General features: G+C 43.5%; 6 protein-coding genes and 1 long non-coding RNA gene across 8 annotated transcripts; 2 read left to right on the top strand and 5 right to left on the bottom strand.

Moving 5' to 3' along the window:
• Positions 1-24,268: 24,268 nt before the first annotated feature.
• Positions 24,269-27,456, top strand: gzf1 (GDNF-inducible zinc finger protein 1). Its single transcript, XM_068753806.1, has 7 exons — positions 24,269-25,254; positions 25,532-25,715; positions 25,794-25,963; positions 26,114-26,208; positions 26,330-26,497; positions 26,590-26,747; positions 26,821-27,456. The coding sequence occupies exons 1-7, from the start codon at positions 24,269-24,271 to the stop codon at positions 27,454-27,456; spliced, it is 2,397 nt and encodes a 798-aa protein (XP_068609907.1).
• Positions 27,457-29,714: 2,258 nt separating this feature from the next.
• On the bottom strand, positions 29,715-33,120 carry napbb (N-ethylmaleimide-sensitive factor attachment protein, beta b). Its single transcript, XM_068754170.1, has 11 exons — positions 33,020-33,120; positions 32,326-32,405; positions 32,019-32,135; positions 31,418-31,464; positions 31,036-31,113; positions 30,861-30,916; positions 30,539-30,623; positions 30,353-30,457; positions 30,211-30,279; positions 30,071-30,121; positions 29,715-29,849 (listed from the first exon to the last, which is right to left on the bottom strand). Exons 1-11 carry the CDS (start codon positions 33,118-33,120, stop codon positions 29,748-29,750), a joined length of 891 nt encoding a protein of 296 aa, XP_068610271.1. The 3' UTR covers positions 29,715-29,747.
• A 1,781-nt stretch (positions 33,121-34,901) lies between these two features.
• Positions 34,902-44,807, bottom strand: gpcpd1 (glycerophosphocholine phosphodiesterase 1). Of its 2 annotated transcripts, XM_068754169.1 has the most exons (19): positions 44,552-44,807; positions 44,388-44,472; positions 43,214-43,289; positions 43,098-43,139; positions 42,176-42,299; positions 41,777-42,011; positions 41,191-41,353; positions 40,962-41,091; positions 40,821-40,875; positions 40,639-40,731; positions 40,360-40,437; positions 39,878-39,914; positions 39,641-39,699; positions 39,415-39,480; positions 39,062-39,198; positions 38,590-38,725; positions 38,204-38,364; positions 37,405-37,454; positions 34,902-36,084 (listed from the first exon to the last, which is right to left on the bottom strand). In XM_068754169.1, exons 1-19 carry the CDS (start codon positions 44,710-44,712, stop codon positions 36,041-36,043), a joined length of 1,932 nt encoding a protein of 643 aa, XP_068610270.1. In that variant the 5' UTR covers positions 44,713-44,807; the 3' UTR covers positions 34,902-36,040. The 2 variants fall into 2 exon arrangements, with proteins under 2 accessions (XP_068610270.1, XP_068610269.1); XM_068754168.1 differs by lacking the exon at positions 37,405-37,454.
• Positions 44,808-45,423: 616 nt separating this feature from the next.
• On the bottom strand, positions 45,424-46,767 carry LOC137909710 (uncharacterized). The gene is made up of 3 exons (XR_011106006.1): positions 46,702-46,767; positions 45,784-45,913; positions 45,424-45,570 (listed from the first exon to the last, which is right to left on the bottom strand). It is a non-coding gene; the product is annotated as an uncharacterized lncRNA (long non-coding RNA).
• A 6,066-nt stretch (positions 46,768-52,833) lies between these two features.
• chgb (chromogranin B) lies at positions 52,834-56,427 on the top strand. The gene is made up of 7 exons (XM_068753696.1): positions 52,834-52,876; positions 53,000-53,046; positions 53,132-53,222; positions 53,471-54,785; positions 54,975-55,074; positions 55,288-55,398; positions 56,342-56,427. Exons 1-7 carry the CDS (start codon positions 52,834-52,836, stop codon positions 56,417-56,419), a joined length of 1,785 nt encoding a protein of 594 aa, XP_068609797.1. The 3' UTR covers positions 56,420-56,427.
• Positions 56,428-57,212: 785 nt separating this feature from the next.
• trmt6 (tRNA methyltransferase 6 non-catalytic subunit) lies at positions 57,213-61,338 on the bottom strand. Its single transcript, XM_068753697.1, has 12 exons — positions 61,101-61,338; positions 60,804-60,934; positions 60,572-60,681; positions 59,819-59,910; positions 59,655-59,738; positions 59,420-59,544; positions 59,132-59,302; positions 58,828-58,970; positions 58,618-58,703; positions 58,385-58,487; positions 58,080-58,166; positions 57,213-57,375 (listed from the first exon to the last, which is right to left on the bottom strand). The coding sequence occupies exons 1-12, from the start codon at positions 61,205-61,207 to the stop codon at positions 57,214-57,216; spliced, it is 1,401 nt and encodes a 466-aa protein (XP_068609798.1). The 5' UTR covers positions 61,208-61,338; the 3' UTR covers position 57,213.
• A 1,303-nt stretch (positions 61,339-62,641) lies between these two features.
• fermt1 (FERM domain containing kindlin 1) lies at positions 62,642-68,718 on the bottom strand. The gene is made up of 15 exons (XM_068753507.1): positions 68,568-68,718; positions 68,003-68,100; positions 67,431-67,566; positions 67,216-67,353; positions 66,428-66,611; positions 66,222-66,324; positions 66,019-66,126; positions 65,115-65,246; positions 64,870-64,919; positions 64,399-64,523; positions 64,049-64,155; positions 63,727-63,951; positions 63,498-63,622; positions 63,251-63,392; positions 62,642-63,113 (listed from the first exon to the last, which is right to left on the bottom strand). Exons 1-15 carry the CDS (start codon positions 68,716-68,718, stop codon positions 62,940-62,942), a joined length of 1,998 nt encoding a protein of 665 aa, XP_068609608.1. The 3' UTR covers positions 62,642-62,939.
• Between the last annotated feature and the right edge of the window lie 882 nt (positions 68,719-69,600).

Raw genomic sequence — 69,600 nt, 5'->3', positions numbered from 1 at the left:
CCTACAGATTTTCAAATCAATTCGGGCCCCAGCTCAGACAGATGACTTCTGCTCAACTGTAAATTTCCATGCCAAGAAAAAAAACATTCACTGCAACCTTAAAAAGGATGTTTGGTGTTCACATGATATTCCACGATTTCCTGCAATGACTGTGTATTCCCAATGTGAACTCCACATTGCTATTTGGGTCCAACATTTCCATTCCTTCAGCAGAAAGCAGCAGCTCTCCTTCTCATCTCCACAAGCAATGGATCTGGGCGGTGACCGGTCTTTAAATTCTGCGGGCTTCCCCGGCTGCTTAGCCCGCTGCCAAGTGTTGTGCGATAGCATCGGGTCGAGGTGGATACTAACTAGCAAGACGGAATACAATGTGCAAATGTCTTATCACATTCATTTCCATGTAGACATCCTGCTTATCAAGCCACCGCAACCACAAACGCATCCCAGTGCTGTTACAGGTCATTACGCCCTCTGCATAGCCCCCCTTGGCTGAATGTATCAGCGCGTTTGCCTGCATGTATTTGCACAATCTTGTTGGTGCAACAGGAATGTCAAAGCCCTCATTATCTCCACGGAAATCGTGATTGCTGACCAGGGTTGTGTTGACATGTCAACCCTGTAGTGCGCGATCACACTGCATTGAAGCTCAGAGACTGACGGCAACTGCAGTACTGCGAGATGTAAGGAAGCGCATGTCAAAAGGCTCAAGGAGGATGTGAGAAGGATGCATGAGAGAGAACTGCATGTCGTCTACATGTTGCTATATGTAGCACGATCGCTACAACCATTATCTGAAAGGGAAGATGCCCAACAGACATGTGTTTGTGCTGAAGTCTATTCTCTTCTCTTCTCATTACAGTATGTGCAGTTTCCACTGCTCTCATTAAAGTGGATTCCTTTCGTGGCTGATCTCAATTTAAATGCGCGCGTGCGTGCACACACACACACACACACACACACACACACACAGAGAGAGAATATTCCAGGGCAATCCCAAACTTTGCACGCGAATGGAAAAGGAAATGCTGCAAATAAGATGAGACTATGCACGCAGAGGGGAAAGAACACACACACACACGGTTTTAAATATAAAGCCCAGACCCATAGATCGAGTCCACATTCACAAATGCAGACCCGCAAATGAACACGCAACGCAGGAAGTGCTGTAGTGACTCATTGCCACAATGATTTAGGTTCAGAATGGTAAAGGAGGGCTCATGACTCAGACTTTCCGTTGCGCTTCCCACTCTCCCAGCACAACTTTGCATGTCTGTGTGTGCAGGTGTGTGTGTTTCTGAGTGTTTGTGTTGCGCACAGTATAGCTGCTGATGCTCTTACAACAAATGTGCTTGCTCTGGGGCTTTAGTCACCAAAGTGGATCGCAGAATCTCTCTCTCTCTTTCTCTTTGCACTTTTCCCCTGGCCTACCAAATGTGGTGCGTGCTCCATTTGTGCTCTGCATCAATAAGAGATAGCCGGTGGCGCCCCTGAGCATGGGGCGGGATAAAGCGTCAGAGAGGGTATGGTGGCATATTGCACAGAGCCAGGGGTTTGAAACTAAACTCTTTATCCCCACCCTTGCACGGATTTAGCTTTCGTGCTTTTACCCATCATGTGGCACACTATCTGAACATGAAATGAATTCTCAACCGTGCGCGCGCCACAAGTGACTTCAAAGTACATCTTTGTTTTAGTTGAGGTTCTTGGCTCCGATATCAAACATGGTATTGCTGTAAAGACGGGATTTTCCTTCCTGCTTAATACCTGGAGAGAGCTTCCCGAAATAGAGAGCTAAATCAGGAAAGCCATTGTCTACAGTCAGATGCAATATGAAACCCTAAGCCCTGCCATTTCTGCCTTGCCGATTGATTATTACGCCATAAATAACGGTGCATGCTGCACATTGAGGGTGATGCTGCGTGTTGAACTGTGAGATTAAAATGTCACCTTATACCTACAACCGCCTTCGTCAAAGAAACAAAGCGAGGAAATAATTCAAAGCCCAATTACAGTAAGGTTTATGATTGCGAGTTGTGAGGGATTGCTTTTCCTGGCCCGGATTGCCATGTCACATGGTTTCCTGCCAGTCAGATCACGTGGTATTGCTGCCCCTTACTGGAAAACAGGAAACGCCGGTCTGTGGTGTCTCACATGGCTCACGCGTCTTTCTGAGGATTCAAGTGGGCTCATTTATAATGCATTAATGGACAGGGCCGCAGGAAGGCCTTTCCCCTGATGGGGGGGGGGGGGGGGGGGGGGGGGGGGGTACCAGAACTCATCCATTCATCAAGGAACGATGCAGACTCACAACACACAGACCTATGATGTAGCTGCTTGGCCCAAGTCAGTGGAACAGTGGTGATCAATATTTAAGAAACGCTTGAGATGCAGCTGCAGAGGAAATGTCAAAAAAACACTCTCGCACCTTCATCTTGACTTTCTCTCTGGTTCAGCTATTTTGGACACGCCCAGTCTTAAAAAAAAAAAAAGTCCTGATGTAAATTTGTGCAGTTTTTGCCTCACCCTCTCAGACCCTGAAGCTTTATTTCTAATGTTACGTCTCGTGTTGTGCCGATGATCAGAACATGATGCAAGGCGACGCGGCGAGTGAGAAACATGCGGCTGGTGGTTCGGCTTTCCCCCGGGGAGAGGGACCTCACCTTCATTGTTGCTGATGAAGGCTGACTTCACTAGAGGCGCTGAAACGCTAAGCGCCGTTCCACCCCAGCGAAGATACAAGGCACACAATCCTCTTTAAGTGATAAGCACGTCATGGATGTCGCATTATTTCCCCAGAGAAGCAGCTCGATGGAGAACTTTCAGTGAGGACTGGACTCACACAAAGGATCAAACTGAGGCCTCCTGCTAATCTCCTAAAAAACGAGTACGTGTGAAGTCTCAAAGTGCCGTGAGCTCATGCTAACAGACAGGCTAATTATCACCTTTCCCATTTCACGTTTGTCCCAGTACATCACTGGAATTTAACTACTTAATTTTACCGCTTGCATGTGAATTGCTTCCTGTTCTTGGAACCCATGCCAGATTCCTCCAACTCAGACAGGCAGAGGCAAGTTATGAGCTATAGCCTGTCCCTGGTGGTTAAATAGATTCTACTCGGATAATCGAATCCTATGGATGCTAGAATCATGTGTCTGAGCATGCGTCTGTGTATAAATGTAGGGATTTGATGTGCATTGTGACAATGAATGTCTGGTTTATTTCATTTCCATAAATCATAGTACATCTTTTCCTACCATCAGTCCATTACGCCTCTCTGCAGAGGTGATCCTACGGGTCATGATGAGATGAAATCGGCCAGGACATTTCATTAACAACGTGTTCCCGTCCTGGCATACTCAAACCAAACAAAAAAACCCTGCCCTTTTCAAGAGGAATAGGAATCATGGCCGCCTGATGTGACATTATGTGCATTATGAAGTAAAGGAAATGCTTTATCCCAAAGGGTTCACGCTTGATGTGCGCCCTCATAATGGTGCGATGAATATCCACTGACACACACACACAAGCAGTCAGGTGTACATGAATGCGAACGACTGCACGCAGTCCCCCACATGTATGAAGACCCCCCCTCCCCCTCAAAAAACCTAATTTGTTGTGAATATGAAACTGATTAAATTCAGAGTTTGATCTGCTCTGCATATTTTGTGCTAATTACAGCACTGGCAGAAATGACTCCTTTGCGTATTCGAAAGAAAAAGAATAAGAGAGCGAGAGCGTGAAACACAAAGAGGGAGAAAAGACAAAGAGGAGATTACACGCTGTTGGCCTCCGTAATAAGATCGTCATCAAATATCCCAACCAACCTCAATGCCTCACTGCTGTGTTTGAAGATTGTGTTTCCATTTGGGCCGGCCGGGGTGGATTGATTAAGCACTTTTTAATCAGTGCCTCAGTGAATAATTCACCCTTCTAAAGTCTTCTGAAGAACTGACACGACACATTTTTAAATTTATGCGGTCTCAGTTCCTCTGCTTTCAGTATTTATCACAGACAGACAGCTAAACGGGTTAGACTTGTGCACTGTTGCAGCGCTGCATTGCAGTAAAGGATGGCCAATAGCCAACTAGTGACAGTATTGCACAAACCGTTCATCCTTTTGAAGACTAGTAGCACCCAAACATATAATGCGCTGTAGCTTACACCGCTCACCGGGTCTCTGCCTCTCTGATCTCTTCTCCTAGCTTCTCCGTACATCCACACTTTGCAGAAAGCTGCAGATGACTTGCTCAGATTTCTTGTTTTGTGCCCCACCCAGACACACACACACTGTGGAGTGACAAATGACTTTGTCAACAGGTGGCTGGTGTGCATCACTCCCGGATGCTTTACATTTAGATTTCCATCATTTAACACTGAGATATGATCCGCCTGTGCAGACAGTATGAAGTCTAAGTCACAACACGCATGTCACACACACTCGTGCAGAATCTACAACACCTGTAGACAGAAGTTCAGTTTATTTGCCTATAATATATGATGACAACTTGTGCAAATGTGTGTGCTTCAAAAGCACAGCATACAAATGTGCATGAATTTGAATGTTGTTGCTTTATTACAGATATCTCTAATGATGCTTTTTGAATTTTTTTATAGAGTCTTTGAGCTCATAATTTGGGGCCTCTGACAAACTCGTTTGCCAGGGTCCACTCCCTCTTCTTTAATTTGAAAAAAAATGACGTAGTGTGCCAAGGAGTTAGTGGAGACAGAAATGGAGTGAAGAATCGTGACGATAATTGACGAGAAACCACAGCGATTGCCGATACGTCATCCATTATCAGTCTAACAGGATGTAGTTTGCCAGGGTTGTGTTTCTGCAGCCCATAAAAGGCAGTTCCTGCAAATATTAGTACCCAGTGTGCAAATGTAGACATGTACCGGTACATACGAGATCATTCCTGGTTTAGGCATCTACCAGCAGTACTTTGACAATATTCTGTTGCCTGGCTGAACACCTCCTGGTTGCTAAGTGAGCTGCCGAGTGCCAAGGACTCGTCTCAGCCGCATCACAGCCCTCCTGTAGAACCGGCTCTTCCCCCCCCCCCTCCTCTCTCGTATTCTGTCCGTCATTGTCTCATCTAAGATTATTCACTCGAGAGCTGAAAGCCAAAGTTTATCTCCGTGTGTCTCTTCAGATCCGTCTGGTTGCGCCCCCCCCCCCCCTCGTCCTTGCTCCTTTTATCCTCCTCATCTTGAGTTGTGGAGGGCACACATTCATGATACCTGCAACGTTTCGTGGAAAATGGGGAAACCAGCCAGTCAGCCTATCTGTGTGCACGAGTCATGCATCTGCATTAGAGAGACTGAAATACAAAGAGGAAAAGAATCGGGGAGGATTCAAGAGGCACACAATTCTTGTGTTTGGACCTCTTCAGGGAAATTCGCCTGCAGGGTCAGACCAATAGCAGTTGGAATCGTCGGTAGCCTCGACACATCAGCACGCTCTCCCTCGTCACTGCCATCCGATCAGCCTCGTCTTCCTCGGACTCGAGTGACTGCTTTGCATACGGCGGGCAGGTTTCAAATGCGGGCCACATTATCGTCACCTTGCTGAATTGCATTTCAGGAAGTGAGCAGAGAAAGCCTCCAGAGAGCGAAGGCGGCGAAGGAGAGGCAGTTTTCTCCGGGCGGGTGTGAATTCAATCTGCACTCACTGAGGCAGTTTCTGTCTTCTTCTTCTGTGAATTAGCCTTCAGACTCCAGCGATTCCACATCCTCCTGCACAGTTTAGTGAATGGAGAAAACTGTGCCCGTTTTCTGTTAGCATAGCACAGCCTAATCAAAGCTCAATCGCATGCTAATAAACCTGAAGGGCACTATTTCTTGAGCTAATTAAGATAAATAGCTGTTCTAGACAAATTATGTTAAGAGTGTAATGCTCAGTGAATCCTAACTGAAAACCAACAGTGTGTGTATTTTGCCCCTGAAGTCATTCAGTTGGACATTGCTTAGATTGTTGCGTCCACGGAGAGTATGAATGGACGATGGTTGATGACGCACACAGCTTTATCTAGAAAGGATACATACATCTCCATAAACTGGCTGCTTGTTTATTTCAGACAGCTCTTCACCTTGGAAACATGTCTGTCGATACATTTTATAAACTGCAAAGGTTCACTTTCAGTGGATGTTAGAATCACATGGGGGCTTCCCCCCCCCCCTATCAGAGCAGTCTCTGCAAACTCATTGAGGGCCAGACATCCCAGTGGGACACAGGCTGGCAGACTTCCACAGCATACTGTCAGACTCTGTGGAAAATTGCAGCAGAGCCCCTGATAATAAATCCCTATGCAGAAATAAACAGTATTATAAGTTATATAGGCTCCAATGATTTTTCCAAGCAGACATCCTCTACCTGCATTACCTCCGCTAAGGAGGCTATGCTTTTGACGGTGTCTGAATCTGAAGATGGGTCTTGGTCTAACTTAGATCCCATTCAATTTTGAGAGCGGTCGGGTTACCAGTCTAGATACGGAAAAAATATATATCTGGACCCCCCCCCCCTCATTTACATATAATCTCATAAAATATGCAGTCAACTCACTCGCCAAAAATCAGTCATAAAGGGGTTCGATATCCACCATCATGCAAAATATCTTCTGGATCTGATCCAGAATGTGGTCAGGAAAAAGTATGACATTTTATGGATTCAAATATCAGTAAAAAATACACAAACTCTGATTTTGTAAAGAAAAATAATGTCTTACTTCTGTTTCCGTTTGAAAAACATTGTTTAATAGTTTGTCGGGGGGGGGGGGGGGATTATCTTGGCGATGCATTGGTTTATGTTGTTCACCTTCTGCAAGCGTGACATGTTGATTCATTTGATCTCCAGCTACGATAATGCAGAACTTCTTATCCTGACTGCTATTAACGTCAACTGTAATGGAAAAAATAAAAAGCGCTCCGTGTTTAATTCAGTGTCACGCAGGTTATCGCTTCCCCTACCCGACCAGATCCAAAACATAGAAGACAGGCCCCACGCCTAGATACAATCTGAACCAACGTAGACAGCATTATAAATCCCAGACAAAATTACAAAGATCCAAAGCATGCATCACTGTCAAAATGAACCTAAAATACTTTGTCTGATTTACTGTGCAGAGATGTTGGGTTCACCATGATAATTTCTGACTTCTTCATGAAACCATTCCATTCCATTCCATTTAAGGCGTAGTTTCCTGAGTGAAAACATCCTTATTTCTGCTCAGATCTGCTCATGCTACATGAAAGAGATGCAGAACGGAGAAATCGGCAAATATCTGAAGGTTTTTTTTACTTAAAGTGACGGAAATCCGTCTAAACTTGGGATCAGTCAAACTACGAACTTCAAATTTCATGCCTTCACGCAAAAGTCAAATCACTGCTGCAATTTGTCAGGACCCGAACTAGGACCTGAACCCAAATGCACGCCCCCAAAAGCAATGTCCAAGTCAATAATCTTTGATACGAAGTATCAACAGAAATCACTCTCCCAGAGAAACAGAACTACGACCCCGACAGAGAACAAAGCATCGAATCGACAATGGCAAAGTATCAAAAAATCAAAATCCCACCTGGCTCTGGTTCCCTGGTTCAAACACTCAAGATGGATTGAATCCGCACGAGACAAAACGAGACACAAATAATTTATACTTGAGGTAGGGGAACACAGGTGGAACCAATCGGAGCGGGATTGACAATCACACGAAGGGAGGAAGTCAGGGCCTGAAAGGAGAGAGGAGGGATGAGTGCCAGAGTAAAACATGAAGTGGGAGAAACACAAGGACACAAGAAAGAAAAACATAACCTAGTGTAATTTCCTGGACATGACACAATTTCAATTTCAGTGCATGCAATATTTAAATCACGAGTGTCACAGTTATTTATTTTACATTTCCTTTACCATGCATAGAATACTGTTGTGCTTGCAGTGATTTTGCCTCCACTTCCTAAGTATTGTCATCTATTTTGTCTGTACTTAATAAATGTTTTAAATAAAGGTCATGAAGGATTATTATCATTGTGTGCTGAGTTCATACTTACATATAAACCAGGCTTCAGGCCTTTCATTCAGGGTCAAATGGGCCTGAAGGCCTGAATTACTTCTGCTTTATCTCTTGTTCAATCTACCTGATTATCGCACTCGCAGCCATCACACGTCGGTGTGGTGAGTATTCAGCCTTTGCCAACAACTTTATTGACTGGAAATGTGTGCTGCCTTCTGAAGAAGGAATCCTGCACTAATTTACCTTACCTTACCGAGGATTGAAGTCTCACTGTCGGTTCCTTGGGCTGGTACAGTATTGCCTCCGTGCTGGTGCTCCAATATATGAATTTTATCAAACAATAATTTCTCGTAACAGTTTTTACACATTTTAAATTAAGAGTGACGCATCTGCATCCGACAGCAACAGGAAGCAGACGCTTGCAAGTGTTCTGCTGAGAGGCAAACGCATCACCCGATTGTCGACTATACAAACAGCCCTGGAACTGTGTGTTGAATTGAATGATGAAATCTGAACCCAAACGAAACTGCATCCATAGAGAGAAACGTGGCGGGCATTTTGATTGGTTATATAAGGAGACGATACTGGGAGAGCAAGTGCACACACACACACACACACACTCATACAGACCCCGGAGGCCTGTGTTTGCCTTTCCTGTAATCTGAGCTTCCGTTCTCTGAAGAATGATGTAACTGAATGCCAGCCCCAAACCGAGCAGGAGAGCCTGCCAGACGGACGCGGTGAAATGCGTTTGTCTCCTCCGTGTGCACCTCAATGTCTTTTCACATCCCTTGTATAGCTATTTACTGCTAATTACAAACTGCTGCTGGACAGAGAAGTTCTTTTCTGTGGCGAACGCTCCTGCAAATGTTTCGCTACGGGACGAGCGATCTATTATTGCATCACGTTGCCCTGCAGATACTTTTACAAGGTCATTAAGACGTGGCAGTGAACCAAAGCACACGCAACTCCTGTAGCAAGGAATCCTTGACTGGTCTGAAGACAATGAATGCAAGTCTCTCGGACCCCGGCTGTTCTCTTAGGACTACGGCTCACCCCTTTCCCATTTATCATTCTATTTATCATTTATCATTCAGTACAATGCCTCCTGTTTATGTGCAAAACACTGGAAATCCCTGTAGTATTTCATTTGCACAAGTGCAATAGCCCCTATTTTCTGTTGATTAATATGGTGCAATATCTTGTATTGTCTGTTTTTATTCTGTGTATTTATGTGTGCAGTGAATAAGTTTGTTCTATGTTAGCATCTTTGATGTGAAATATTGAGTCTTAATTCGATGTCGTCAGTATTAAAAAACCAGACCTGCCTTCTAGAATCGAGAGTGTACTTAAATTGCATTAATTTGCAACAGCAAATAGGATTATTAGTAATTATTTTCACTGACAATGTATTTCATTTGTTTTTCCCTGAACATTTAACTAGCCCTAAACCCCAACTAAAGTCTTTTTATAGCCCAGACAGACGTTCACTTCCCAGAGTAGCACAAACATGCATCTATGCAGTGCTTCCAATAAACACTGTCCCTGAAATCATTTAGTCAAAGACTATGTTTCCCAAAAAAACAAATTCGCTGTTGCTAAAATACATGTATAAAAATAAGCCTAGCCTCAAAGCAGTGATTATAAATTCCACAAATGTGCCTCTGGATACTTGTCTTTGAATCTGCCTTCCAATTGGATTTCCCATCTTGTTCACCAGCGACCTTAAGATATCAATAAAAAATACTTAAAGGGGTGTTGGAATAAACAGGCATCTGCAATGGCCTCAAAGTCTTGCACTAACCAAGTAAAGCATACAGTATGCTCATGGCTTATGGTTTCACTGGCCGGTATATTGCAACACAGACATCTTGTGCAAAAGAAAGGGGGCTCAGTTGTTGGTGCGGTGGGGAAATAGGTCAGGGGTTTCTTTACTTTGTAATACTGCACATGATGTTGAGGATACTTTGTAATACTGCACATGATGTTGAGGGTGTTGCTACACAAGTTTCAAGCACTTGTGTGCATGTGTGTGTTTGGCGGCGAGGGGGGATTTTGGGTTTGTTTTTCTCTCCGTTCGACCTATTTGCTGATCGACCACAGTGTTCCCCGCTCTGCCCGGGTTTCCATGCCAACACAGCCAGTGGCGAGACAAAAGATGAGGGTTTCAGTCGGTCACAGAGAGCACTGCCAGTCTGCCGCTGCTGTTAACACGTACGCTCTGAACCCGACGCGCTGTAGACACAGAGGTACGAGGCGAGATGATCATTCACAGTAGTTTCCTTTGTAAACACCCGCAGACCTGTCAGATGAGCTCACATCATCGGGTTCCAGGCGTGTTCCTGCAAGATTTGTGAGAGGTTATTTAGCAATATGTATTGGAAATTGGGCAATTTCTTTAACATATATTTATATTTTGAAGGTTATCCTGGAGGTCAGACTGCGGCTAGCTTGCATGCTCTACTGGGTGAACGACTCGAGCATCCATTTAATCTGCTTTCATTTTCAATATCAAATCAATGTTGGAAAAAGTAACTAAACTAAAAAATAACTTTCCGAAGATCCCGTATGTCAGCCAAACAAACAGGCTCATTCACCGTGATGAAAAGTAAAGTTGAATAAATGCATTCAAATCAAGAGTAGAGGGAGGTTAACAGGCGAGCTGAGGATCTGTATTTAACAAGCTATCTGAACGTATGGCTAAAGAAATGCCACATGTGTGGCAATGCTGCAGGACAACGGTCCACTCCATTCGTCACCAGCGAAAGAAAATGTGCAGAGTGAGTAAACAGAAAGAAAACGGCAATGAAACAAGATGGAGAAAGCGATACAGATTTGATGGAGGCGAGGGGCGATGAAAAAAGGAAATTAGTAAGTAAAAAAAAAAAAGAAAACAGGAGAGTGCTGCAAAAGCAGAAAGAAGGGAGGGAGGCTGGAGGAAGAAACGGAAAGCGTGGTTCTTGGAGGAAAAGGGAATGAGTTGAATTCTGACTTTCAAAGACCTCCAACCAACCAAAGCCAATTTGTGCGGCTCAACTTGATCCCAGGGAGAGCAAATCAGAGCGAAGGAGAGAGGCAGTTTCCCTTTTTGATAAATCCTCATCAGTGCTACTACGAACAAACAATCGGAAAGATGCATGTGGGCGTCCTTCCTCACAAACAAACACACAAACAAACACGCTCCTGCATCCTCATCACAAGGGAAGATGAATGATCTAGCTGTTGTCTCTAACAGATGACTACTGAAACGGTCCCGGATCCTGCCTCACTAATCAATCATTTTAATGTAAAGAGATAGACTGACTGCTTTAACTTCATTCATCTGATGAGTCCTCATTCTGGCTCCTGTGAGCTCCTCTTGTGGATGCTGTGATGTACCTGGTATATCCGTAGATATCCAATGCAGGTCGCATTTGGCCTTTAATGGCCTTAAAAGATTCCCGCAAAGAAGTACTCCCCTGATCAAAGCTTGGCGTAGTTGTAATTTGTCATGATGCTGCATGCATGTTATTCTTTTACATATTTTGTCTTAATGCCTTATGAAATCCTCTGATGCGGGCAGCTTTTTGAATTTCTTTGCTAATCTCTCGAATCATCAGAAGCGTTTTCGTGAAAGCTGCAAAGCCGGATGATCAAAATGAATTTCTTCCAAAAAATAAAATGCAAATCTGCTGAAAAATGGCGGATGTTTCCTGGCAGACCTAGAAGACATCTGAATAATAAAGAATGCAGATTTGGAGCCACCAGAATATCAATTTGGGTCTGCGATATCTTTGATGCTGCGAAGTGTCTGCTGCAGCAGCCTCTTGCTTTGAAGGTACAGGCATATCTGACTAGAAAATGATGAGATCACTTCAACCACATCTGTGCATGAATGCAGATGCTCCACTCCGTGTTGCATTATGCCGTCTGTGCCATTCCAGGCCCGCTCATACGAGCGTGAGTTTGGAGGGCGTGCAGCATGGAGGGAGGGAGGAATCGTCTTGGATGAATTGAGTCAGCGTTTCTCTGATCGTACATATACAGACTCACCCCCCGCTCTACACAGACAACAAAAGCCTGAAAGTGAGCTGCTTATACATACATAAACACTCGTGCATGCAAATGCACATACACAGGGACACACGGTTGCAATGACAGAATGCATGTGTGTGTGCACTCTTTGTTTGCTCATACATCTACCTGCATACTGATAGACACACATAACGATGCTCATACTTACACATATTCTGGGATGCACCGTCCAGGAAGGAAGATCAGGTGGTGTGTGTGTGTAGGTGTGTGTGCGTGCGTGGACATGGTGCTATGTTATTTTCTATCTACATTATGACATTTGATCAAACGCTGACTGATTTCACAAAGCGTATATTTGGACAAGGTTGTCTGCATGCATGTAAACAGTGTGTACAGTATATCTAAACACACACAACCACATGCACACACATAGAGATAGAGAGAGAGAGAAATCATCAAAGACACACACGTTCATTTTTTTTTTAATCCTGGGTGAATCATCCTCAGGGTCTCCACTGGGATGACTCATGGACTCATCCCTCATCAAACGGTTTCCCTGTAGGAAAATCAACACACACACACACACACACACACACACAGAATCCTAAACACAAAGGGCTTCCTTTCTGTGCTCTCTTTCTATGTTAGCAATGGACAGTTAGCAAGAGAAGCCCCTTGGAGATGAATGTAACTGCGCTTGCGTGTGCACGCGCGTCCATTGAAGGAACTCTCCACATGCATGTGATGAGTCATACACGGGCTGGATTGCCAGGGAGCGGCTGGCTGGTAGGAAGCTGTGAGGCTGGAAACTCATCAGCTATGCACCACCGCCCCTAAGACTCCGTCGAGATTCAAACAAGACTCTGACTTTCTTGTTAACTGATGTTTTATTTACAGTTGGCTGCAAAAAATAGCTGCCTTTACATGTTACATGAGGTTTTGCTTTTGGAAGCAGCCCCGCACTTTGTAGTCAGTGACTTTAATAGCCCGTGTCACGCTTCATTATTTCATTTAATACGCTGAAAGATGGATCCGTACGGTCTTCAGAGAGAGAGGCAGGATGGCAAATCTCTGAATGTGTGCTCCCACTCAAGGCCTGTTCCGTTAGGTCAAGCTCATAGATCCATTCTATTCCAGTCATTTCTTTATTTTCCTCGACACAAACACTTGCAAAGATCTCATGCATTTGATATAAATGATATGACATGGAAAGGAGAATAAAAAAAAGATAATCAGGCATGCACCCACAGATGCGTAGCAATAAAAACACACTCGTTGCACGACTCCGGTGGTGCTGCTTGACAATAAAAGGCATTATGTGGAAAGACTCAGATTAACTGCATTCCTGCCAGAATAAATTAAGAAAAACAGAATGTTTGCGTCGATAAAACAATTTCTAAGAGCTAGGTCGGGTTTTGCAATGAATCTTATATTTTCACCTGACAGAAGGGAGAGCGGTAACGCTGCTTCTTCCTGGACAAGCAGCTTGACATGAAAGATAGGGCACCAAATGAAAGGCATCTTTAAAAAAAAGAAGCACAGCTAACGTGTTTATTCTTCGGCACATGCAAGCATGAAGTGAATCTGAGGGAGACGACGGCGGCAGCGTTCCCATCAGAACAGACACCGGGATTCAATGAGAACGCGGTCTTGACTTTATCTGCAGGTGTTTCAGGCAAGAAACATCAACGACGTATTTTGGGGACTTCAGGGCAATTTGTAAAAATGCGATTTAAAAAATACAATATTGGACCTGGAAAGAACACGTTCTAAAACCGGGGAGATGATGCTACAATGAAGGGATTGTAATGATTGATCTCATGTCTTATGCTTGTTTTTTTTATCCTCCAATCACACGTCACCATGTAGACTGTTGTGTATTTAAGCCATGTGCAGAACACTGGGACCATGGGACAGGGGATCACTCACCGCTTTGTTCTACCTTTTTACTCCGGGTGAGTGTGTGTTTGTGTGCATGCTTTGACGTGTGTGTGTGTGTGTATATGTGATTGTGTGTCCCACATATGCTTGAATGTGCCGAGCTCTCTATTTCCAGCTCAAACAGAAACCACCTGGTGTACCTGATACATCTTTGGCAAACGCTCGCAGGATGTCGCCACTCTCACCACCCTTCCACGGATTCTCTCCTCTTTACAAAGTTTGGAATTCTCTCCCCCCCCCCCCCCCCCCCCCCACATCTGTCATCTCCACTGCCGGCCTGGTGCTGAGGATGCCGATCTGACTTCCCATAAAGTTCCAGATTTTGACATCTGGTGGGCCGAGATAAGCCGGAAGCACGCTCGAGCACAGCAGTCGATCCGTGAGGAGACTATAGGAGGATTAAAGCGTATTAAAGTATAAACTATCTGATAATATGCAGCATTATCATCACAAGGGTGGGCCAAGATAAGCACCCGGAAATGAGAACTACATTTTATAACATCTGTTATAAAATGTTAGAAATGCATACGAGCAAAATCTTTGCATCTGATTAGCCCATATTGATTTAATTACACAAGTAACACTGATGTGTACATGCACATAAATGCGTATTTGTGTCCAACATATATATATATTTATGCGTACGTGTGTGTTTGAAGTCACAACCCTATTTGTTCCAGATGCAAAAATGATAAGCATGAGTCATAGCGGTAGAGTATCGGTGATCTGACTGTCTCTGATGAAGAGCAAATTCAGAGAGAGAGAGAGAGAGAGAGACAAGAAACACCGTGCGAGGACAGTGCCGATGCGTTTCCAAGGCGACCTGACCGTGCCAGGATTGGCAGGAACATAACATTTTTCTCTAATGAGGCAAACTGGATCATTTTGTCCATCTACCTGTGCGCCGAGTATTCATTCTCCTGTCCTTGTGCCTTTTTTCACTTGAGCAACACAGAGGGAGGCAGGGGGGGGGGGGGGGGGGGTTAGGGGGTTATGACTGCAGCTTGTGTACTTACTTTGTGTGACGCTGAGAGGGTAAATTGCTTCTCTGTGCCTCGACGTGAGAGTCGGCAGACAAATGTGAAAGCGATTGCCTTCTCCAACTTCGCACTGCAACGGCAATGTCAAGGTGACCTCCGTGTTTGTTCTTCTGATTTAACACACACGTGTACTCCCAGCGTCCGACTAATGAAGGTTAATCCAAACTGCCCTCTCACGCCGATACGCTCCACCTATCAGGGATGCTAGACCTTCCAGCGAAGCAGACAAGATGCTTTTTTTTAAATAAATCTGCATCAGGGAAGCAGAATGATCACCTTAGAGCTGACAGTAAATCTATAAAGCTCTCGCAGTGCTAGTCTGTGTTTTTGAAGTTAGGGACAGGCTGTACTCTACCGGAGGTACACACAGTACACAGATGAGTGAGCACCTTGCTTCATCTCGTGCTATCAGGCACATGAATGGTGCTAAAGGTTATATAAGGTCATCTAAAATCTGACTCCCTTTCCTCTTTAATGAGCAAATATTGTCTGCTGTGGGAATGCCCCCCCCCCCCCAGACAGGGAGAGGAAAACATCACAAAATCACATCACGAATACAAATTATGACACAGGGTCATAACATCTGTAATCAATATCGAAGCAAAAACAATGGAAGTCAAACACAGTCTTAAATTAGATTTAAAATAATTTAGGCTTGAGTTTGTTAAGCTGAGTCCAAGAACTTTGTTTGTAGATGCATTTTACAAGACAACGTGACTTTTGACCTGAATGTGGTGCAAAGGGACGACACATTCAGCATCGGACTGATTTGTTTTACAGGTTCTTGTCATTATATTTATTCTTTAAATGTGATCAGATTCCAAACAAGTTGGGAGAGAGGCAGCAAAATACAGTTGAAGCGTTGTTGTAGACCAGGCATGGGCAAACCCAGGCCCGGGGGCCATATGCGGCCCGTTGGGCTGTTTAATCCGGCCCGCTGAATTTGTCCAAATTATATCATTAAATTACATTTTATTATAATTAAACCTCATTCAGTTTACCTTTTCCCTGTAATGCTACCTGTAAAAGGCCAAACCCTTTCATGTAATGGCTTTTGCATGTCATTTATATTAGCTCACACAAACACTCCATCCATCTGTTCCTGGCCCGGCCCCTCTGTCAAATTTTAGAACCCATTGTGGCCCGCGGGTCAAAAAGTTTGCCCACCCCTGTTGTAGACAAACGGTATCGCAGCTTTTGGCTCCAAATCCTCTGCGTGTGTTCTCCCTGTGTCAGTGCGGGTTCTGTCCTGGTTCTCCGGCACAATGATGCACAATCGTTGCTTGTCTTTGTCTTTCATGTGGTCTTGCGATGAACTGGTGATTCGTTGAGGGCGTATCCAACCTTCCCCCCGTGACTATAAACACGATAAGCAGTGAAGAAAATGAAAGTCATACGAGGGTTGAGGGTATGAAAGGCTCGTCCTCGAACCTGATTCATTCACAGGCGAGGGTTTGACAAAGTCCCAACTTTCCAGGGATGGTGATCTGCAGAACTTTCCTTCAACTGATGCACACAACATAATTATAAATGTCTTTACACTTATTATTTCAGGCAAATCAGGATGAAATTACGACACTTTGCTTATATGAAATTAATGTGTCATCGGGGAAAACAAAAGTGACTTTTACAAAAAACAAAAGGATGTAAACATTTAGCGAGATTGATAACGGTTCCGGTGAAATCCCGGGCTGACGCTAATTGACTTTCACGTGGTGAAATCTAAACGCTTACTATACAACATGAAGGGTTAGCGTCAGGGGTCAGGGGGTTAGGGGGTTAGTGTCTGTGACGTATCAGCGTCTGCAGTGAGGGCGGCAGCCAGGACAGAGGGACATCTCAGTCCTCATGAGACGCCTGCAGCTCTGCAAAATTCCATGCCATCCTGGTTGGAATGAAATTAGTGAGCTGGAGGTTTGGACCCGTGACTTTGCTCAGCTGACAGTAAGAGGCTCTCATCTCACACACACATTCAAGGCAGCAGGGTGTGTCTTTTCTTTTAAATAACATAAAATGAAATAAGCAGTGATGGGAAGAAGAAGAAGAAGAAGAAGAAGAAAAGCATTCCGTCCATCTTACTGTACGTCTACAGGCTAAACGACTTGGCTGTGGAGTCGCTCTTCCTTTCACGTAGGGATTTTTCACGTCTGTGGTCTCCACTTCTGGGAGGCAAACCAAAAAAAACCAGACGTGTCCAATATGGAGAACACAGGCTTTTGGGAGGCAACCCTGCAGTTACTTGACACTGTCTATTTGACAACCGGTTGCGTATTTGAAAAACAATCCGTCTTGAGCATGTTGTATCAACAAGGTGGAACTGAGCAGCGGGGTGCAGCGTTTCAAGAGAACTATTTGTGGTTTGTTTTACTGGGAGAGCCTTTCTTCCCCCCCCCCGTTAAAGCATCAATCTAGAGCAGCACAACGGCGATCCTTGTCAGAGCCGCCCCCGTCCCAGACGCTGATTGACTCTGTTCAAGGCCAGATGTGCCAGCAGAGCGTTCAGCATGCCAGAGGGCCCTTGTATTCACAAATTGGTGCTAAAAATTAATGAGAAAATCACCATATGGACACAGAAGGCCTCCCAATTACACCCAATATTCCCTTTATACTGCAATATTCACGTTTCTTTTCTTTTTTTAATTGCTTTGTGAGATCACTGTGGGCCTCACATCAGTATTTAGCTCCCGTTTTGGTGTTATGCGCACGCAAATACTCCAAGTTAAAAGTGAATAAAAGTTAAGCAATCTTTTTTTTCACGGATTAAACACACAGGAAACATGGTACATTCCACCCGCCGGAATCGACATTAAATGCACCAAGCTGATTTTACGACTACTACTGGTGCTAGATGGCTTTGGCTTCTTGCGCAGAAGAACTCGTACATGGGCGTGGACGCCAAAGTAGAACGATGATGTGATGAAAATCGTTCCACGCTGTTCCACTGATCCACAAATGAGGGCAGTAAGATAATTAAAAGCAGAGAAGAGGACAGGATGAGCAAAATGAGCAAAAACGTTTCCATGAATTTATGAAGAAACATTTTCATTCCAGTCTGTCTGGCCTCAAGAGTAAAAAAAATAAAATAATTAACTCCAGTGAGAAGCTGCTGGAAACGGAGGACGAGACAATCCATGTCAATCCAGATTTACTCATATAGAGCAAAAACTCAAAAGACAAATTTGCCTCAAAGGGCTCTGCCATCTGTACAGAACATTAAAGCCATTACCATCCCAGTTCGGATGCTTTAATAGGACGCATTAATGCTGCATTATTTCCCATTGACCATAACTCAACAGCTGTCTGATCAGACTGACGCTCCGGAGGCTCCGGATCAGGGCTGTAATTGGGCGAAACCTTGTTTTCCTCCATTAACCTGCTGCCATTGCAGGACGGCCGGTTGGTTTGGCGCGCGCTCTCTCTCTCAGCCAGCCGGGTCCCCTGTGCTTACGCAAGCGCTGGACCTCTGCCATGTTGCACAACCCAGAGAGCCGGTGAACAGGGTTAACCCGGCTGCAAGCAGCGGGCGGCCCGGGAGACGACCGTCTACAGCTCAACGGGGAGAAGCCCCCCAACGGTTTGCTTCATGTGCCGTTACCACTGGATGAAGAGCAATCTTAAGTGATGACATCATCAGTCCAGAGAGCAGGAATTGGTTATTTTTCCTCATAAATGCTACATCCTGTTGACGCCAGCATGCATGCGTATAGTTGCGACACATACACAACCTGTCTGTGCTGATCCCAGCATGTATTTCCTGTATGAGAATGCTTAGAGTAGTGCAGTGTGTGTGTGTGTGTGTGTGTGTGTGTGTGTGTGTGTGTGTGTGTTTGTGTGTGTGCGGGTGTGTGTGGGTGTGTGTGTGAGCAAGACAGAAAGATGGGGAGAGCGAAGGCATATCCAGGGGAATCAAGCCTAAACTGCAGAAGATTTCTGACCTTGAGGGCGAGTGGGTAAAGCGGGGGGGGGGGGGGGGGGGGGTTTGGGGGAGGAAAAAGGGGAGGAAAAAGCTGAAGGGAAGGAACAAAGAGATGGAGAGAGCGAAGCAGAGTCTTTGGAGGGCAATTGGAAAGCCTCCAGAATCCTCTGCTCAAACCAACCATAAAATTCCAGCCAAAGCCACGAAACCGGAATGAGGTCCGACGAGGGTGCCTTCTGCCCACAATGGGTGTGCATACGTGTGTGTTTCTGATTCTGTGTGTGTCTGTGGTTTGCACAAATTAACTTTTGTGTGTGTGTGTGTGTGTGTGTGTGTGTGCGTGCTACATGTGATTAAAGGGACCTATGAGAGGAGGCCAGGAGGGAGCTGAATGATGCAATCGTCGGAAGCAATGGAGAGGACACGAGGGCGGCAGGAAGGAAGGGAGGGAAGACAGGAAGGAGGGATTGTTGCTTCTGGGGATCCAGCGCTCCAGGAATGTGCTGATGGTGACGTCCAGCAGGGCCGGGGTGGGGGGTGCGGCATTCTGGGAAGCTCCGTGGAGGTGACGCCACCTGCTTTAGCATGCTACAGATTGCAAGCGGACGACAGAAATCACACGTGACTAGAAAGGGACAGACTTTGTGAGTCAGTGTTGTTAGTTTTCAAAAGCGCAACAAGCCGTTCCCTCTCGCTGCAGCTCGGAGGCCCGGATCCACCCTCGCGCAGGAGGAGAGGAAATCTATTTCAGTGCGAGCTGCAGAACGTCCACAGACTCCCACACGGGCTCAGTGATTGGTAAGCCTGGGCGAAGAGTCTATTTATGAGCATGGCAAGAGTGGGCGGTCGTCCTTGAGCGGGTTTGTCTGCCGTCTGAAGTGCCAAGTGCTGTATACAGTTACAACAGATAGAACATGCACAAGGGCGGCTGAAGGTGGAGGAGGGGAAGGGAGGGTGAGAGCGAGAGAGAGCACTGGGAATAGAGACGGTGAGTCAGAGGCCATTTGGAAAGTAATTTCATCTCTGAATGCCGTATACGTTTTCATCAATGAAAGGAAAGAGTTTTCTGAAGCGAGCAGAACAGCGTCTCTGTTCTTTGAAACGAAGCCCATTTGAGGGGGGGGGGGGGCGATAGGACTGATGCCATTCACAGGTTATTCTTTGCACCGAATTTATTGCACGCAGGCGAAGACGTTTGTCGTCTGCGTGCACTCGAACTCGACTGCTCTGACAGCGCTTAGCTGCTGATGCTTTATTGTTGTCGCCATCTTGTTTAGCAATTTCCCTCTGGGCGCTCCGGCTTCCTCCCGCAGTCCAAGACCGTGAAATACTGGAGACTCTAAAATGATGAATGTTTGTCTGCCTGTGTGTCCTTTGATGAACTGGCAGCCAGTCCAGGGTGTCGCCTGCCTCTCATCTGGGCTAGGCAAAAGATGATAGTTGGTCATAAGAGAAATCCTTGGATAATCTGCTCTTTTGTTTGAATTTTGAGTCACATAAACCCTCAATTTGATGTAGCGAGGGAGAACCTGTACCCTCACAGGCTGATCTGGTGAATAGCAAAACATTACATGGACATTTTCCTTTTATTTTCTAAAAGGACCGTTATAGCAAATATGTATTTGATTCTTACGATCCTATTTCTTTTGCAGTTAAATTGGGTAATCCATTCAAAGGTTGCTGAAATGTTTCCACTGACTGCCGCTAAAACATCTAAATCGTTTTTTGGTCTGCTTTTGATTATATCTGCTCATGCATGAAGCTTCATCCTGCTGCACATCCTGTGATTTCTCGCCATCAATCTCGAGGGAAAAGAAGCACATTTCCACATTATGGCAGGATGATTCGTCTACATTTTTACTTAATCACTGGTTTCTTACATCCAGGCTTTGGAGCGGTTGAATGTGGTTTGGCATGATTCCAGTGAAAATGGAAAAGAAGAAGGGCAAAGAGGAGAGAAGATGTGTGGAAGTGTTTGGAGAGAGCGCCACAGAACGCGCCGGGACCGCTTCGTGCATCCTGGCAAAAATGACCTTGGCCTTGTCACGGCTGCAAAAACACGTACAGTGTTTGATTCCTCCTGACATAGATAGAGTGCATCCCAGTGTCAGAGGAGAACAATGGCATTGGTAAAAGTTAAAGAAAACGTTGAATCCTGTTGAACTTTGAGTCTAATAGCATGAAAAAATAAACTAAACTAATGAAAGATGTTTTCTGTTACCCAAGCCCCTCGGCGAAGGGGAAGAGAAAGTCACCACAGAATAAAGATTTTGACTGGTTTTCGCTCTGGCATCGAACAGAATGATGTGGTTCCTTTTGGACCACCATGATCCACGCATCCATAAATGTAATGTTTTAGAGCTTACCATCACTGGTGTGCTTTTATGAGTCAACGGTGAGGAGCTGCAGAGAGGTCCTGCAAGGACACGGCTTACCCCTGCTGCATTCAAATCCAGCATTTGTATGACTCCGGCGTACAAATCCTGTCTGGATAGACAAAAACCATCACCACCAAAATGGTTGCGTTCTCATATGGCTTTGCGTGCGCTCTGCAGCCCCAAATTAAAATCAACCCTTGGCGTTTGGCGTTTTTTGCTTTCCCTCTCACGCACAGTGCACATTTTGTCCTGCTGTTTTTTGCAACGAAGAACGTCAGCGCGGATATTTTCGGTCGTGTGGAGGAGTCGACCCGTGGCAGAGCAAACACAACCCAACTTTGGCAGAATTTTATTTTTGTTTTGTTTGCTCAGTCTGTCACCCTTTCAGAAAAGCATTTTGCACCTCATCTTCTTCACTGACAAACCGATGATGTATCTGTGGGAAGGCCTGTAAACGCAGCCGGCTCTGCAGAAACACCTGGCAATATCGGAAACCTTGGCTCTTTGTTGCATGACATTCTCTCCTGAACCGTGCCGCCACTAAATAATACGCATTGCAATGGAGTCCTTTGAAAACTCAACAAGCGCCGCTGTTATTTCAATGATGTAGGAATGTGTTTGACCTCTTGATTACACAACCGGCGGTGAGATGCAGAAACCTCAGGTCTGTTTCTCTGCCATATCTTCATTCTGACAAGCATCCTAACCCACAGTTTAGGTTTATTGTTCACCGACGACATTGCCTTGAACCTGAAACTGCTGAACCTAACTTTTTTTTATATAAATAAGGTTTTAAGTGAATCAGTTCCCATAAATAGTTCTACAAAATAAAAAGTCCAAACTTGAAAAGACCTTTGCACGACTGTGCAGCAGTTTCCTTCTTCCCTGTTATAGAATACTGGCAATCAATTTGTACGGCTTGTCTCATTAATTTGCACATATTAATTCAATATTCCATTAAAATCTATGCCCATATTCACATTTGACATTAATATCTATGCAAATACTTTCAATTCCCATGAGCCTTGCAGCCCTGCTTCTGCAGATGTGGTGCGCCATTAATATAAAGATGCATCAGGAAGGACCAGTTGTGTGAAAATTGTAATCTATAAATTATGGTGTTACGTGTGTATTGCATGGGATTATTGCAATAAAAACCAGATGGACACTGCGTTCCAGGTCAGAGCTGCACAGCTTGTGTCTGGAGATCAGTATGAGTCACCGGAACAGAGGGGATTGCTAGCTTGCAGAATTCATTAAGACAAAAGTAAGGTCTATGGATTTCCTCAGGAAGAAGAAGAAAAGAAACGCCTTGGCAGCTGCATGACAGGACTGCATGAATTCCCACGTAGCTTTCATACACCTTTGGAAGAGCAGCTTCTCTCTCTCTCTCTCTGCAGTGTGGATGATACAAGTCTGAATGTAAATGATTCAGCCTGAATATTTATTTTTTTCAGTGTTTGCCCTGAATTCTCATACGGCTATAACCTTTTGAGTCTACACATCCTTAAAGATTATTCCTTCACTACTTTAATAGCCTATCTATGCCCGCACCCAAGCACTGACACCACCAGAACCAGAGTAGTATGTGCAATCAAACCACAATGCTGAGGAAATGTAAATGTGGCTTCTAAAGACAGGCTGAACTGCTTTATAGTCCCACCCTGGCACTTAACAGGTTGCGCCTCACTGTTCAATGGCGCCCCCATGCGGACAAGGCAAAGGATTGCGCTCAAAACCTTTGAATTACGGTAACCTCATAAATGTAAACGCATACTGTGTAAATAATAACATAAAGCAATAGTGTCGTGGTTGCTACATGCTTCTGTTTACTTGATTTTCACATGGTTTACAGTTCGCTTCCAATTATAACGGATATGAAACAGGGTTTACCTTCAAAGCACATAAAAAAACACACGTTACTCTAAGATACGATACGATTATAACGTAATGTTATTTTGGAGTGAATTTAAGAAATCATTTTAATGCACTTAAAAACTCAATACACATGCAAAAACTGATTGATGAGCTGCATCGATAGTCGGACATTTCAATGTTTAAATAATACTATAAATGCAAAACGGATCCCAAATCAGCCATCTGGGCGCTGGATAGCATTAATAAGTTAGTGCGTCTTTCATGCGGCTCAATTTCAAATCCTACTACGACGAAGTCATGAAACGCCCACCTCTGCTTTTGATTGGTCGATACTCTGCTGTCTTGATGTTCGTCTTAAGCATGAAGGATTGTGATTGGTTACACCTCGGACAAGAACGTCAAGGTAAACCAATCGAGGACAAAGCTAGGGAGACAACGGCGTTGCCATAGTAGAATCCATTTGGTCTTCTGAAGCTATTTCTACAGGAAATACCTTCTGTAAAAAAAAACACACACACACATTTGGAAGGGCTGCCATTTTACCAACCTTACGGTAAGAGAACTTCGAGTCGACGTATTTTTAGCTTTCTGTCAGACGCTCACTCTGAATTTACGGCGCTTGTATATCCAGCCTGTTTAAGGCCGGCGAACTTAGCTAACCTAGCTTGTCTCCCACTGTTGGCTACCCTACTGTTAGCGGTTAGCATAATCTATAACAAAAGCACAAAACAGCCCTCAGTCTCTTTACATTTATTCAGATGCGCCTTGTGTCAGAAATGATGACTATTTTAGCAAGCTGGCAAATTAAGAAGCATAATGTTAGCCTCATTCGGGGTGTGGAAAGAGCTAACTAACTTCTCGGCTAATTTCATGTGATTGTTTTTGTGTTGCTGGTTGTTGTATCAAGCAGTTTGTACCCAAAACAAACTTTACGTCCTAAATTATGGAACTCCTCCATTCCACTCCCTTTATTCTCCAATAAACCTACATTGATAACCGCAGAGGGTAATTCAAATAACGCATAACTAAAGGAAGCATTTCAAGTCACCGCTCCCTGCATTTATTTTTTCTCTCTCTCAGGAACACAAATGAATAATGGGGGTCAACGTCATCCGGCTCACTTCTAAGTCCCACCATCATAACGTCCTGGCCTGCCTGCATCAGTTTATGCTGCAGGGGCAGCTGAGTGACGTGACGGTGCAGGTGGACTACCAGGGAGATGTGCAGGAGTTCCAGAGCCACCAGGTGATGCTCGCAGCATCCAGCAGCTACTTCAAGAATATCCTTCTTTCCCAAGACGCCCCCCGAGAAAAAGTAGTACTCTCAAATATGCGCTGCAACTACTTCACTAAATTTTTGGAATTCGTCTACACCGGTAAAGTCGAGGTCGCGAGAGATGAAATTGGAGAAGTTTTCGCTGCGGCGCAATATTTGGGCTGCGAAGATCTGGTGGAGGTTTGTGACGAAGCAAGGAGCGCCGGAATCCTTCAGCGTCCTACGAGGAACACGTCTGCGCCGGGGGTTGTTGACGAAGATGGCCTGCACGGAGAGAAAAGGGCCAAAGGGAAGCAGCAGCCTGAAAGCGTGACCCCGAGGCGCCGGCTGTCTCCACGGAGCTCCGAAAAAGAAGTTGCTTCGAAAAGACGCAAGGTCAAGAAAACGGGAACGGATGAAAAGAGACGAGGAAGAAGGCTGAGGCGGGGCATGGCTGGCCATAGAGGCCTTCAGGGGCCTTCGGTAGACGAGCAGGAGGATTTTAACAATGAAAACCGAGTCGGCAATGGAGATGCAGGCGAGGGTGAGGACGGGAGTGACGCGGAAACTCGACCGCTGAACCGGGCAGAGAAAGGAGACGAGTCATCGTCGGGAGTTCTGGAGTCTGACATGCTCGATTGGAAATGCGTAGAGGAAGAGCAGAGTGACGATGACGAAGGCACGCCGTCGTTAACTCCGGACGCGGGGGGGCAAGAGGATGAAGATGGGAAGAAGAAGGGCGGACAAAGAGCATCCAAGGCCCAGTTCCTGTGTAATAAGTGCCAACGGACTTTCCACTATGAGAAAAGCTACTTGAAGCACATCAGGTAGGAAAGGACGATGCATGGAATACAGGAAATTAAGTAATTTAAGAAGAAAATGTCTTAAAATTATTGAAAGTATTTCTCTACGCTGCAGCAGCAAGAAATAATCAGTTAGTCAAAATAAGACATTTCGGGTTAGGATTAAGTGTTTAACATTTAAAACAACATAATGTCATGTTTCTAGAGCTGAGATCTTTACTGGGGCCGTGTCAGTTGATTATTCATGCGTTTTTAAAATGCTAGCGCTTGTGTTCTGACGTTCCTGCGATTCCTCGGCCAGTACCTACCACGGGCTGAAAGCAGACGTCGTCTACCGCTGCGAGATCTGCCAGCAAACCTTCGTTAACCGCAGGAACCTGAAGATCCACGAGAAGCACGTCCACAGCACCGAGAGGCTTTTCCCCTGCGACTGCTGCTCCAAAACGTTTAAAAGAAAGAAGGATGTCGTCCGCCACCAGCGACAGGTGAGGGTGGTAGAATTAAACATTCAACGAGTTCTTTTTTTTCACTGATTTGATCGTTTTTGCTTTGTTGCCTCTCAGGTTCACGAACGCAGCAACCAGCGGCACGTCTGCCACGAGTGCGGGAAAACGCTCAGCTCCAAAACGGCCCTGCTGCTCCACGAGAGGACGCACACGGGAGCAAAGCCTTTTGAGTGCACCGACTGCGGCGCCAAGTTTACCCAAAACTCCGCCCTCAAGATGCACCGCAGGTACGGGAAGCTCTCTCGCCGGCCGATGGAGTGAAAACAGATAAAGAACAAATCGGAAGATTAAAAAGGTTTTAATGTTGGCTCGGAAAGGAATAATTTAGCATGAGAAGAGCGAGGAAGAGAGGAACGCTAACCGCATCTGCTCTACAGGACTCACACAGGAGAGAAGCCATTCGCGTGCGACGAGTGCGACGCCCGCTTCACTCAGAAACACATGCTGATCTATCATAAGCGGTCGCATTCAGGTAAACGTCTGCCTTTCGTCGTAAGGGGGTGGGTGTTGGGTATATTTATCCTGCCTTTTCACCATTAGGCGTTTAGGCCTGTGCGCACGCACCCAATGTCGCTGTTTTTGTCATCGTTTAGGAGAGAAGCCCTTCATGTGCGAAGACTGCGGCAAAAGCTTCGCGTGTAAAGAATACCTGCGGCACCACTCGAACATCCACACGGGCTCCAGGCCGTACAAGTGCAACGAGTGTGGCCGAGGCTTCGCTCAGAGGAATTCCCTCCACCAGCATGTAAAAGTACACACAGGTACTCCTCCTTCAGCCATCATGTGTATATATATATATATTTCCTTCCCTCCTCTATTAACACTACCGTCCCTCTTGGATATGATTTGTCAGGCGAGCGTCCTTACAGCTGCAAAGACTGTGCCAAGCATTTCACGCAGCTCAACGCCCTCCAGAGACACCATCGCATCCACACGGGAGAGAAGCCCTACATGTGCGGCCTCTGCAGCCGCACCTTCACGGACAAGTCCACCTTCCGCAGACACGCCAAGGTGAGCACGCTTTCCCTCCTGCGGTGAACGGAAAGGGTGCTTCAACCTTAACATGAGCTCTTCTAACGTTCAGATCCATGGTTCAGATGCTCCCTGGAAGACGTACCTCGTGGTGCTGGAGGGAAATTTGGAGAGCAAAAAGGCCAAGAGCCCCACTAAGGGAAAGACTGACGACGCTGAAGCAGCGGGGAAGAAGGGTGCCGTGCTAAACAGTGTTGTGACTGGTGGCACCGATGCTGCTGGCGGCACCGGTGCCACCCTCGCCAACTCCATTGCGGTGCCGGCTGAGCCGGTCACTATCCACTCTGAATGGGCGTCTCACGGAGCCATTGCTCTGGTCAGCCACGGCGCCGTCGGCGGGATCACCGTCATCCAAGCCGAGGTGCCGCCGGGGACCCAGCTCCAGCCCATCCTAACCACCGACGGCACAGGAAGCGGCGTCATCTCCTTAGATGGGTCAGCCATCCCTGTCCAATTCACCATGCCGGTGTCCGTGTCTCAAACTATTCCTTTGTCCTCTGAAGTTCCCACCCTCTCAGTTCCCGTCTCTGACGGCACCTTCGTGCCGGTCTTAGAGGTCCCAGGAACCTCCACATCAGCCATCCTGGAAGCCATCGCTTCACAGACCAGTTTGGCTCCAGTTCCAGAGAATGAAACGTCTGCGCAGAAAGGCACGCAGCCCGATATTCAGACTGTCACCGTCGGATGAGTCTCTACTGCTGGACCTGAGGCCTGAGGTAGCTCCAGCTCAACATGCTGTGTAGAAAATGCAAACGCATGTAAATATAAGTACAGTGCCCCCCCCCCCCCCCTCTACGTCGCTTCCTCAGTACATCTAAAAAACATTATATCCGATCTCGTTGGATTTCAGAATCAGAATCCTGTATTAATCCCAGAGGGCATTTCCAATTCCCTCTCATACACTTCGCTCTGCGTGGTGTAATTACGTGTCCGTCGCACGTGAATACGGTTTAAATTAGTTCACAGTGCGATACGTTAAAAAAGATGCGGCAAAAATTAGGAAGACTCACTGTGAACTAAAACGGCGAAAAAGGTTATGTTGCGAAATAAGGTGTCGATAAAAATGGTTTAATAATGTGGATCGCTGAGCTCGGACATGAGAAGCCGAGGAAGCTGTACGATTCTTTTCCTTCTGCCATATCGCAGAAGGATCGTAACGACGAAGAAGAGGAAAACAGCAGCGATGTACATTAGAATGTAAATACATGTTTTTCATGGTCCTGTATTTAATTTAACATGTATGTCTTATATTTCCATTATACAACTCTACTGTGCTTATAATTTGGTGGGAAAGGGTACTAGTCCAGGGAGGGTTGATAACAGTGTGGGGGCGGTTCGTAAAGTGTAAATATATACGTAAATAATATAACTATCTCGCCTCTACTTCACAATTTTTCCCATCTCACCACGATAGGAGAGGAATCGCTGTACTCATCTGGGAGAAGGTTGACTTAAAAATGGCATTTCCTTTATTTATTCTATTTTGAAATCACTGAATTTGTTCTTCTGATCCTGCGTCACGACGACTATAATGAAGTGTTTCATTTCAACAGTACTGATGGTTCACTGAATGTCACACTCATTTACTTGGGATCTCATCACCAAGGCATAACGGTGTATTGTAATTTGGTAATTTTACAATATATAAGTATGTACTCATTTAATCTAATCAATAAATGTAACAACTCAGGCTGAATAAGGAATAAAACATGTTTTGCCTCAACTGGAAAGATGTCTGGCAATAAATCATTTTAGAATGTAAATGTCCTTCCCAAAAATAATGAACTTGAACATGAATAGATTTAAAAGGCAGACGGGAGTTTATTACCTGCATCATTACTGCGGAGTGATGCTGCCTTCAAGTGCTCTCGGAAAGATGATCCTTACCGCTTGCTAATTACGAGCGCGTCCTGTTCATGCGATTTTGTTGTGGCATAAACTGCCGGCCATTTTGAAAGGTCAAAGGTTATCATCTCAGAAACTCGGGCATCAAAATAAATTCCCGATTCTCCAGTGGAAAATACGACTTCAGGGGGGGGCGTTCATGTGCAATTTTTGACTCGACAAAGTGGCATTTACCACAATTACGACACCACGTGAAGGCAGCATAAGGGAGGTCAAAGCAGAATAACACAGCTGGGCTACATCATTATTCTGGTCCATTCACAAGCAGACAGGTCACATCGTAGCTCCGTTGTCATTCCGCCTGGAAGGAGTTGGATACGCAGGGCGACTGACCCGAGTAAAAACTTTGGTCTGGCTCTCACGACTGAAAGTAACCAGGCAGCCCCAGAAACAGCGACATGCTCAACCGAGTCGACGGGGAGGCAAGTCTTCAAAGACGGGTACGAGAGGAGTGACTAGTAACGCACGCCACCCCCAAAACATGTGACAGTAATAACTCTAAAGTAAATCAACACGTACGAATGATTCTGGGTGCAAATGTTTAACAGTCGACACGTTTTGCATATCTTTGCCCTTCTTTAAGAAGAGTCTATCCCCGTCGGGAATACAATTGAAGCAGTCACTTTTGCATTGCTCTCATGACTTTGAACCCCCATCGACTGATCGGATCGCTCATCTCAAATGGATAAAAAATAATAATAAAAATATGTAATGATACATTCTTGAAATCTATACAGACCGTTAAAAACAAATCACACACCAAAAAAAAGAATCCATCTGACCCAAGAAACAATAACTGTACAAACATGCAGTGCCTTTGTCAATACTAAAGTCAGTTTCTTTATAGTACTGTATACAGGTCTGACCCCCCCCCCCCCCAGGAGACAGACTGAGTTAGAATAGGGGTGCAGCAGTCCCCTGGGCAAGAGCATTTGCATTTTGACTAGATTCAAAGGGAAAGCTAAAATAGTACAGTATAGCAGTGAGCAGTGGAGAATTCAGCCATCAGGTGCTGCACTGTGTGTGTGTGTGCGTGTGTGTGTGTGAAAGCATGCTTGGCGCTGGGTTCCCTCCTCACTTCAGATCGCCTTCATCACCCTGGATGCTCTTTTTGATGCGCAGCAGGAGGGTTGTGTGCCACTGGTCCAGGCGTGAGATCGAGTCGAATTCTTTGACCTGAAGTCACACAAACGGCGTGAATCTTTATTCATTGCTGGTTATTTGCAGTTACATGATATGATGCTGTAAATGAGAAGTAGAGTCTCGGGTATACATGGGTACAGAAATTCACTGCATCCGTCTCATAAACACAAAGTCCTGGGAGACCAGGAGATCCAGCCATGAACACGAGGGAGCCGACAAACTTGAGAACTTTCTCGGGTATAGACGAGACTTACTGCCTCTGTGAACGCCTCGCTGTTCTGCTCCTCATGAGCCTCAAGAAGTTTCTGTCAGGACAATAAAAAAAAAAACATTCATGGAAAATGAACAGATGAAGAGGGGAACGTACAATTCCTCAGAGCTCCAAGCGAGTTACCTTCAACAGTTTGCACTCTCTGGAGTCCGAGAAAGCCGGGAACATCTCCTCGTATTTTTCCACAGCGATCTGCGGAGACATCGGCGTGTTATTATTCTCCCCACCGTTCCCCCCGAGCCGATCGACCGCGGTATGAACTCGCCTTAGCGTTGAGCTCATCCACGATGAAATGACACAGAGAGGCTTTGAAGAAATACTCTTTGGCGCTGTACTTCAGCAACGGGTTGTCCATCGTGTTGGCTCCAACCTGCGTGCGTGCCGATCACACAGGACGCGTCAGAAAGGTCGCCGGTTCAGTGCCGACGGAGGAAACGCAACGTGTACATGCCTGCTCGTAGATCTCAATAGCCTTCTGGTACTGCTCCAGCTGAGCACAGTAACCCCCCACCTTCAGCAGACACTTGTTGGCAGAACTAAGAAAAACAGTAAATACAGTCGGTACAAGACAAAACTCATTTAAATAAAGTGTGTGTTTAGCAAAAAGAAACCGCTGTGACAAGCGGAATGCACTGGCAGCAGAGCTGTGAGTGAGTACGTACATATCAAGCATATAAATATACATAAATATATAAAATAATATACAAATTATTTCACTCATTCATTGATTTTCTAAGAAGAAAAAACACTTAGGAAAAGAAACAGAACCGCACCTGTTAGATTCTTCTCCTTTGTAGTAGTCAGCTGCTTGTTCATAATGAGCAATGGCCTTTGCAGAAGAAGAATCATGTGTCCCCCCCCCCCCCCGAAAACAAATAGCATACAATGGTGGTAAACATTTATTCGTGAGATTAACCGACGTTGCAAACTTCGGCTGCGTGACATTACCTTTTCTATATCTACCAGTTCAGACTCGTAGACCTCTGCGATACTGATGTGGTGTTTGGCTGCGATGGTGAATCTTCCCTGGAGGAGGAGGAAGAGGAGAAATCAATACTAACTGGATCTATGATCAATGAAAGCGCCGCGTTACCCAGAACAAAACACTTCAGCCACAAACATCGACGCACGAGCAAATCCTGTTGATGTTGCGACTGAAGTTCAAGAAAACAAAAAGCAGGTTCCAGTCAGAACGTTAGGATTTGTTATTTGTTTTTTTTAAATAAATAAATTCAAACACCATATTTTAGATCACTGATGAACAACACAAAATCCAAATACTGATGTGCATCAATGTTTTCCTCCACAGTCCCTTTCCGAGTCGTCTTACCATGTCAGTGTAAATATCGATGGCGGCATTTAAACACTTGATTGCCTCTTTTGACAGCATAGAGGGAAGAGGAGGGAACAGTTAGAAATCAAGTTGATCTAATCTAAGAAGAACCCTGAAAAAAAACATGCTGGGATATTTTAACCGGCTTCAATGAGGGAGGGGGAAAAATAGTTTTGCAGGTTTTATACACAACACATAATCACAAGACAAACACACAAACCGGCTACGACACCCAGACCAACGCCTAAATATATATTCAGGAGAATACTGAATAAATCCAGGCAGTGAGGAAGAGCACCGCGACTTGGCTCATTGTAAATGTCACGCAATGAGTCGTGCATATTAATCGCTTAAAGCATAAAAAGCAAAGCAACTAATCAGCTTGAGCTGTCTGTAGTAAAGCCCTTATTTAATGAATGAACGGATGGACGTCATGGCATTCAGTATTCCTGAAAAATACACGATGATGATGACGATGAAAACACTCTCGAAGAGGAAGTCTCTACACCACGGGTGTCTTAAACGACAGCAGCGACAGCCTCAAGCTCTTCAGAGTCAACATTTCACACGAAGGAGTTTCATTATGTTACGGCCGTACCGTTGGGGTCAGACTTCTTGAAAGCATTGCCTGCGTCGATGAAGCTGGTGGCGCCGTCGTGCTTGTTCTGCAGCTGCATGTGGAGGCGTGCCGCCTTGCAAAACGCATTTCCAGCAGCTGCAGACAGACAGAAACATTTTAACAGACTCACAGTTTTACATGAGGACTTTTCTTTTTTTTCCCCCCCCCCACACGTGCAGCACCTTTCGGTTATAGCGTCAAACACAATAAATTAAACACTGACGTATAACCGGAGGGGTTTAAATCAATCATTTTAGCGTGTATTGTAGAAATGAGCTCGTCACACCGCTCCAGTTCTTGGCCATCTTGAACATGTTCGCAGCTCTGCAGTACATCTCGCACGCTTCTTCCACTTTATGAGGTCCTCTAGACAAAGACAGGAAAGAAAATAAAAAAAAACACATTCACAAAACTGGAGCAGATACTTATATTCATAAAGTCCTTATATACGATGCATGTAGTAAATATGTGTATATATCCAGGTATATTGATAAAGTTGCGCTGGCGAAAGCAGGAGTAGTTCAAGCTATTTATTGTAACTCCATATAGTGAAGGAACGTGCCTAGCTAAAAATAAATGCTCAAATTTAAACTGTCTGAATTATGAAAAAACAACAACTGTACAATATAATAACGATGAGTTACAAAATTATAGTTTTTGTGTAATGTAGATGAAAGGTAATATGCAAATAAACTTAAAAGTGCATTGTCAACCCTCTAAATTAGCCCTAGCTTCCGCTCTGTGCAGCACAGGCGTCGTTTGTTTACAAAGATAGCAGCTAACTCCTGCACACACATTATTATGCCGAATTAAATGTGTTATTTCATTCTGGTTTAAAATGCATTATAACTTCGCTTTTGCTAATTAGCATGTCGATGCCTAGCTGAATAAATTACCCCGCGCATGTCGGCTGAGTGCCAACTTTGCAGCTGACAGTTCCGCTTGCTAGCCGTTTGTTCTTTGGTGCAGTGCCGTCTTACCCTCCAAACATGCCTCCCAAAAAAGAGCCGGACGACTTGACTTTTTTGTCAGCGTCGGCCATTAGCTGAATCGCTTCTTTCTCCTTCCCAGAGTTGTCCATTTTATCGCCTTTACTTGAAACAAACTTGTCCGGAGGGAATCAACCGCAGAGGATTCTGCTGTGTACACACTGAGGATTACAGGCTTTATTAAACGTGGGCGTGCCAGGGGCTTAGCGAGTCTCGGGTCATCGCGGGAGTTGGAGTGCTCTGAGTGGGAGACATGGTTGACTTCAGAACAAAAGAAACTACAACTCCCGGTGAAACGTGGAGCCATTCTTTTTTCCCTTGATTTGTCGTCGCAATTCACGTAATTATATTTTATTTTTATTATTTTTATTTGCTTTTCTGTTAAACTTTTTCAAGATGATAAAAATACAATTATTTAATTGAAATGAATTAAGAATAATACCTACACTTAACCATTTATATAGCCATTACTGTTCAGACAAATATTCCGTTCTACCTTAACACTACTACACTTGTTTTTTTAATGTTGGGTTTTATTTTATTATACACATTCTACCTATGTTATTTCTGAACTAATTTGGGCAGGTATGTTTTATTTAATGTCATTTAACTATTGTTAAGTGTTTGCCATCATTTTCTACTCTTGAATTTTTATTTTTTATTCAAAGCGAGACATAAAATGCGTTTTGTGAGCTGCATTTTGTTTGTGCCAATGGTGTTGCGTTTATAATCTTATTAAATTGAACATGCAAACAACCTTAAATAAGAAGGTTGATTTGCTCTGCCGACATGCCGTGGTTGCCAGGGGATAATGTTTATTATATTTATATTAGCACACACATTAATTTGCTATATTTACATTTTCAAACTATTTTCACCTTTGCAAAAAATAAAAAAAATAAAAAAATACTGAAGCTTTATAATTAGTAATTCATATATTTGTCCTACAGGAGGCGCTAAAACATTACAGTTCAGGTGACATTTTCCTGTACACCAGGGGTCCCCATCCACCGGCCCGCGGTGGGTTAAGAAAAGCTCCGGAGAAGGATGGGGCACTGGAGAGCTCCCAGAAAAGAAAAGAAAAATGTAATCTGTGTAACAACTTTATTTACAAGCGAGAGATTATTTCAATAATGAATGATTATTATTTAAATCAAGATATCTAGATAAACTGAAAAGGGCCCAGCTGATTATCCTATTGCCTTATTATATTACACACTATTGTGAGATGGTTTCATATAAGTGTAAACAAACTATTTAAAATAAATCATTATTATAAGTCAGTACAGTGTGGCTGGAATTATGTTGAAGTATGTTATGTTGGGCATTTCCAGACCGAACAATATTTATTTGGCTTCATAATGATATTTAACAGATAAACCAAGCGGGTACTGCGTGTCAAGCCTTCAAATTCCAAAGCTAAATGTTAAACTCTTTCAATCATGTTAAGTATCTGTATGAAGCTAAATGCTCCTTCTGCTGCTGGAAAGACAGGTTTCATAGCTTTCATGCTCTACCAAGCCACAGGCCTGCAACGTAAGGTGTGCCGTTTGACTCATAATGTAGAAAGGTCATTCCCCCTTTTGCAGTAGTTTATTCAAACATTATCGCGTTGCTATGCGGAGTCAGCTGCGTAAAGAGACACGTTCCATGCCTGTTTCATAATCTAGGCCCGCGAGTTGAATATTATAATTTTTAAATAATCTCTGTTGATTACGGTAACAGAATAGAATGCCTATGGCAAAATATTTCAGATCAAATGATCAACAACTCAGTGACAAAGCAACCACTGCATCTCTTCAAGAGCAAGATGAGCCTGCAGGAAAATGAAATGTGGGAAAAAAAAGAAAGAAAAAGACAAAATACACAAATACAGGTTTCACTTTTATTTCCATTCTACACTCATCTGTCCTGAGGTGGAAGATTATATCACATGAGGAACCTCGTTCCCCCAAAGTTATGCAATTCATTCATTGAGATGGATATGCAGAACATGCATAAATCAAGATTCCACAGTTTTTAACAAAGACATACACAGTCACTGTAGTAAAATTGATTTGTTTTGATGTGTTTGTGGAGTATAATCATTGCATTAACCCAAAGCACCATTTTAATAATGAAAGTATTTGTTTCAACGTAACAAACAAAAAGAAAAAAAACATCCACCAAGAGATTTGTTCATTCTATACAGATATCTCAATCCAAGTCCAGTCTCATGGATGACCGCTGAGGTATTGAAGATTTTCAAAGGAAAACCAAAGACGAGTGCGTCACACCGTTCAGCCTACGACGTGTGAACTTTGGAAAACGGCACATTCTTCTCCTTTTGTAGAAATCAAACAGCTCAATTTTCTCTTAGCAAATGACACGAAGCACGACATCCTTAAGCAGCTGTCGACGACAACGGCCTCCTTGTAATCTGTTCTATTGTGTCTGGCAACCGAGACCTCGCGCAACTTGGCTAGACCTTGGAATGAAAACGAAATGGCTCTCTGCATGAAAACATAACAAAAACATAAAAACAGCGTAAATTTGTTTTCTGTCAAACTTTGACATGCAGTTAACAGTTTACTGACTTTTATTATTGTAAAGTGTCAGCATTTAGCAAGTAGCCTCTAAATAAACACCAGCATCATCTACTAATTTGGCATCGTCCCCACGACTTCTGCACAACATGTTCTGTTCCCAAAGCATAGCGAAACAAAAACATGCCGCGGACGGCTTTGTTTTTGGACAAAAATCCACCTGTTTCAACAGAAAGCAGTCATAAACCATGAAGATAAATAATGGAAAAATACAGACAGACCGGCTCCTTTTTTTTTTAAGCATAAGTGTTTGTTTTCCTGTATGTTCGTAAATTCAATTTATTGCTCAATTAAATAAACAATCTGTCAATGAGTGAAGGGAAAACATTTCTCTTCCCAATTCCAGGTCAGCGGCAGGCCGAGCCGGCGGCGGCGGTGCTTTTCAGGGTCTCCTCCGTAATAACCTCCTGCAGGGAGTGCTGCTCCTCTAACTTGAAAATGTTCGGCTGTTCTCCCTGGTCGTCACAGATACTGGAGAAGAGAAGGAGACCTTCGTCAGTTTGATCTGGTGTTTCATGAGCTTCTTCATGCATTCCATCCGCTATTAAGAAATAAGATTGCAGAGCAATCCTTGATCCACCATATAATGATGTTCTATAAAAATCACGCTTAAGTCAGACGATCAAGTGTTCCACAGCGGTCACACAAAACTCTTAGGAAACTTCAGTGTGTTAAACTATTTATTATATTAAATTACAGTTTTGCTGTCATGAATGTCTTGTGCAATGTGCTACACGCTAAACGATCATTCTCAATAGTCGCTTTGCACCAGAGTAGAAGAAAAACTATGGTAGGAAAAACATCTACAGTCATAAGTAAGACAAAAAAACAGCCACTGGAATAAAGAATGCTCCAGTTCTGCTGTAAAGAGAGGCAGTGATTGCGTCAGACTGCTTTTCATGCGCCGCATTCCTGGGAGGAGGAATCATTGGTTTGAGAGCAGTAAAATGACTCATGATCAGCTCCATTAGTTGATCCATTCTCTTCAGCAGCTTTAAATGGTCACGCTAAGCATAGCGGCCCAATCCCATTTCTTATTTCCACCCTTACCCTTCCTTTGGCCTCCAGCATGAGGGCAGATACCCCTAAGAAGCCCAGATGGGTCAAGACGACTCCATCAGCCGTGACGTCACTCCGTCAGTGTACACTGATGTAACATTAGCCTTTTAGCTAGAAGCCGCACGCACGCAAGCACACACAGACACACCAGCAATTCTGGCAATGTTTGTTATGTTTCCTATGGCAGTAAACTAAGCTGGCCAAAAGCTTATCATACTTCTAAAATCTTTATTTACACACACAATTGTCACAATTACGTTTTTCTATTGTTGCTTCTGAAATATTTGGTAGGGTAAAGGGGTGAACTGGGATTGGACCAACATACAAGTGTCTAACTCATAGCATTTTGGTGCTTCGTGACGTGCAGGTCAGCAAACAGGTCAACGAGCGCCGTGGCGTGCAATCAACAAGCCATTCGCTAAATAAAACAGCAGGTTCAATATCAAGAATTCTGAAAGCCAACATGAAACAAGGTCTTTCCAAGCAGATCCTCAAAAATGATCCACAGGGCAGTTGACCAATCAGCATTTTAAGAAATACTGTAAAGCTGAAACAATCCTTGCCACTGAAGCGACAAGTGTGTTACAAAGATTTGCTTGAGAGGCCCAGCTGCCTTGCATCATTGACGATTAATAAGTAAAAGAACCAAGATTTCAGGCAGTTTAAGGTTGAAACCAACCATGAGACGAGTAAATTAACAAAAGCCACAGTCAGGAACCAGAGAGACATTACGGGAATCTGGAGGACTTGAGTGGCTATGTGGCACCAAGCATTCACAAATTCTGGAAGAAAGATCCACAGTAAAAGGATGAGAAATGGCAAAACATCTGGAGTCTGCTGTCAAACATCTGCTTTCAGCAGGAGTCTGTCACAAGTCTAGGGCAAAGTGCAGCCATTCTATACGGGTCAAATGTCAATACTGTGAAAACAGAACTGAAAGAGCTGAACAAACACTCCCTGCTTACCTCGCAGCGTTTCTAAATCCAGCGCAAACACAGTCTAATTCTGTTAACCTAAGATTCAAACTTTAAGCTGGTTTAAAGCGTAAACACGATTGCCGCCTTAGAGAGAGGTTATTTCTCCAAACAAGAAGAGCAGAGGAGATTACCAGACCTGTGCCAGTTTCTAACTGGGTTGAACAACAATTATTGTTTCGTTTTTTTCATACGACAATAGTAAAGCCTTTTCAAAATATTTACAAAAGGGACTAAAAGGTTATAAAATAATCTCTACAATCTATTGTTGGTAGCCGATCTGTCTCTTCCATGGACCTGGTGGGTCAGGTCCATGGAAGAGACAGCAAACACGACAGACACGACTTGATTAAGACACTGAAAATAAGATAGTGTAGTGATAAGATAAGAGGTTCACGTTTTACGTGATCAAAGAACCACTAACACACAAACCCTGGAGGCCGAACTCATGACTTGGTGACGAGACAACAATGATCTCCTGAGCCGAAAACACACTGAAACTCAAGTTGATGGGCAGAAAGTCTTGAGGGCCGACATTCACGACGGCACCAACGTACCTGTCGTAAATGACGCCGTTCAGTCCCTGCTCTCTCAGCATCCTTCTGTTCTCAGCGTCGTTGTTGTCGTCTCCCCAGCTGAACACCACCAGTCCTTTAGTCTTGGCTTCCTCAATGATGGAAAGGCTCTTCAGCAGGTCCTCAGCATGACCATTGATCCCCTACAGGGAGGGGAAGAAAAAAGGGATCTTGTTTAATATCTACTTAAGCAATGCTGTCACATTCTGCTGCTGAGCTGGCTGGACGCCATGTTTGGACCAAATGAGCCACTTAGACTTGCCTTAGACATTTAGTGCAGAGGTTATGTTGGCTAACTTGTTTGTGTCGACTATTTCTGTCAACCAAAGAAGACATTTTAAAAATCAAAAATAAAATAATATGCTCACCAGAAGATTCTCACTCTGGGCAAAATTTATGGCAATCTGAGTGGTCTGGCAGCGGATGTCCATCATCTCAGGATAAGCCTCTGTAATTCCCTGAGTCAAGAAGAGGATGGGGTATTTGTTCTGCTTCTGACGCACCCTGATGGAAATGCATGAAAAGATGTCAGCAGGAGTTGAGGAACTCTGTTAGAGATAAATTCGTGCAGTTACTGGTAGCTGCGTTTTAAACGCTCTGCATTCATGCAATCGTGTGTTTGAGAAGCATGGCCTACAGTATCTCAGATGTAAGGTAACTCCATGAGGCGCAGTAACAGAAATAGACTGGTCACTCTAAATATATTCCTCAGGTGTAAACAACATTACTGGCATTAGCCCTTTAATGTGGGGGGAGTCGAGAGGGAGGGTCTCGTCTAAAATGGCTTTATTTCATTTGCTCAGGAAATCTGGGCGCTCCTCAGAAGCTAACGGCGCTTACATTGTGCAGATATCGGGATCAAAGGAGGAGAAGACAATGCGTCTCTTTCCTCCTTTCTGAAGAACGCAGGACAGGATAATGTCGAGGAAGGTATTCATGTTGAAGTATGATGACACGTTTTCATACCACGTCCCATCCTGTCAATAAAAAAAAGCACCAACCTCATGAGCTCATCAAGAAAAGACATTTTTATTTCACACATAAACCTGACTCAAAATACAAAGTGCAGTTTGTTCTAGGGGACACGCCTTCAGATGTATTTATTGAATACAGATAATCGTCAATTTAAGACCACAATTTGTTCCGAGGGTTTTGTCTTAAGCATTATGACCTCATTATCAAAGTATACCGACCTTCAGCTGGCAAATCCATTTCAGCTCAATGTTGAATCCCACATGCTCAGGAATAGATTGAAAAATCTGCAGAGGCGTGAAGAACACGAAGAAATTTACTGACTTTGACATGAGAAAGACAAAAATGCCACAATGGAACACGTAGGTAATAACTGATTCATAACCAATTACAGAAAAAATACTATTAAAGTTGTTTAAAGTTCATTATGACCAACGAGTATTCTACCTGTGAGAGTGAGGGGAATGACTGGTGCTCATCAATTTCATCTTCCTCATCCTGCAAATCTGCAAAAGAATCCAAATTGCTGTTAATTCACAACAACGAACTCCTGCCGACTCCCTTAAACATTAATGCGGCGTCACATCGCTCGTAGCATCATTCCATCCACGAAACAGCAAAAGCACAGCATTTATCAGCACGTCATGCGAGTGTCAGGAAGCGGAGACGGAACAATAGGTTTACCTTTGTCATCGTTTTCTTTCATGGTGGCATTAACCAGCTGTGCAATAAAGAAAAGCACTCATTAAATGCAACATGTTCAACTCTACGCTTTCCTCAGCAGAGCCATGGCGCAGGATAAAGCACGGCGGCTTCGGTTGCATTTCACAATTCAGCGTTTTAATCATTAATAGATTTTGATTTCTGCCAAGGAGGTTATGTGTTCTGTGCCCCGTCCTAGTCTGTCAGCAGGATTATAGACAAAACAACCGCCTTATCTTGAAGAAATTTTGAGCCCAAGGACACAGCCAATGAGATCGTAGTATTCACTGACATGTTACAGCAAATATATTTGAATTGTTCTTGAGTGATGTGGTTATTTCAAGCGTTAGTTCTATAACCCATCTGTTTACCAAAACGGTTTGACTGTTGAACACAGATACATTAGTTGAACAAGCCTGCTCATCTAAGCATGTCTGTCAGTGTGTGTGTGTGTGCGTGTGTACCTTGAGAAGCTGCAGCTGATCGAATGTCAAGTCTTTGACCGGCACCTGGATAAGCTCCTGAGAATTCTTGTCATTTTTCTGCCAAGAGGAAAAGAAAAATGCATTAAATATCAGTATTTGTAAAAAGAAACAAAAGAAAAACAAAACAGTGCTTCTCTAAATTTGACTCAAGTAGTATAAGTTAAGTAGGACATAATACTAACAGAAAATGTAGCATTGTTTTTAAATGTAACAATTATTGTCGTGTTTATTTGAAATCACAATAGGTCTTTCTTTTACCTTCATGGTAGATATGCAGCAGGACATATCGTGGTATATGATGGGAACAAAATCCTTGGAAAGGTGGACATCAAACTCTACAAAAGCAGCACCCTACAAGAACAGAATTGACATGCAGTTGAAGCAGATTTCCTTTCTAACTACATACTTACATTCCTACTTTAATGTTCTGCATATCTTACATGCTTAGCAGCACTTTTGAAAGAGGCTATCGTGTTCTCCTTGACTCTGTGGTGCCTGTTAAACCAGTCAAAGTAGAGTTTGTTGACCGTAGCCGGCGGCACACGACACACCACAGCCCTACTAATGGTATTTTGACTCACTTGGCTGTTTGTGAGCTGCCAGCACCTCTGTGACCAACATCCAGAGTACTTCTTTTCTTCCAATACTTGGTGAACGAGGAGCTCATGTCACACTGCAGCCCCCGGATGGGTCGGATCACCAGGTAGTCCACTAAAACGAGTTTACAGTTTGTGAACTGATCCTCAAAGAGTGACGACTTTGAATGAAGTCGGGAATTGTGTTTTCTGTGTTTTCTGTACAAAATCTTACCTCGGACTTTGCCGATGGTATTCCTGGAATTCCGTCGCATTATAGGAAGTGTGACCACGCCACTGTCCTTGCCACTCTCTGAAAAGCACGAGGAGAGGAGGCAAGCTGTGCCCACGTGTCCGGGATGAACGTCGCCCTGGACAACATGCTCACCGAGGTCCTCCTGTAAAGAAAAGGATGGAATTAAGAAGATGAATGTTTTGTTTGACTTTGCTGCTGTATTTAAAAACTGGCTGCGAGAGCCGCAGCTCAACGTCATCCCTTTGATGCTCACTCCAGGGTCTGCTATCACTTGTCTATAGACAGTTAAAATCAATTGAAACTAAATATTTGGTTAATTTTTTCCTGTTTCCAGGGTGGCGGCACAGTCTTTGTGAATGTTGGAAACTTGCTTAATAAATGCAGCGATTAATTTTTAAAAAGCCCAAACAACTGGCACCTTGTCCAATTATTTATTCTAATAATAATAATTGTTTTCATAACTAACTTTGCTCCAACTATAGACCCGATATTTCGATAAATAACAAGTTACAAGATCATATTGCTTCTTCTTCTATATTCCATGATTACTTCTCATCACCATTACCTCAAAGAACTCAAAGGTAAGCTCGAGGTTGTCTGGGTCCATGGTATGGATGCTGTATTCTGTCCACCGGAAAGGCTCCAGCGCATACCCACATTCAGGCTGCGAGTGGCGTGAATTATAGGCATTGGCACTGATCATACTCATCTCCAGGGTGGTGGCCATCTTGTGCAAAGGTGAAGGAGTGAGCTCATCCTCCTCATCCTCCTCTTCTACACCCTCTATTGCCAGCTTAATTCTGAACATGTAGGTCAAATGCATAAAATTAACAATGAGTCAAAAGGATGAACGATATTCAATTTGAGCTTTTCTTATTATCAGCTAACCGGACGGGTAAAAGCAGCGCTGTAAAAATGTATTGATTTGCCAAACTTTGTCTGGGTTGTGTTAGCGTGGCCTCACCTGAAGCGAGACTTCTTAAATTTCTTCTTAGTGATATAAACTGGAGCCACCTTAGAATAATGCAAACGAAGGCGGATCTCTGTCTGGCATGTCAGCCACCCAGAGTCAACACAATTGACTCCGTCTGTTAAAAAAAAAGGAACACCACACAGACACAAATATTAGGTGTCAAATAACAATGTAACTACTTACATATAGCTGCTGACCACAGAATGGTGTCAGAGACAAAAGCAGGAAGCAGACAACTGTTTTGTACGGTTATAACGGATGACATCAAACCCTTTGCTGTGCAAAATAGAGAAAGTGGCCTATGGGCTACTTAAAGTTCCTGAACAGATTAAGCAAATGTGTAAGCCTCAATGTTCGGAGGAACAGCAGTTCGGAGGAACAGCCATACTGCTGTTTGGAGGAACAGCAGTATGGCTTTTTGCAGAGGAAGAGTACCACAGATGCCATGTTTGCTTTGAGGCTAACAATGTAGAAGTACAGGGAAGATCAGAAGGAGCTGCATTGTGTCTTTGTAGATCTAGAGGACAGGGTGCCCAGAGAGGAACTGTGGTACTGCATGAGGAAGTCTGGAGTGGCAGGGAAGTATGTTGGAGCAGTTCAGGACATGTTTGACAGCAGTGAAGTGACAGGGGAGTTTAGTGTAGAAGTGGGATTTACACAGTAATGGATAGACTAACAGATAAGGTGAGACAGGAAGCCCCTTGAAATATGATCTTTGCAAATGACATTGTGACCTGCAGTGACTTTAAGTACCTCAGGTCAACAGCACAGAGTGATGGAGAATGTGGAAAGGAAGTGAAGAATCGTGTGCAGGCAGGCTGGAACGGGTGGAGGAAAGTATCAGGTGTGCTCTGTGATAGTGTGCTACATGTATGTAGTTCAGATAGAGAGATAGTATTTTTATCCAACTTACTGTGAATTCCAAATTGTCCATCATCAATATTCTTGTGTGATCCTGCAGAAAATGAAGAGCATGTAAAAAAAAAAAAAAAAATGTAAATCTCAGCAGTCAAATCAATCAGGGATTACCTGTGGGGCTCATCGTGCGGGGCTGATGATGGGTCTCCCATATTTTGACTATCACTTGACAGGGACCACCCGCACTCTGCAATTCCAATGTTTGGTACAATGTTAGGTTTTCCCCCAAATCAGATACCTTGATCTACTTTTCTGGTCTGGTCTGGTCACCAACTGTTCTTGGGACCAAAGTGTAAGAAAAGAATTAGAACTGGCATATTCACCAATCCCCACCCAGGGTAGTCCGCCACCATGGGTTGAAGTCTTGCAAAGTGGATTTGTTAGTGAAGAAACAATATTTCAGTTCCACATTAAGCTGCTGTAAATCTGTAATTAAGTCATCAATAGCTATAGCCAAAGCTGTTCGTGCGCCCACTCTGTAATTCATTATGCTTGTGGACAGTTATAGTGTAACATACTGAATTATGCTGATTAAAAAAAGGTCCCCTTTATCTAAAATTATTATCCACAAAAAGAAATGGTGTAAATTGCTCTACTGCTCTAGGAGTCTACTAAATTATATCGAAAGTTATTAACCTCCTTGTAAAATGTTGGCTTGTATATAAACCTTACTTTACAGGCCTGAAAAGCAAGCAGAGCAAGTTTCAGCATTGAAGAGCGTCGCATTGTTCAATTTCGCATTGTTTCATCGTGAGAACAAAAGTAGCTCAGATCAGAGGGGATTTTTTTTATGTTGCACAATCTGATACTACTATAATTGATAAAAGGAACCAAAAAAAAGCACACACTAGTAGAGTTGGGAGAAAGTCATTGTTATATTCTATAATATTTTTGCATTTCCAAGGAACTTTGATTTGAGATATGCCTTCAACATCTACATGCAGTTAACTCTTTCAATGCCATTGACGTCTATCTCAAGCCAATGATAGAAGATGACAGAATAGACTTTAATCTTTCATTTGGTAGGTTCGGTGTTTGCATAGTCATAGTCCAAAATATTCCGTGGGGCTTGAAATACATGGAAAAATGAGCAAAAACTGGGGCACTCTGCTGAAAATGACTGGCACTGAAAGAGAGATGAGTTTGCAAGGCCACAAAAACAAAAATGTGTTTCTAAGGAGCTGGACACGTGACATGCAAAAGAGCAAAGTACTTAGTTGGGAGGTAAATTGGCTCATTTTAATAACATAGTAGCATAACTATTAGCGTGACCTACTGGGCTCACCTTTGGCTGCAGGAAAATGCCTTTGAGATAGCGATACTTGGAAGCAACTCCTTTAGGCACACTGATTGTTGTCGTCCACGTATTTCTGTGAGGAGGAAAACAAATGCTTATAAAAAAGCAAGAAATATAAGGAGACATGATTATTCATGTAAAAATAAGCCTACCCGTCTTGACCATCGGGACACAAAGGCACAGCTCTTTGATGGCTCCATTCTCCTAGAGCTTCACAACTCCCAACTACTGCAATGACCTCGCCTAAAAAAGGTTGAAATTGGCCCGTCACCTGAATTAAACATTTTGATGCACACATTTGACAGAAAATCATAACAGCAGCTACATTTCTAACAATATTTTGGAGTAAAAATGAGACATCTTCTTAATTGAAATCATAGCATAATCACTTGCCAAAGACTTCACAATCAAATCATATATGAGCCTAGAAAGCACTCAGATCACATACTTCCACCATTGCCATGGTTAAATCGCTGGAGCAAGGACACCTAAAAAAAAGTTTCCCCTCCTCAAGATCCACATCTCACAATAACACTGAATCAATGACAAAAGTTCACGTCCCTGGGTACCCTTGAATCCTTTCACACTGCTTTTTGGGGTAGTGGTTAATGGGCTGGGATTACAAGCCAGGGGGGTCGGAAACTTGCTGCCTTCTCCACTTTATTGGTACGTCTTCTGATCCTTCTCAAATGGAAGGATGCTGCCCCACCCATAGTATCACACTGGATTAGAGATGTTTCATCTTAAATTAGAAAAAATACAATGCGTGATGAGGGGCTCTGAAAAGAAATTTCATCAGGTGTGGAAACCATTTTTTGACCTTTTTCAGCCAACAATGGTACAATAATGAATTTTCTGCAGAATATTTTCTCGTAAGTAGCCGTGATGATGGAATTGTTTGTTTTGTGTGTGTTTTTTTTTTTTTACTTTTTCTTTTCAGATGTTCTATTTGAACTTTTTTTTTATATTGTTGAAATTTTAATAAAAAAAATATGAAACACTAAAAGTTCACCTCCTTTTCTGACCACTTTATTTGTTGAATCTTTTTGTCATAAACTGCATTTTCAGTCAAGCTTCCCATACCGGCGGCTGTCTCTCCTCTGACGGCCAGAGTCACCCGAGACGTCTCCATAGCAGGGACTGGCACAAAGTGATTGGCAACCAAATGAAGCTGAAAAACATAAACACATTATAAATGTAAAAAGGACGTTGATTAATTAATCAATAATCAATAACACAAGCATTGCACTGGAGGTTAATTTGCATTCGCCAATTGCAACCACTGTCTGAATTAATTATTAAGACAGTTCATCAGAAAAATTTCACACGCAATCACTGACGAATAACAGCCGAGGCAGGGAAAACAACGGAAATATGGACTTACCTTTGGATTTTGGCAGCTCCAGCTGCGCCAGTTGGCTCTTTTTCAGCCCATTCGCACAGAATCAGCATCGCCCATAATGCAGAATCTGTCGTTTCTCCGGCCAGTTTGTCCAACGGGGATCATAATTACCCTTTAAAGTTCAAACCGAGCAGGAAATGTGTTTTTCCTCTCGACGACAGCAGCAAGAAGACAGTCTCAGAAGGACGACAACACATCGCCGGAAGGTTTGTTCGAACACAACGAGCGACGGGTTTACTCAATGAAAATATCAGTTTCAAAGTAAAGGTCTGCAATCACTTTGCGTTGCGGCAAAGTCATTGATTAACGTTTAGCGGCGTTACAGCCCGGCATGGCATAAATATTTTAAGGTATGTTAAATATCACTGGGCATGCTCCCAGCTTCGATGTCTCTCGATACGTATTGGCTACCTTTATTTTGAAAGGAACATTTTAGTGTTCCTGGTCGAGTATTGACTTCCGCTGACTCCTCGCTTGAGCCGGTTTAAACCGCTTTGATCCTGATTTTTGCTTCACTTTATGTCGCGTTATGCGGTCTTTGTCCTCACTGGGAACAGACAGCGTCACACACTGTAAATTAAAGTTAATTGTGTTTGTTTAGCACAAACGCAAGTTGCGACACAAATAGAACTTAAACACGCACTGAATGGTCTCGCGTGCAATGTCATCAATTAATTATAAATAGCGAAAATGTGAACGTACTGTAAAACGTTCGTGCAAGGAGAACAGATACTTATTTTCGGTAACGCTTCTTTATTGCCTCTTACTCCCGTGCGTGGCTTTACAACAACAAGACCATAAACTAGAACCCGAGCATGCGCAGTACGAACCTACGGCAACTGATGTAGGACATAAATCACAATAAACATGCGATCATTATACTGCACGATCTACACGTACCACTGCCGATAAAACCCGAAACACCCGCAGTGAAGACGACACTTGTTTTGAAGTTGTAAGGCAAAGCTGGGTCTTTATAAAAAAGAGGGGGGGTGTTTTAGATCATGACGTCATAAAGACCAGGAGTGAGTCGCTTTCTCGGAAAGGAGGAAACTTTCTAAGAAACGTGATCACGTGACTCGGATCAGATGGCGTTTGAAGTCTGCCATCAACACTGCTCTTCTGGGATCAGGTGCTTTGCCTAAAAGGAACTTGAGCAGTGGGTAAATAATTCTACCTATCATGGGCTGTTTGATCAACAACTGATCGTCCACGATAAAATGTAAGCGTCTTTTAAGAAACAGATAAAATCACGCTCAATTTAAACAGGTAAAAAATTTGTTATAATAATAAGAAGTAAATATTTTTTTTAATCTGCTTCAAGACAGAACTGTCAGGCAGAAAATGCGTTTTAAAAAAGCACACATAATTTAGATATTAGATATAGATATAATTTAGATATTTAGTTATATTCATGAGTGTATCATGATGATAATTATTTTGAGGATGAGGTTTATTTGAACTTTGTTAACTATCCATTACGTTGGATAACCTGTTTCAGGTTCTTCGCATGCAGTTCAGATTAGAACCGAGTTATAGCTTGTAGCCCCCTCTAGTGTTCAAATAAAGGCAAATACACCCTGCCATCGAGGTTGGTGGCAACAGTTCAAATTGCCATGAAATAAATACACCTTTAAGATTTCTTCACGGTGCAATTCCTAATCTCCAAAACGGGGGCAAATGCTGCACTGAGTCTGATGGAGCAGGAAAGCTGCATGTGTATCACTGAGATACACGGCTGTAACCCTGGAGCATCCTTTCCATGTTGGAGAACATTGTTGTGGGAGTATTGTTTGGAATCTGCACATTTTAGGAACCACAAGCAGAACAGAGATTTGGAGTGTCTTACCAGGACTGTACGACAGAAGGCAGGTGAGTAAATGTGAAATACGTGAACGTGTTTACGCATTCAGATGTGTATTTAGTTTATTTCCTGCAAGTTTTCTCTCATGTTTCTGGCCTTTCTGAGTGTTGCCCCTGCTCTCAGGTTCCTGAATGTCTGCACCTTGCATTTTTATCCCATTTCTGACTCCTGTCTGTATTTTGGGTTTTGTCCTTTTCAGATGTTTTGGATATTCTACATATCAAAAAATATATATTTTTTAATCTCCCTCATAAACTTCCATGTTAGTCACCACATCAACACAGTGCGCTTGTCATGTTTTGACTTTTTGTAATTAAAACATTGAACCTCACATCTCTGCCTTGTGACTATATTCTTGGGTTCTCACTCTGAAAATGTTGAAAAGTATCAGATGAAGGGATTATTTCCACACATGAGAGAGACTGGAAACACAAAGAAAGGGGGGCTCATAGCAGCAAAACGAGGAAAAACGGAGTTCTAGACCCAGGAAATGACAAAATCAGAAATCAGCACGCCTAACTGTTGTGATAATTAAATTAGCTCATCAAATGATCTTTTAAACCATCAGGAATCATTAAATGCCACAGAGGATGCCCTTGAGGCTCAGTCTAAGGACAACCTTTAGACCTTTGAGAGTGAGATAGAATTTAAGAAAACAATCAATCACCGAGGTAGAACTGAGAGAAATAATCCAATTTATGTCTATTTGTTGTCAGAGTCCTGATTGTTTACAGCTTTAGGTTATTAATCCTGTGAAAACGACTTAACATCAGTGTCAGATTTACCAAAGAGCTAAAGGCCATTGTGAGGAAGATACTTCAGTATATGCCAGTACTTTCTATAATAGTAGTTGCATTTATGGAGTGGAATGAATTTTCCAATGTGGAAATTGGGTCAAGCGAATCAAGTCTGCCACGCTTGCAGTTATCCACGTCTTAAGAGCACTTTCAAAGTGGCACTTAGTGGGGAAAGACATTGATAACACAGTTTTAAATGGGAGTCCACATGCCTCGAACAGTGCCTTTAAAAGCGTTTAAAAAAAACCTCTTTAAAATCGTATCTTACACTTAAATAGACACTGTGCAGAAAATAGAGCTTATTGGGCCGACTAAGAACAAACACGCCAAGAAACCAAAGTAGTCTCCTTTCTAGCCAGCTTTTTAATGGGACATTGGAATTATATTGTCATAATACTGCTACTATACACCAACAGAAAGTCACAATCACATCAGAAGGCCGACTAAAACACAGTGAAGAACAGATGCTCAAGGGTTCCATCTTCCAAAAGTGTCGTTTTAGTTTGTCAAGATTTATATGGGTATATATATAATACATCAGCATGCAATCTTTCAGTAGGCAGTTTTAGAACCAATTTGCCAGCAGCATTAATAAACCTTATAATGGTCCCAGCGGTTGAGTCACTCCTTCAGCTACAACGGTCCAGCCGACAGCGTTTTTTAATAACAACCGTTTGCATTGACAGATCAAAAATCAATGCTCATGATGAAACCCAGGAGCGTAAAGCACAGGCAGCGATACTGCTGCATTAAATGTTCATGTGCTGCAGAGGTCTGGTACAATAGGATGGTTAACATTCTCCGTAGTGTCACAATGGGAGATGTTTTATGTATGGGGTGATGCAACATGAATAATTACTGAAGAGTCAAATATTAATATCAATATTGAATTGATGCTATACTATACTATAGATTTAATGTGCAATAGTTCCACATTAAAGTTTGAAAATGACCAGCCCTTCTGGTTCTGTCGCGGATTGATGATCCGAAACGTTTGTTAACATTTCAGTAACAAAACCCGAACCACAATAAAAAATGAGATAGTCCTTCGGTGGTGTGAGCGCTGCTGATGACCGGCCTTCAGCAGACATCCCATGACTCAGGCCCGGGCTCTCAGGCTAACAGCAGTGAGATGATGTCAAGTAAGGATTTATTACCTCCGCCAAGGAGGAAATGTTGACATTTAATGTCGCTCTCACAATTTGTTTGTCTGGATTACACATGAACTGCTTGACAGACTCTCGTGGCACTCAGGTTGGAGCGCCGGCCATGTGGCGGCTCATTCTACCGAGAAGCATTGTTGACAACTTTATTAACAATATTACAACAGAGAGTAAAGAAATGCTTTAAAAACAATACATGAATAAGAGTCACGTTGCACACATGCATGCTCCAACACACCGCTCCAGTTTGGATCCATTTTTATTTATTTTTTGTTCACTTTCTTTAACATTGCAAGTCCCATGATTGCCATTTTTATTGTAAACCTATTAATTGGAATTTAGATTGGAGTTTAATTTATTTATAAGGGGGGTGTTGGGCCTCAGTGGAAACATTCACTTTAATGAATCCTCTTTAGTTCACTCTGTACTGAACTGGGAGACAAACAGACCAACGTCGCAGTCCAGTCGCTGGTAGCTTGGAAGCCTTTCGCTCCGAATTCTTCAGCTTTCTTCAGAATTACTCAAAATATACAGCAAACACAAGGGGCCTATATAATACCACTTACTGGTGAGGCAGAGCTGCATCATACAGTGTCTTGGTAGAATTATTATGTATTTTTTTCTCCTGTAAAGACAGAAGAAGCTACTTGGAGGGTCCATTCCTACACAGATCTGTCGTGGAAAATATGGTTTAATCTATTTAAGTCTGTGTTAATACTTTTTCGGAAAATATTCTGTCATATCAAGAAAATGTCACATTTCAAATGCAGGATGGATATGGTGCAATTAGTCAGAGCTTTGCTTTAGATTTTTACAACAGATTGTAATAAAAGAACAATAAAAGCAGGAGTTCCTCGAATGGAAAATAAAACTGCCTACTCATTAAAATGTCAGACAACAACGATGCATTGAGCACACGCATATTATTAGTAAGTGTATTGGCCCACAGGCGATCATAAACAGACTATTGTTTTGGGAAGATCATCAAAAGCCCCTCAGCAGTTAGGAGCCAATCACAGCACTCCGTCCCCTCTGTGATCAAAGCTCAGCCGAGGGTTTCATCTGGTGCTCTGCATCGTGAGCCTTGCTCGCCTTTTGTTCATGCATTTTAGTTGTCGTGATGAAAGGGGGCGGGTGCTGCTGCAGACAGGGGAGGGGGGGGGGGGGGGGGGTCTGAGTCGTGCTCACAGAACCTGTCTTACTGCATCGTGCCGCCTGCAAGTTCTTCATGGCCCACTAAAATATTAATCGGGCCTGAAGCCATGGTGTCAAGACGATGAAAACTCACACACACGGTGTCATACATGAGTGCGCAGGCATTCATGGACACACACGCAGATTACACAGAGCATGGGACTTGCATAATTTGGTGCTTCGATGCTTTTGTGGAGTAATAGGCCTCAGGCACAGACACAACTTCCTCCCCAGGGACGGCGGAGTAAATTGCTGCTGCTCACTGTACACACACAGAAAAAAAAAAAAGTTACATTGAAAATATGTAATTCACACTAAAGAATGGGTTCAGAGGCTGCTTTGAATCACCACATATTGCTTTTGTGTACAACACACAGTTCTATGTTCTCTCGTACTCAGTAATTACTTCATTACTTCCACAATGGAGCCTGTCTGTAGGAACAAAGAGAGACGGAGGCTCACGAGAAGCAAATGGCCGGAGAGCAGATTTATGAAGCATGATATTCTCATTTTGCTCGCAGCTGTTTCACTTTCTGAGATGTGATTAAACGTAAAAGTGATTTGCCATATATAAAGGTCAGTGCTTGTCATGTAAACATTTTTTTATTATCATCATACATATTTCAAGCATGCACAAAGGCACACACAGATGGGAGTTATCATCACGACTCTCTCCCGATCAATCCCCCTCCCCCTTACCTTGCTCCCATTCCCCCTTTTTTTCTCCACCTACGTTGTACATATTATGTGTGTCTTTAATTTATTGCTATTTTTTGCATCAATGGAGTAATTTATTTTTATTGGTATTGTTATATGTCGACGTACGAAGGAATTTCAACGGAAACAAGACCGCAAGGGCTTTCTTGAAATGCTCCTCTTAGTCAGGGTGTTTGACTTTATTTGTACTGTAATACATTCTATTGTTTGACTGTACTTATGCTGCTCTTACATTCTATCTAATAAATATATTCTTCTTGAAAACAAATTGCTGTACAGGGCGAAGAAAAAAAAAGAAAAGCACGCAAACAGCCGAACTAGAAGACGCCAGCAGTTGTCAGTTTGAATGTTCCCGGCTGTTTTGAGCTGAGCCCACTAACTTTATGCCAACTACGCTAATCCAGGTTTTTCAGGAGCAGTCGCACATTAAGATACGGTCCCTGCTGGGTATTAAAAGAAGTTGGAAATCAAGGCGTAATCGCATATATATATATATATATATATATTCACATTTGTCACGTTTCTTTTCAGGCGCCTTCTTTTTGAGGTATTGCCATTTATAATACTACATTGGGATGAGATGCACTTCTTATGCAGCCCAGGTATTCTTCAGTGTTGTGCTACAACTGTCGAGCTCTCCCATTAAGCAACACGTTAACAGCGGAGACTGAAGAATTATTACATCATTTGAGTCAGAGATTGGGGCAGTCCTCTGGAGCAAAGAGATCTTTAATCATGGGGAACAATATCCAGTTTAATTCCATAGTAGCCCAGCACAATGCAACATGAATATGAGCACAAGCACAGGCTGGTTCGAATCAGCATCTCTTTGGAAAAGGAAAATAACATGATAAATTGGCACATTAACGCTGCAGGGCAATTGAATCGCATAAGAGCGTGTTCAATACCTGCTTTCCTCAGGCGTTTAGTGGCATTAAACAGAAACATGCAAGGACTCTAATTCGACCATCTCGTCCAGCCGTTTAAATAATCAACCTGAATAGTATCTGACACAAACGGGATCACTAATTCACTTTGCACAAAATGTCATCATTGTGCACGCTTCAAATTTCACACGTCCGCTCTCTGTGCGGGTCTAATAATGAGTCATGACACTAACAGAGCCTAAAGCCCTCCTCCTACGCTTCTGCAGCCCACTCCTCTCTTTATATGAGGCAGTCCTCTGCTCCATCCTTCAGAGCAGTCGGCGCCCAGTCAGCGCAGCTCTCTCCTGCTGCTGCTGCGGAGAGGAGGGAAGAAGCATCTTTTAACTCGGACGTATCTTCAGTTCACCAACATGAGGCTTGTTTTTGTCCTTGTGGCTGCGGCTTTGTTGACAGGTAGGTGAAAGAGTGGCGAGTTGTTGCTCCCGCAGAGTGTTGGAAGTTAGTCAGCCGATTTCAGCACCACGGACAGAGGTACTGATTCTTACTCCACTGCGCTGTTCCTTGTTTCAAATGCAGAAAATCTAGCACTTCCGGTGGGAAAACAAAGGCAAAGACAAGATGTGGTAATGCTTTTTACTTTGCAGTTTTACCATTGAGATCAAACCCTTATCTGTGAATAAAATACTTTTTTTTCTTTTCGGACTGCAGGTAAAACAATGCTTGGTTGAGGTGCTGTCAAAAGCTCTCTCCAAACCAGACTCCCAGCTGGATCAGGAATGCAAAGACATCCTGCAAGCAGGTAAGAAGCATAAAGAGATTATTTAATGCGTGTCTGAACATAGCGAGTAGATGCGGCACTATTTAACTGTCAGATCAGAATACCTTGGCAACCGGCTGGTGATATAAATAGAGGCCGTTTGATTATTTCTGAATCATCCAATACATAATGAGGTTAGAATTAAAGGCTGATGTCAAACAAGAAATCTTTCATAACTGGTCCCGAAAGTGGCTCCAAAAACCTCTTGATCTTCTTTTACTCTGCAATAGGGGTTAAACATGCCCCAGTGGACAAGAAGAGTGCTGAGGTGATAGCAGCTCATGAAGATGTGGTCAAAGGTCAACCTGATGACCCCAAAGCAAAGGGAGTAAACGCAAAAGACATTGAGGCGCTCCTGAGATCTGTGGAGGAAAAGAGAGAAATCCCGGAAGACGAGCGCAGCCAAGAATCCTGGAGTTTGGGTGATGAAAAGGAGAAGAGACAGGAGGATGGAGAGGTGGAAGAGCGAGAAAAGAGGAGAAGCCAGAGACCGAAATACCAGCAACGGGCACGCAAACGAGGGGAGGAGGAGGAAGAGCGCAGTCAAGAGAGTTGGGGGTTAGAAGGGAAGGGATCAGAGGAGGAAGGAGAAGACAGAGAGAAGAGGAACTGGAGACCCGGAAGGTACCACCAGAAAAAACACAAGCGAGATGAGGAACCTTTAGGAGGAGAGAGGGAGGAGCCAGAGAAAGAACGTAGTCAAGAGTACTGGGATGTAGACAAAAGGTATGGAAGCGAGGAAGAGGAAGACGGATACAGACCTGTGTGGCAGCCATCGCATCCCAACCTCCACAAACGTGGTGAGGAAGAGGATGGCGAGCGCAGCCAGGAATATTGGGACTTTGATACAGGAAGAGACAAGAGAGACTGGAGGTCTGGCAGGTATCACCAGAGGAGACCCAAACGCGATGAAGAGCTCTCAGATGATCCCAGGGAAGAACCCAATGAAGAGCGCAGCCAGGAATATTGGGACTTTGATACAGGAAGAGACAAGAGAGACTGGAGGTCTGGCAGGTATCACCAGAGGAGACCCAAACGCGATGAAGAGCTCTCAGAGGCCCCCAGGGAAGAACCTGATGAAGAGCGAAGCCAGGAATATTGGGACTTTGATACAGGAAGAGACAAGAGAGACTGGAGGTCTGGCAGGCATCACCAGAGGAGACACAAACGCGATGAAGAGCTCTCAGATGATCCCAGGGAAGAACCCGATGAAGAGCGAAGCCAGGAATATTGGGATTTTGATACAGGAAGAGACAAGAGGGACTGGAGGACCGGGAGGTATCACCAGAGAAGACACAAACGCGATGAAGAGCTCACAGATCAGAAGAGAGAAGAGGCTGACGAGGAACGCAGTCAGGAGTCCTGGGGCTTGGACAAAAGAAACGGAAACGAAGAAGAAGACGTGGAAAAGCGCTCATGGAAGCCAACACGCCGATACCACTACAAGACGAGGTTTCACAAGCGCGGCGGAGGCTCGTCTGAAGAAGGAGGGAGGGATTCAGAGGAAGACCAGGAGGCTGCACACAGCAGGGCCGATGTTCTGAGGTATTTGAATCTTTCATCGTGTTTAACAACTCTTTAGACGTTTGCTTGCCTTCCTGCAGCCCGGAGCACAAAACGCAGTCCAGCTCAGTACCACAGGGATGAAAACAAAAGGAATGAGCTGCCGCTTTAAGCGTTGTGCATGAGCTGCTGTTAGAATCAGACGGCCGTCTAACCGGGTCTGTTACTCAGGTACCTGGCAGAGAAGCGCAATCCCTGGATTTTCAGAAGCTACTACCATCCAGCTTGGTTTAAAAGGGATCCGGATGAGCAAACGGGAAGCTCAAGCAAGGTAGACGGAATACGCATCATTTGAGAAAATACAGTCGCAAACTGGTTTGTTGCGTTAGATTACAGATAAAGCGTCGACCTAAACATTAAGAAAAAGTCATCTCAATATGTAACTTCATCCATTTAACCGTTACCACATGCAGTTTTTATTTCATTATCACTGACCGCTCCATCGTTAATGCTTGTAATCCGGTTTCGACTTGAATGTGAGCAGAAGGATCAATTGGCCAAACTGCTGAGCTATAAGATGAGCCGGTTGGTCAACCACCCCGATGAAGAGGAGGCAAAGAGGAGCACACACCACAGAGTGCTAAACGCACAGGAGGTAAAAACAAAACGCTTTCACTTACTGCAAAATAAATGAATAAGACAAGAACCTTTATGGCCGATTTGTGCATACGTTTGCTGCCATACTCACTTTGTTAACCCTCTACTGGTCCTAGAGCGTTGCACGGAAGTGTGCAAAAATCTATAATCATCAGTAAACACTGTGCAGCACCGAATCTCATTTACCACATACTCGTGAAAAATAAGGTGCAGCTGGATTCAGGTTTATGAATGCAAATCCTAAAAACAGAAGAAACCGAGTCCAGCCTGAAAGATGAATTTGAATAAATACATCTGCAAGTCTCACGTTTATCCGGCTGCCTCACCGAAAGACGCTCCGTCAATCCTAGACTGAGCCAGTTAAGCCACCTCATGTACCCCATCCACAGCGTGCCATGTGTGTGCGTGTGTGTGTGTGGGGGGGGGGGGGTTAGCAGCCATGCTCCTTACGGAAATACCCCGTCTATATGGAGATGTCATCACTTAGCATTCGGAACCACAGAGCATCGGCAGACATGCGTCTGTGCGTCAAGAACTTCCCCTCAAGAGCATGTCCCAAATACATTAAGACAAACAGAAGGGAATTCATCAGGGGCGTCTCGTTCTTCATCTCAGACTCAAATCACTGCTTCATATTTCCGCTTTTGTTAACTACACCTTTTTCTTCTATTACGGCAGGAATCATCGTAAACAGAACACGACAATTCTAACCTCTCGGAGCAATCATCCATAGTAAACCCATCATTAAACAGAACAGACCAACGAGGCATGCTATAATGAGAGAGTAAAGAGTAAATCATGGAGTTAGTGATTTATTTTTTATAGGAATGTAATAAAAAGTGACCCAATTTGGCTTATTTATGCAAATTCAAGGACAGGAATGAAAAAATATCCTGTCATGTTGAACTGTTATTATTTGACAAAACGCATTCTATTTTCAGGAGGAGTTGGAGAACCTCGCAGCCATGGACATGGAACTGCAGAAAATCGCTAGCAAACTGCATGACAACACTGATTAAACCCCGGCGGGCAGCATCCAACTTCCCTGTCCGACAGAAGTTGCCGTCTCTGCAAATCGTGCTTTAAGTGTAGAAAATAAAAAGAAAGAAAGATTATAATAGAGCCTTGCCAAAAACATTTTAGCTTCTTGTTCATCATGGTAGTCGTGATGTCTTTGATGTTTTCAAATTAATCCGCATGGGAATGGTTTTAATGTTCATATTATATACTACGGTGAGAAAACGTTGAAAATAATAGGCCTACGCCGCTCATCTGCCTGACAGCATTACCGTATTCATGCATGTGTGTTCCTTAAGAGTTTGTTCAGCCTGCACTCAATTAAAGGAGTTATTCTGGGACCAAACAAATGTCTCAAATGATTTCTTGATGGAGACAAAGGATTTACACACCAGTGTTTTCAGCTCTGCTTTTTTTTAATTCTCTGCAGGTACGGTACGTAACTCACAGTGATGCTGGATTATAAACAAGACGCACTTTCTGCAGGAAAAATAAAATAAAAAAAATAAGATCAAAGGAGTCTCTGGGCACAACTAAAACCTGTCTCTTTCCTCATGAAACAAAAGATGATCTCCGTTTCCTTACGCGACGCATAACTGAGCTCATTCAGGCTACAAGGCGTACCGTTTTAGCGATCAGCCTTCATCTACACTGATGTGATCTGGAGTGCGCAAAGACGAGACATCGTCTCCCTTATTCCAGACGTGTGAAATCACGGCAGCAGAATCCAAAGTCAGCACTGGAGGAGAGCCCTTTGGCAATGCGCCCTCGACAGATGTGATGCTTCCGCGCCTGTTCATCCCTCCGTGTCCGTCAGTTTCAGTCTCTTTGGCGCTGGTTCTTCATCTTGCAGAGAGGCTTGCAGTTTGGAATGGTCCACGGCGACCGTCGTCCCTGAGAGGAGGTAGCCCCCGCCCCCACTCATCAGCAGCACAGGACGAGTCCTGTTGGGCAGCACCTGGGCACATGGCGTGGACACAGTCAGGAGGGCATTCATGCTCGTCAAAGGGCTGTGGGGAAATGACCGCTGGCCTCGTGGGGAAGATCTCTTGGAGCGTGCAAAGAAATTTAAACCTAAGCTTTGGTGGCTGCGCAGCATAGCACAGAGGATCAATGCAACGCAAAACAAGAGTTATGGTCACCAATATCACCTTGAGATGAAGACATTTAAAAAAAAAAAACACTTTCCTGATTTTTAATGGACCAAGATATTAACAATTAAAATCAAAACGACAGACCAAATGTTTCTAAAAGTCTATGAGTTATTCATCTCTTTGTTTTTCCATCATTAGCTCTATGCCTGATAAATTCAACCAACTCTGACTGATCTTTTGTGGCTCGTGCAGCCTGTTGAGCTGTGGCGTTCTCACAAAGCCGCGGGTGCAGAGTTCTCACTCCTTTAGTGTTATCCTTGTCTTTGATGAAGTCGGTGAAACGAACGACCGTGTCGAGACGGGAACGTTACGGTCCGTAAAAAACAAAACAATTAGCTGAAAGATAATAAAACCGCAGAGTAGGACAATAACCTGCGATGCCTCCATCACTTGAAGCGGTCTCTTTCACATTACCGATAGGAAATCGATCCCTCACTATTAAAGAATATTGACTGGGGGGGGGCTTTATCTATTCCAACAAAACTCATCATGCTGACTCATAACTTACCTGGTAATGTCTCAGCCAGGTGTCAGTCAGTCTGAGGCTGACTGTGCCGCCGCGTTCCCTCAGCTTTGTGTAGCACTCGACAAGAGGCTGTAGAGATCGCGGGGTGAGAGATCAAAACAGAGCATTAAGGTTTAAGGCTGCAGAGTCAACACACAGAGAAAGATCTTTTTTTTTTTTTTTTGCACCACAAGCACAAAAGACGAACACTCCGACGCGATGTGCATCGTAACTCAGCAGCAACGTGACGTAAAGACAAGGTTTCCCTTCTGCCAGCAAACCCTTTTGCAGGCAAAAGAGGAGCGTACCTCTTTGTATTGAGAGTAGACTACAAAAGGCCTGGAGGGGGAGAGGAATTGGAGCAGACCCATCAGAACCGGACATGGGAGAAAGCGACTGGCGATAACCAACCTGCACGTGGGAGACAAAGATGATGATCAAGCAAACCCGTCTGATCAGAAATACACAATTTGTTCTTGGAGATGTGTAAATTAGAGGAATCATAATTCATGTTCTCTCTGCAGTTAAATCTGACACCAACCCATCGGCATTCCTGCCTTCCAGCAAGGCAGCAGCAGTCGCCAGCTTCTTCCGTTTCTCCTCCAGCTTTGCCATCCTTTCCTGAGCCTGGGGGGGGTGGGGGGGAAGTCAGGCCAGATCTGAGTTTTAAAATGTGCTCTCCCCGCCCCCATAGACATGCTTATAAATATATATAAAAAAATAAATGTATATTAATGAATAGCAGACGCACTTTGACTTCCTTGCTCTTCTTCCCTTTCTTCTGGTCATTCGTGCCACTGCTCATCTCAATGCCCTGATCTTCTTGACAGTCATCCTGTTTTGCCTCAGGCTGACATTGTTCCTCCACTGCAGCCACGTTAGGCTGCTTTGAATCTGTGATAGTGAAGGCGATAATCTATGTTAGAGATGCATCAATGTGTATTTTAGCAAGCTCTAACAACAAATGACAAGGAAATGTTTTATTTTTTAGCACAGGCAATAAACATCTTTGAGAGATTTCTTTGCCAAAAGCAAAAACAAAAAGTTCTCTCTACCAGTGCTGGGGTCTTTGGCAGCGGTGGCCAGAGTGCCTGCTAGCAGTTCATTGACATGGCAGACGGGGAACTCGTGCAGCGTATCGTGGAAATGCGCTGGGAAACCAAAGCTCTCCACACCCGCCCGAAAAGGCTCACCTCCTGGGTACATTTGGATCACTGAGCCGTAGCCTGGAAGAGGAGGAAAGGGAGGACAATTAAACAGATGGCTGACAAAATGGAAAGGACAGAAAGTCTTTGCGAAGAAAAGCTAAAATCACGAGGTCAGAGTACACAGGTTTGACGTACCCCCCATCCGTTCCATGACGGCTCCAAGCACGAGGCCGGCGCAAGTCTCAAACACCAAAACTTTACTGCCCGCATGGATGTTTGCCAGAGTCAACATCTGGGCAAGTGTGTCGTACCTTAAATGGCTGCAGCAGAAAAAAGATAAAAAATAAAATCACATTCATACACCGGTATTTCTTTTTTTGCATACAAATATAAGTTTCACACAGATTGTGAAGCCCTGTCGCCGACTCACCAGATCTTTCCTGGTTCCCTGCCGTGGTACATCATAGCCAGGATGCGACAGGACGGTTTCAGAATCGTCACACTGTTTTCATATCTGGAAAAGCGAAAGATGGGGAAACAGCTGACAACACTAATAAGAGCGAACCACGTCGTGAAGCACTGCAAGCGACTCACTTTTTCTTCTTCTTCTTGATGTATTTGTCCTGGGCGTATCCAGTCTTATCTTTGAATGTTGAGCTGTTATCTATAAGCTGCTGAATGATTTCCTGTGGTACACAAACTCATAATGTCAACAGTCCGTCTTCTGTTATACCTCAATATTTTATTTGATCATTAAAAGATAAGCTGTGTGATGAGACAGACAAAAAAAAAAAAGATGTCCCTGCTCCTGGAAAAATCTACTTGGGCTGATTTGGATGCAGCGTTGGATGCCATTACACTATAAAACACGCAATGCTTGTTGGTAAAAAACAACATTTGAGCAAATCTCTCGTTACGATTCGACTCGTCTCCACTCCAAGCCCTCCGTTTCTATTTCTTCAGACACGTCTTTAACAATGGGGTCGTGCCAGCTGCTCAATATTGCTGTTTGACAGCGGTGAATAAAATCTAATGAAATTTAAAGCATCAGGATAATGCATGTGGACTTAAATCCTGATTCTCACATTAACTGTAACAACACAACATGGCCATGGATTGGATGGATGCCTACGATCCAATACGCAACAGCGTATTGTGTTTTGGCAACACAGATAATCAATGTGCGTTTTACTGAAGCCTGGACATGAAACTTGATGATCCGAGTGCTCAGACAGCAGGTCTATATACCAAGTGAACACACCTGAACTAGACTTTAATAAATAGAGCTAGCGCCTGTGAGACTTTCCTATTTTGGTCAGTTATGTAATTACAGGCTCACTGATGTACCTGACCCTTCAGGCCTCGCTCTTTGAACGTCTCGATGTCATCTCTGGTCAGTTTCTGTGACTTTCCGTCATCCACAATGTTTCTGTTGTCTGTGCCCGCCTCCTTTGCATCTGGGAAGAGCGAGAGCAAGAAAAGCAGGAGATCAATAGATACATGTGGTGTGGAAGTAACATATATCGATCAGTATGTTTTTGTATGAGTCAAACATGGCATCGCAGAGGTTCATACACACCGGCAGGACCGTCCGGGTCCTTCGGCTTCTGAAGCTGCAGGATCCCTCCGGACGTGATCTCAAACGTGGTGCTGTACGAATGTCCTATCGCGTTACCCAGGAAGAGCCATTGCTTCTCGAAACCCACCTTCCTGTAAGTGGACGGGACAGGAAGTAGCATAACTGGATTAGCAAAAGCAAGTCATTAGCTCCACATTTATAATGACGTCACGAGTACAAGCGCCAACTCATTTCATAAATCTCCGCGTTTATGTTTAGTTGGTTCAGGGGTTTTATTAATCACGCCGAAGGACTCACCTTTTCGTTTGAATTTGCACAGCTTTGAAGACGTCTCCTCGTTTCAGCACGACGTTGTCGCCCTCCTTAATTCTGTATTGACAATCATCGTCTGTGTGGTCCGCCATGATGAGACGGATAAACCAGCTAACCAGTAAGATGAGAGCGAACGGTCAACTTCAGGGGATTATACCGAGTCGTCGTTTGACAACGCGCCGTCTAGAAAGCCACTTTGAGCGGCTTGAAATAAAAGCGAAACACCAGTAAATGGCTTTTCCCACGTGTTAGCTTTGGTTTCTCTAGCTAGCTTCTCCAGGAATACCAAACGATTTCAGATGGTGGGCAGTTCCGGTCTTCAACACAATCGTCTATGATTGGTTAAATATTCAAATGCTGATTGTGACAGCCAATAAAAGAGAAGTAGGAAGCAACGAAATCGATGTCAGAATCATCGATGAACGTGGTTTTGCATCACGAGCTTTCACCTGGATGCAGATCAAAAGCAATAGAGATTCATTCATTCATTCATTCATCTTCTAAATAGCTTTGTCCGCTACTGATTATAGTTTTTTTTAATCGTATTTAATTTTATTTTACAGTGTAAGCGTTTAATTGTAATGTAATGTTTTTTGATTATGTTAAACAATATACGTGTAAGTGTTGGTGGTGTTGGAAAATATACAGGTAATAATAAACATGCTCCTTATTTATTTTAAATTGTCCATATTCAGTTGACAGGAGTTAAAAGGTACGGAACATTTCAGACCACAATACTGGGATCAAAATGGATAGTATAATTTTTTTTTTTTTTAATAAAGAAAACAAAGAGGAAGAAGGTCTAGAGCTATTCCAAATCACACAGAAGCTGATACTTCTACAGTAAATTTCGTTCAACAGAGTTAACAGAAGGGTTCAAACACAGCAGATGTGTGAGTCAACACCCAGCCTGGGTGGATATGCCTCGATTCCCTCAGGGGGCCACATCCTGGTGTTTTAGAAATGCTTTCAGAGCAGCGATGTGGTTGATAAAGCAAAAATCAGCAGCCTACATGGCACCAAAAATAAAAGGACTGGGTCAAAATTGTTTCATTTAATGATGCAATCTGGAAGAAATCCTATGTAGCAAGTCCCACCTATTTTCCCATATTAGGTCACGGTGGCTTTGGTTCAAATCCACAACTAATATTGTACTCAGTATTACTTATGTATTTTATTGCTACAAAATTGCATTTCAAAACAGTGACTGTAAAGTGAGGTTTTTTAAACTCTAATCTTAATTAATTGAAATTTGTATTTGGGATTTCATGATAAAACATCTGAATGCCATCTTATCTGGAGTTCTCAATGCAGTCAATATTTATGGAAGTAGGAAGCCCAGTTGCCCAGTTTATGAGATCCTTCATCAATCCAAGACATGTTGGTTGTATTTTCCTTCCATACAGTCCACATTAAAAAAAATACACAGCCTTGAAAAAACTGTGTAAAAACTAAAAAAGTGCAGAACAAATTCAGACTTTTTCATTAACTTTTATAAAAAGTTTCTATTGAAAACAAGGACAACTTTTCACCTAAAAAAACTTTACATTTCACATAAATCTTTTCACCCCAGTTTTATTATAAAGATAAATCTTGACTACACCAGCATCAACATTTTTCTCGTGCAGATTACACTGTTAAGGGTTTACAGCAGGATATAAAAACAACAATAACAAAAAACATGATAAGAACATTACATTTTCTTTCTTACAGTGTTCTGGGTTATCCCTGCTACGGCAGATGGATTCTATACTTTTATATGTATACAAATAATCAACAAATGTGGCATGAGAAGCACAGGCTTATAACGCATATAGTCTTTCCTCATTCTTGGCCTCCTGTAAGTTTATGGAAAAGGTCTTCATCAAGTGTTTCATTCTGGTCTTTTGATCTCGTAGAGAGGAAGATGTAACCACCAATGAATTCGTGAACCACCTTGCAGTCACAGCTTAAACAGGAAAAAGCTATTGACACACTCTGGTCGAACTCTATGGTCACCTGGAATTACATGCAAAAGATTCAGCAGAAATCTCAGGAGTAATTACATCCGAGAGACCAGTCCCACACGAAAGACTGCGTCACTAAATGTAAATGAGAGACAGATTAATAGATGGACGGAATCAATCCTCCCTCACCTGTCTTATCTCCCAATTAACATTCCACTGCTTCATGTTTGCGAACCTCCATGTGGTGACCGGCAGCCCAGAGGACATGTCGATACGAATCAGACGGTTGTACGAAATGCCCAGGATCTCCTCCTTCTTGCTGCCTTTGAATCTGCAACTCAAAAAGACAACCTTTGAATTGAGTCTTCTGAAATGGTACTCAGATACTATCTGTCACCAGCTGTATGTACCTACTGCACCGAAATACCCACCGTACCTGACAATATAGTAGTTGATGCCGAACTCTGGAAGCGACTGCCAGGCCTTGATGAAGCGCATTTTGGCCTCCATCAGGGACAGCTGTGCTATGTTCTGATGGGCCTCGAGGATACGAGCTGTCAGCTTGAGACAACGACCAGAAGCAGATTTAGCACGCGTATTATTTGATGACAGTGGCGTGTGTGTGACTGCGATGGCTATGAATCGGATGCAGCCCTCAGACCGACCTGTTTGGTCTTGTGCTTTTTGGCGTAGCGTGGAGAAACAAAGCATTCAGCGTTCATCTCCATGGTGTCAACGTCGGGAGCTGCCTGACCAGGAGGTGGCGCCAGGCTCTTCATCTGTAGGAAGGACTGGATGTTCCTCACTTCTGACTTATAGGAGCTGTAGGCCATTGTCTTGCCTTTGGAGGCCAGGATAGATGCAGCTTTCCACTTGGCGTACTGTGTCTGCTGCAGACAGTTACAGGTAACGACAGTTACAATACCGGCCCTAAGTACTTATATACATGCGGGATTTACTCCAGATCGGTATTTACGAATACCTTACATTGTCACATCGAATGTACACCTCATTCATCCCATCAGCGACCGGGATTAGGAGCTTGATGCCGAACTTCTTGTCTGTTACGTTGACATCAGGGACCACCTCGCAACCTGAATGTAACCACAGAAGAAGAGCAGCATGATGTAAAAATGAATGCAGGATAATTATAGTTGCTATGACAGCATGAAGGAGTGACAATAGTTAATTACTGCTTTAAATACTCGCATAATGACAGCATCCCTTTTTTAGTATTAGAAAGGAATGGCTCATAAATCATGCATTGGGTGAAGGCGTAAAATGACAGTCGTGCTTCTTCAACAGCACAAAATAAAACGTTTCTTTCTTTCTCTGACCTCGGAGGTGAAACTGCTCTATGGGTTCTCCGACAGAGGCCTCCTTGCTCTTATAGTAGGAGATGGAGGTGTCCTTAAACACAAACCAGTACTCTTTGTATGGTCGCAGTGTTAGTCTTTTGGGCCTTGGTTTAAATGAAAAGAAAAAAGAATAATTACTGGCATTGTCTTTAATACAAGACTTTACCTGAATGAAAGTACAACAAAGATGCAGAAAAAGATCACAAGCGTTTGTTTCCTAATCATCAGATGAAAGGTAAGCCATTATAAAATGAACATGAACAAGCAGCATATTTGTAAGGAGGGCTTTGTTACCCATAAATCAAATTAACAAGCAATTGTAAGCTACTTCTTGAGGATGATTTCAGGGCAGTAGCCAATTAAAGGATTTTAAGTTCAGCTTGAGACACAAATATAACACTTCAGTTATTATTGATCGGAATGTGATAGGAATATAGGTTATAGATTTACCTAAACAGTCGGAGGGAATCTGCCAGCTCTGGAATGTCTGTAATGTCTTCCTGGGGGGCAGGACAAACAACGATCAATCATCCTGTGTCTTTGCCTTACATCACCGTGTTAAGACATGCAATCACTGGAGGCCTACCAACCGCTGCTGCCTAAAAACAGGTGTCCCAATGTAGCAGACCCGAAAACCTTCAGTTTACAGTGAATATCCGCCCCAGCGCTGTACCGTCTCCAGAACGTATGTTTACCAGAATTCTGTCTGTGTGTCCGCCTTCGAGCGTCACCTCCAGGTTGGACAGGGCAGCTTCGACTTCATCTATTTCTGGCTCGTTGAAATGGTCCAATGGTTCGCTGGACATGGTCATCTTACAAATGTGATACTGAAATAAGGGAAAGATTTTACTCTGCCAGTACAAAACACTCACGTTTCACTATCACAATGAGCAAATATTTTTGTTTGTGACGAGAACGAGTCATGATGAGGTTCTCGGACACGACCTGAGAGGTCAGGCGGGGCTGACATGAGTCAGGAGGAGGACGGAGGGTTGGGCCCGTGTGCAGGTGCAACACAACAGCTGAACGGCTCAGAGACGGGCTGAGATTCATTCAGAGAATATCCCAGCCAAATCGTTGCCATGGCTATTATGGTAATCTTTGGCTTTCCTTCCCGCTGCTAAAATCTCTCTTCTTATTGCTCTCTTTCACTGCCTGCCACTCCCATCCTTTTCTTTCAGGCGAGTTTTTCCTCTTGTCCTGACACGTCCTCGGATTCGATCATGACACTAAACTCCCCCCGTCTGAATATTCTCAGCTCCAAGGCACAAAAACTGCACTTAAACTAGATTAGGCTTCATTGCTCCTGAAAAAAAGATTGCAACCTAATTTAAAGCAAGATCATTACAAGTAACCATGAAAGTTTAGCTTTAAGTAGAAATTCATGCAACAACTAAATATTTTGCTCTCAACGCAATGTTAAAGTTTTAAATGTGTGATTTATAGATTACTTTAAAAAATATATTATTCTGACGATCTGGACTTTAACAATCATCGATGATTAGGAAATATAGAGGTTGGTTATGTTAAAGCGGAATAAAAGGAAATATAAACACATAATCTTAAATCCCTTCCTCGACTGTGATGCGCATGAGTCACCTGTAATGAAGCAAACATCAGCATCTCCTCCTCGGTGCAGTCGATCTCCTCCAGCAAGATGGACCACCGAGCTTGTTCATACAGCTGAGTTATTCTGACCGCATCATACTAGACGCAAAAACAATACACATTCTAATGTCACTTTAAGGGAGGGTTAAAGTCACAATTTCCAAGGTTGTTTGACTTTTCTTTGGGTCTCTTACTTTAGGATTGAGGTCAAAGAAGACATTGTACTTAAAGCGCAGCAATAGCTTTTCTTCGTCTTGGATGCCTTGCTCCATAAGAGAACGAGATGAGTCCAACCACCTGTCAATCACAGCGTTAAGCGCTAAGATGGGCTGCAGATTGAAATACAACCCACGTTATAAAATACGTCATGCTTAATTGTAGTTTTGGAGTTTTCATTTACCCTGCGCTGTGGGTTGCTTTGTCTACTAGCGAGAGCTGCTGGTACATCTTGGCCAGCTCAGCTGGCGGCAGGTTTGGCTGACAGTCAGCCAGAGGGTTTTCTCCAAACCAAAGGCTGGTGGCAGACGCCGGCATCCCGTTCTCTGGGTCATAGGTCGCTGTCATCGTCTTACTGTACATTGGCCCTGGTGCAAGGATAATAGAGGAATAGGCCACTCAAATGTGATTTTTCAGTACCTGCTGGGATTCTACACAACGTCATAGAAATATGTTTGAAGGAATTATGCACTCTCGCTCTCACAAGAGATGTGAGAGTCAAAAATCCCTCATAAAAAAGGAATAAGAAAAGCTAGTAAAGTTGAGAGAGAGAAAAAAACCAACACGCAGCAGAGATGACTCACAGAAACAAAGATGCTGTAGCCCTGATGCAGCTGACATTTTTAAATAAAGGACTTGCCATGTAGTGATGCATTAAAAAGTACACAATGAATGCATTTAATATTCGCTGCAGTTATTATTCATATATTCATATGTAATAATACATGAATGCATGTATCATATACCGTAGTCATTATTACACCTTTGATTCATTATCTGAAGTAAAAAAAAGCATATTACACGATGACAAAATATTAAAGACAAGCAATAATTAATTAATAAATAAATAAATAAATTAGCGCCAAACCTTTTCAGGAATGCTGCAGCTCTCTTCATTAAATGAAGTGTTTTGTGTGCTGTGAAACATTTGATTTTGATCTTGAAGGAAAAGCCGTGTTCTTTACCCAGTACCTGTTCCACCCGGTCCACCGCTGAGCAAGTCGATATCCCAGATGTCATCCTGTGGAGAGTTCTTGTCCTTCTTCTTTTTCTTCTTGGAGGGATCGTATGGAGGCCTCAGCAGGGACAGTTCCTCTGACCTTCTGATGTCTGAGGTGGAGCGAACAGCAGATAGTTACGAGGGATCAGGGAGAGGCGCACTGAGTTTTGAGTGAGGAGAAACTCACTGAGTATTCGACAGATCTCCACCACCGCCTTGAAGACCACACTGGAGAAGCAGACCATCATTTTGATCGTTTTCATATTGGGGAGCTGCAGCAGGAGCGGTTTGTGCTGGGGTGTGTAGCGGACGTCAGCATCAGCCTGTGAGATCAAAGTTATTGTGTTGTTATGATGGTTTAGCTGAGCATGTGATATTTTCACTTTATATAATATCATAATATATATTTATGTGAATGGACACCAAAATTGCCTGTTTTTGAGGAGGATCTATTTTTCCACAGATATTTCTGAACTTTTATAGCATAAATTGTGACATTATTGTTTTCATTAAAAAGCAGACCCTTTATATACATCTATATTTATTTTAGCTGGTGGAATACTTGGGTGTCCAATATGCATTTATTATATAATGTCTTGACAAAGACGCTCTGCCTACCGGAATCAAAAGCGCATGTAAAGATGATTATTTCCCATTGATTGAAATGAACTATTTGTGCCATTAGTATTACTGTTATATGAAGTAGTTTTTTTATTTTATGGAATTTCCATGTTTTGAATGTCAACGCTGTAACCATACCTGGATTCCATACTTGTCCAATGTCCAGTGCGTCTTGAGCAGCCAGCAGTTCCTCTGCTCCCACCACAGGGCATGGTCAGACCAGTCCTGAGGAGCCTCTGAAGACCATTATAAATGATTACACAATCATTCCCCATGAAGAGGGTGGCTTAGCACATTAAGTGTGATGTTCTGAATCTATCTGACATCGTATGTTGGTGGTTTCCATTGACGACAAGCTTTTTTAATCATCTACTATGTGTCATGCTCTGTCAACCATCTTGCTAAAGTTGCATTGTGAACACCTTCCTTTTCTAAGGGGAGCTATACAGAAAGATATCGGATCAGATTCCGGCTGAACTTTGGCCCCTCGGGCTACAGAAGTTGATGCAATGGGACAAAACAATGGCACTGCAGTGCAGTAAAATGCGGGGCAAACAAGGGTGTGGTGTCTGTTGACACAGCAGTGGGAGGCTCAGACATGAAATCACAGAGGAAGTGTTTGTCCTTTGCTTATGGTTCCAATCAACTGGAATACTACATGCTGCATGTAAATACAGTCAGATCACAGTTTTGGGGCACTTACTGATCTTTTCCACTAATTTAAGCATGAGGCCTCCAATATGCAAGTCGCCCTTCACCCTCAGCTTGAATTTCATGGATTCATCACCGACTTTTTGATCCACCTGCACAGACAGCTCCCACGATGTTTCCCCATACTCCGCGGCTGTGATCATGATCCTATAATGAGAACAAAAAGGGTGAGACAGTGCAGAGATTATAGACAGGATGCTCTGAGCTTCAGATATCTCCATCAAAGTGGGGGGGGGGGGGGGGGGGGGGGGGGCTTACTGTTATCCTCAATTAATGTCAAGGTGTGGGAATTTTGCTATGCTCATTCCTTCCTGCTTGCTTTGTTTGGAAAATTGTGACACATCTGGGATGAAAACATGACTCAACAGATTTAGTGTTTCTCAATATGCTGTGTGAATGTCCTAATGAACCTGGCCAGTCAACAAACCTGGATCTTTCACCATTCCTGTTCTAAAATGGATCCAAACAGAGCGGATTTTCAGCCTGCTCCTTCGCCTGCAGTATCTCTGCAATGGCACCGCAGGCCCCGAAGTACTCCTCTCAGCTGATACATTTATTAATAAGATACACAAACTGGCAGAAGCACTGGTAGCAAAAAGAGATGACGCTGCAGAAATAGCAGTTGTTTCTGCCCTGCACGGAAAGGTACAGATATGGTGAAGGATTGATGGATTCAAATTGTGAGAAAGTGTAATGAAAGACATCAGGCAGGCAAGCAAGAGGAGAAGAGCGGAGGAAGAAGAGGGAGGGTGCAGCTGTGGAATGTGTGACGAGCGTGGACACGATCTCCACTAGCTGCCCAAGTCTCTGCTCATTTCACATCAGCATTCACAAAAACAGAAAGCACACGCTCATCTGGACTTCGGCACCCAGCGGGGATAGCCGTTTCATTCGTCTTGGGTAGGCCAGCGGAGGTGTGTGGCGTGTGGCCTGAAATTGTTCTGGATTAATAAGTACAGTACACGCTGCTTTCTTTGTGCTGCTCCCTCTCCACGCAGCCGCAGGCTACAGTTGAAATAAATGCT

The sequence above is a fragment of the Brachionichthys hirsutus genome, chromosome 20 (genome assembly GCF_040956055.1).
Source record: "Brachionichthys hirsutus isolate HB-005 chromosome 20, CSIRO-AGI_Bhir_v1, whole genome shotgun sequence".
Lineage (NCBI taxonomy): Eukaryota > Metazoa > Chordata > Actinopteri > Lophiiformes > Brachionichthyidae > Brachionichthys > Brachionichthys hirsutus.
This window is presented reverse-complemented; position numbering and strand designations above follow the sequence as displayed.

Coding starts and splice junctions, on each gene's coding strand:
- gpcpd1 (XM_068754168.1), bottom strand. CDS start 44,712: ATGATTTTCTGTCAAATGTGTGCATCAAAATGTTTAATTCAGGTGACG. Junction 43,290..44,387: donor GCATTTTCCTGCAGCCAAAG/GTGAGCCCAGTA, acceptor TTGGAATTGCAG/AGTGCGGGTGGTCCCTGTCA. Junction 39,915..40,359: donor ATCAGCTGCAGCTTCTCAAG/GTACACACGCAC, acceptor TTTATTGCACAG/CTGGTTAATGCCACCATGAA.
- fermt1 (XM_068753507.1), bottom strand. CDS start 68,718: ATGATCACAGCCGCGGAGTATGGGGAAACATCGTGGGAGCTGTCTGTG. Junction 64,920..65,114: donor GACACACAGACAGAATTCTG/GTAAACATACGT, acceptor CCTGCCCCCCAG/GAAGACATTACAGACATTCC. Junction 63,114..63,250: donor TTAATTGGGAGATAAGACAG/GTGAGGGAGGAT, acceptor ATGTAATTCCAG/GTGACCATAGAGTTCGACCA.
- gzf1 (XM_068753806.1), top strand. CDS start 24,269: ATGGGGGTCAACGTCATCCGGCTCACTTCTAAGTCCCACCATCATAAC. Junction 26,498..26,589: donor GCATGTAAAAGTACACACAG/GTACTCCTCCTT, acceptor ATGATTTGTCAG/GCGAGCGTCCTTACAGCTGC. Junction 26,748..26,820: donor CCTTCCGCAGACACGCCAAG/GTGAGCACGCTT, acceptor TCTAACGTTCAG/ATCCATGGTTCAGATGCTCC.
- napbb (XM_068754170.1), bottom strand. CDS start 33,120: ATGGACAACTCTGGGAAGGAGAAAGAAGCGATTCAGCTAATGGCCGAC. Junction 30,624..30,860: donor AAAGGAGAAGAATCTAACAG/GTGCGGTTCTGT, acceptor TGTTTTTCTTAG/TTCTGCCAACAAGTGTCTGC. Junction 30,280..30,352: donor TGGATGAGCTCAACGCTAAG/GCGAGTTCATAC, acceptor ATGTCTCCGCAG/ATCGCTGTGGAAAAATACGA.
- trmt6 (XM_068753697.1), bottom strand. CDS start 61,207: ATGGCGGACCACACAGACGATGATTGTCAATACAGAATTAAGGAGGGC. Junction 59,911..60,571: donor AGCGAGGCCTGAAGGGTCAG/GTACATCAGTGA, acceptor TGTGTACCACAG/GAAATCATTCAGCAGCTTAT. Junction 58,167..58,384: donor TCTACTCTCAATACAAAGAG/GTACGCTCCTCT, acceptor CGATCTCTACAG/CCTCTTGTCGAGTGCTACAC.
- chgb (XM_068753696.1), top strand. CDS start 52,834: ATGAGGCTTGTTTTTGTCCTTGTGGCTGCGGCTTTGTTGACAG. Junction 53,047..53,131: donor AAAGGCAAAGACAAGATGTG/GTAATGCTTTTT, acceptor TTCGGACTGCAG/GTAAAACAATGCTTGGTTGA. Junction 55,075..55,287: donor AAACGGGAAGCTCAAGCAAG/GTAGACGGAATA, acceptor GAATGTGAGCAG/AAGGATCAATTGGCCAAACT.